Below are 72,089 nucleotides of genomic sequence, written 5' to 3'. Positions count from 1 at the left end.
GACCATTTAATTTTTGGGCTTCCGTGGCGCAATGGTTAGCGCGTTCGGCTGGTAACCGAAAGGTTGGTGGTTCAAGCCCACCCGGGAGCGGTGTTGTGGGATCACGAATGTAACGTAGAAAGCCAAAGTTTTTCCAGAATACCTGACGACCATTTAATTTTTGGGCTTCCGTGGCGCAATAATTAGCGCGTTCAGCTGTTAATCGAAAGGTTGGTGGTTCGAGCCCACCCGAGAGAGGTGTTGTGGGGTCTCAGATGTAGCGTAAAAAGTCAAAACTTTTCCACAATACGTGACAACCATTTAATTTCTGAGCTTTCGTGGCTCAATTGTTAGCGCGTTCGGCTGTTAGCCAATAGGTTGGTGGTTCGAGCCCACCCGGGAGCGGTGTTGTGGGATCTCAAATGTAACGTAGAAAGCCAAAGTTTTTCCACAATACCTGACGACCATTTAATTTTTGGGCTTCCGGGGCGCAATGGTTAGCGCGTTCAGCTGTTAATCGAAAGGTTGGTGGTTCGAGCCCACCCGGGAGAGGTGTTGTGGGGTCTCAGATGTAGCGTAAAAAGTCAAAACTTTTCCACAATACGTGACAACGATTTAATTTCTGAGCTTCCGTGGCTCAATGTTTAGCGCGTTCGGCTGTTAGCCAATAGGTTGGTGGTTCGAGCCCACCCGGGAGCGGTGTTGTGGGATCTCAAATGTAACGTAGAAAGCCAAAGTTTTTCCACAATACCTGACGACCATTTAATTTCTGAGCTTCCGTGGCTCAATGGTTAGCGCGTTCGGCTGTTAACCAATAGTTTGGTAGTTCGAGCCCATCCGGGAGCGGTGTTGTGAGGTCTCAGATGTGACGTAAAATGTCAAGGTTTTTCCATAATACCTGACGACCATTTAATTTTTGAGCTTCCGTGGCGCAATGGTTAGCGCGTTCTTCTGTTAATCGAAAGGTTGGTGGTTCGAGCCCACCCGGGAGAGGTGTTGTGGGGTCTCAGATGTAGCGTAAAAAGTCAAAACTTTTCCACAATACGTGACAACGATTTAATTTCTGAGCTTCCGTGGCTCAATGTTTAGCGTGTTCGGCTGTTAACCAATAGGTTGGTGGTTCGGGCCCACCCGGGAGCGGTGTTGTGAGTTCTCAGATGTGACGTAAAATGTCAGAGTTTTTCCACAATACCTGACGAATATTTAATATTTGGGCTTCCTTGGCGCAATGGTTAGCGCGTTTGGCTGTTAACAGAAAGGTTGGTGGTTCGAGCACACCCGGGAGCGGTGTTGTGACGTCTCGAATGTAACGTAAAATGTCAGAGTTTTTCCACAATACCTGACGAACATTTAATTTTTGGGCTTTCGTGGCTCAATTGTTAGCGCGTTCGGCTGTTAGCCAATAGGTTGGTGGTTCGAGCCCACCCGGGAGCGGTGTTGTGGGATCTCAAATGTAACGTAGAAAGCCAAAGTTTTTCCACAATACCTGACGACCATTTAATTTTTGGGCTTCCGGGGCGCAATGGTTAGCGCGTTCAGCTGTTAATCGAAAGGTTTGTGGTTCGAGCCCACCCGGGAGAGGTGTTGTGGGGTCTCAGATGTAGCGTAAAAAGTCAAAACTTTTCCACAATACGTGACAACGATTTAATTTCTGAGCTTCCGTGGCTCAATGTTTAGCGCGTTCGGCTGTTAGCCAATAGGTTGGTGGTTCGAGCCCACCCGGGAGCGGTGTTGTGGGATCTCAAATGTAACGTAGAAAGCCAAAGTTTTTCCACAATACCTGACGACCATTTAATTTCTGAGCTTCCGTGGCTCAATGGTTAGCGCGTTCGGCTGTTAACCAATAGTTTGGTAGTTCGAGCCCATCCGGGAGCGGTGTTGTGAGGTCTCAGATGTGACGTAAAATGTCAAGGTTTTTCCACAATACCTGACGACCATTTAATTTTTGAGCTTCCGTGGCGCAATGGTTAGCGCGTTCTTCTGTTAATCGAAAGGTTGGTGGTTCGAGCCCACCCGGGAGAGGTGTTGTGGGGTCTCAGATGTAGCGTAAAAAGTCAAAACTTTTCCACAATACGTGACAACGATTTAATTTCTGAGCTTCCGTGGCTCAATGTTTAGCGTGTTCGGCTGTTAACCAATAGGTTGGTGGTTCGGGCCCACCCGGGAGCGGTGTTGTGAGTTCTCAGATGTGACGTAAAATGTCAGAGTTTTTCCACAATACCTGACGAATATTTAATATTTGGGCTTCCTTGGCGCAATGGTTAGCGCGTTTGGCTGTTAACAGAAAGGTTGGTGGTTCGAGCACACCCGGGAGCGGTGTTGTGACGTCTCGAATGTAACGTAAAATGTCAGAGTTTTTCCACAATACCTGACGAACATTTAATTTTTGGGCTTCCGTGGCGCAATAATTAGCGCGTTCTTCTGTTAATCGAAAGGTTGGTGGTTCGAGCCCACCCGGGAGAGGTGTTGTGGGGTCTCAGATGTAGCGTAAAAAGTCAAAACTTTTCCACAATACGTGACAACGATTTAATTTCTGAGCTTCCGTGGCTCAATGTTTAGCGTGTTCGGCTGTTAACCAATAGGTTGGTGGTTCGGGCCCACCCGGGAGCGGTGTTGTGAGTTCTCAGATGTGACGTAAAATGTCAGAGTTTTTCCACAATACCTGACGAATATTTAATATTTGGGCTTCCTTGGCGCAATGGTTAGCGCGTTTGGCTGTTAACAGAAAGGTTGGTGGTTCGAGCACACCCGGGAGCGGTGTTGTGACGTCTCGAATGTAACGTAAAATGTCAGAGTTTTTCCACAATACCTGACGAACATTTAATTTTTGGGCTTCCGTGGCGCAATAATTAGCGCGTTCAGCTGTTAATCGAAAGGTTGGTGTTTCGAGCCCACCCGGGAGCGGTGTTGTGGGATCTCAAATGTAACGTAGAAAGCCAAAGTTTTTCCACAATACCTGACGACCATTTAATTTCTGAGCTTCCGTGGCTCAATGGTTAGAGCGTTCAGCTGTTAATCGAAAGGTTGGTGGTTGTGGGGTCTCAAATGAAACGTAGAAAGCCAAAGTTTTTCCACAATACCTGACAACCATTTAATTTCTGAGCTTCCGTGGCTCAATGGTTAGCGCGTTCGGCTGTTAGCCAATAGGTTGGCGCTTCAAGCATACCCGGGAGCGGTGTTGTGGGATCTCGAATGTAACGTAGAAAGCCAAAGTTTTTCCACAATACCTGACGACCATTTAATTTTTGGGCTTCCGTGGCGCAATGGTTAGCGCGTTCGGCTGTTAACCGAAAGGTTTTGGTTCAAGCCCATCCGGGAGCGGTGTTGTGAGGTCTCAGATGTGACGTAAAAAGTCTAGGTTTTTACGCAAAACCTGACGAGCATTTAATTTTTGGGCTTCCGTGGCGCAATGGTTAGCGCGTTCTGCTGTTGACCCATAGGTTGGTGGTTCGAGCCCACCCGGGAGCGGTGTTGTGGGATCTCAAATGTAACGTAGAAAGCCAAAGTTTTTCCACAATACCTGACGACCATTTAATTTCTGAGCTTCCGTGGCTCAATGGTTAGCGCGTTCAGCTGTTAATCGAAAGGTTGGTGGTTGTGGGGTCTCAAATGTAACGTAGAAAGCCAAAGTTTTTCCACAATACCTGACAACCATTTAATTTCTGAGCTTCCGTGGCTCAATGGTTAGCGCGTTCGGCTGTTAGCCAATAGGTTGGCGCTTCAAGCATACCCGGGAGCGGTGTTGTGGGATCTCGAATGTAACGTAGAAAGCCAAAGTTTTTCCACAATACCTGACGACCATTTAATTTTTGGGCTTCCGTGGCGCAATGGTTAGCGCGTTCGGCTGTTAACCGAAAGGTTGGTGGTTCAAGCCCATCCGGGAGCGGTGTTGTGACGTCTCAGATGTTACGTAAAAAGTCAAGGTTTTTCCACAATACCTGACGACCATTTAATTTTTGGGCTTCCGTGGCTCAATGGTTAGCGCGTTCGGCTGTTAACCAATAGGTTGGTGGTTCGAGGCCACCCGGGAGCGGTGTTGTGGGATCTCACATGTAACGTAGAAAGCCAAAGTTTTTCCACAATACCTGACGACCATTTAATTTTTGGGCTTCCGTGGCGCAATGGTTAGCGCGTTCGGCTGGTAACCGAAAGGTTGGTGGTTCAAGCCCACCCGGGAGCGGTGTTGTGGGATCACGAATGTAACGTAGAAAGCCAAAGTTTTTCCAGAATACCTGACGACCATTTAATTTTTGGGCTTCCGTGGCGCAATAATTAGCGCGTTCAGCTGTTAATCGAAAGGTTGGTGGTTCGAGCCCACCCGAGAGAGGTGTTGTGGGGTCTCAGATGTAGCGTAAAAAGTCAAAACTTTTCCACAATACGTGACAACGATTTAATTTCTGAGCTTCCGTGGCTCAATGTTTAGCGCGTTCGGCTGTTAGCCAATAGGTTGGTGGTTCGAGCCCACCCGGGAGCGGTGTTGTGGGATCTCAAATGTAACGTAGAAAGCCAAAGTTTTTCCACAATACCTGACGACCATTTAATTTCTGAGCTTCCGTGGCTCAATGGTTAGCGCGTTCGGCTGTTAACCAATAGTTTGGTAGTTCGAGCCCATCCGGGAGCGGTGTTGTGAGGTCTCAGATGTGACGTAAAATGTCAAGGTTTTTCCACAATACCTGACGACCATTTAATTTTTGAGCTTCCGTGGCGCAATGGTTAGCGCGTTCTTCTGTTAATCGAAAGGTTGGTGGTTCGAGCCCACCCGGGAGAGGTGTTGTGGGGTCTCAGATGTAGCGTAAAAAGTCAAAACTTTTCCACAATACGTGACAACCATTTAATTTCTGAGCTTTCGTGGCTCAATTGTTAGCGCGTTCGGCTGTTAGCCAATAGGGTGGTGGTTCGAGCCCACCCGGGAGCGGTGTTGTGGGATCTCAAATGTAACGTAGAAAGCCAAAGTTTTTCCACAATACCTGACGACCATTTAATTTTTGGGCTTCCGGGGCGCAATGGTTAGCGCGTTCAGCTGTTAATCGAAAGGTTGGTGGTTCGAGCCCACCCGGGAGAGGTGTTGTGGGGTCTCAGATGTAGCGTAAAAAGTCAAAACTTTTCCACAATACGTGACAACGATTTAATTTCTGAGCTTCCGTGGCTCAATGTTTAGCGCGTTCGGCTGTTAGCCAATAGGTTGGTGGTTCGAGCCCACCCGGCAGCGGTGTTGTGAGGTCTCAGATGTAGCGTGAAAAGTCAAACTTTTTCCATAATACGTGATAACCATTTATTTTCTGAGCTTCCGTGGCTCAATGGTTAGCGCGTTCGGCTGTTAACCAATAGGTTGGTGGTTCGAGCCCGCCCGGAAGAGGTATTGTGTGGTCTCAGATGTAACGTAAATAGCCAAAGTTTTTCCACAATACCTGACGACCATTTAATTTTTGGGCCTCAGTGGCGCAATGGTTAGCGCGTTTAGCTGTTAACCGAAAGGTTGGTGGTTCGAGCACAAACGAGAGAGGATTTGTGGGGTCTCAGAAGTAGCGTGAAAAGTAACTTTTCAACAATACCTGACAACCATTTAATTATTGGGCGTCCGTGGCGCAATGGTTAGCGCGTTCGGCTGTTAACCAATAGGTTGGTGGTTCGAGCCCATCCGGGAGCGGTGTTGTGAGGTCTTAGATGTGACGTATAAAGTCAAGGTTTTTCCACAATACCTGACAACCGTTTAATTTCTGAGCTTCCGTGGCGCAATGGTTAGCGCGTTCGGCTGTTAACCAATAGGTTGGTGGTTCGAGCCCAAACGAGAGAGGATTTATGGGGTCTCAGAAGTAGCGTGAAAAGTCGTAACTTTTCAACAATACCTGACAACCATTTAATTATTGGGCGTCCGTGGCGCAATGGTTAGCGCGTTCGGCTGTTAACCAATAGGTTGGTGGTTCGAGCCCATCCGGGAGCGGTGTTGTGAGGTCTTAGATGTGACGTAAAAAGTCAAGGTTTTTACACAATATCTGACGAGCATCTAATTTTTGGGCTTCCGTGGCGCAATGGTTAGCGCGTTCAGCTGTTAATCGAAAGGTTGGTGGTTCGAGCCCACCCGGGAGAGGTGTTGTGGGGTCTCAAATGTAACGTAGAAAGCCAAAGTTTTTCCACAATACCTGACAACCGTTTAATTTCTGAGCTTCCGTGGCTCAATGGTTAGCGCGTTCAGCTGTTAACCAATAGGTTGGTGGTTCGAGCCCACCCGGGAGCGGTGTTGTGTGAGCTCAAATGTAACGTAGAAAGCCAAAGTTTTTCCACAATACCTGACGACCGTTTAATTTTTGGGCTTCCGTGGCGCAATGGTTAGCGCGTTCGGCTGTTAACCGAAAGGTTGGTGGTTCGAGCCCATCCGGGAGCGGTGTTGTGAGGCCTCAGATGTGAAGTAAAAAGTCAAAGTTTTACCTCAATACCTGACGAAAATTTAATTTTTGGGCTTCAGTGGCGCAATGGTTAGCGCGTTCGGCTATTAACCAATAGGTTGGTGGTTCGAGCCCATCCGGGAGAAGTGTTGTGACGTCTCAGATGTAACGTAAAATGTCAGAGTTTTTCCACAATACCTGACGAACATTTAATTTTTGGGCTTCAGTGGCGCAATGGTCGGCGCGTTCAGCTGTTAACCGAAAGGTTGGTGGTTCGAGCCCAAACGAGAGAGGTTTTGTGGGGTCTCAGATGTAGCGTGAAAAGTCGTAACTTTTCAACAATACCTGACAACCATTTAATTTCTGAGCTTCCGTGGCTCAATGGTTAGCGCGTTCGGCTGTTAACCAATAGGTTGGTGGTTCTAGCCCATCCGGGAGCGGTGTTGTGATGTCTCAGATGTAACGTAAAATGTCAGAGTTTTTCCACAATACCTGACGAACATTTAATTTTTGGGCTTCCTTGGCGCAATGGTTAGCGCGTTCAGCTGTTAATCGAAAGGTTGGTGGTTCGAGCCCACCCGGAAGAGGTGATGTGGGGTCTCAGATGTAGCGTAAAAAGTCAAAACTTTTCCACAATACGTGACAACCATTTAATTTCTGAGCTTCAGTGGGGCAATGGTCAGCGCGTTCAGCTGTTAACCGAAAGGTTGGTGGTTCGAGCCCTCCCGGGAGCGGTGTTGTGACGTCTCAGATGTAACGTAAAATGTCAGAGTTTTTCCAAAACACCTGAAGAACATTTAACTTTGGGGCTTCCGTGGCGCAATGGTTAGCGCGTTCAGCTGTTAATCGAAAGGTTGGTGGTTCGAGCCCGCCCGGAAGAGGTATTGTGTGGTCTCAGATGTAGCGTAAAAAGTCAAAACTTTTCCACAATACGTGACAACCATTTAATTTTTCAGCTTCCGTGGCTCAATGGTTAGCGCGTTCGGCTGTTAATCGAAAGGTTGGTGGTTCGAGCCCATCCTGGAGCGGTGTTGTGAGGTCTCAGATGTAGCGTGAAAAGTCAAACTTTTTCCATAATACGTGATAACCATTTATTTTCTGAGCTTCCGTGGCTCAATGGTTAGCGCGTTCGGCTGTTAACCAATAGGTTGGTGGTTCGAGCCCACCCGGGAGCGGTGTTTTGGGATCTCAAATGTAACGTAAATAGCCAAAGTTTTTCCACAATACCTGACGACCATTTAATTTTTGGGCCTCAGTGGCGCAATGGTTAGCGCGTTCAGCTGTTAACCGAAAGGTTGGTGGTTCGAGCCCACCCGGGAGAGGTGTTGTGGGGTCTCAAATGTAACGTAGAAAGCCAAAGTCTTTCCACAATACCTGACAACCGTTTAATTTCTGAGCTTCCGTGGCTCAATGGTTAGCGCGTTCAGCTGTTAAGCAATAGGTTGGTGGTTCGAGCCCAAACGAGAGAGGATTTATGGGGTCTCAGAAGTAGCGTGAAAAGTCGTAACTTTTCAACAATACCTGACAACCATTTAATTATTGGGCGTCCGTGGCGCAATGGTTAGCGCGTTCGGCTGTTAACCAATAGGTTGGTGGTTCGAGCCCATCCGGGAGCGGTGTTGTGAGGCCTCAGATGTGAAGTAAAAAGTCAAAGTTTTACCTCAATACCTGACGAAAATTTAATTTTTGGGCTTCAGTGGCGCAATGGTTAGCGCGTTCGGCTATTAACCAATAGGTTGGTGGTTCGAGCCCATCCGGGAGAAGTGTTGTGACGTCTCAGATGTAACGTAAAATGTCAGAGTTTTTCCACAATACCTGACGAACATTTAATTTTTGGGCTTCAGTGGCGCAATGGTCGGCGCGTTCAGCTGTTAACCGAAAGGTTGGTGGTTCGAGCCCAAACGAGAGAGGTTTTGTGGGGTCTCAGATGTAGCGTGAAAAGTCGTAACTTTTCAACAATACCTGACAACCATTTAATTTCTGAGCTTCCGTGGCTCAATGGTTAGCGCGTTCGGCTGTTAACCAATAGGTTGGTGGTTCTAGCCCATCCGGGAGCGGTGTTGTGATGTCTCAGATGTAACGTAAAATGTCAGAGTTTTTCCACAATACCTGACGAACATTTAATTTTTGGGCTTCCTTGGCGCAATGGTTAGCGCGTTCAGCTGTTAATCGAAAGGTTGGTGGTTCGAGCCCACCCGGAAGAGGTGATGTGGGGTCTCAGATGTAGCGTAAAAAGTCAAAACTTTTCCACAATACGTGACAACCATTTAATTTCTGAGCTTCAGTGGCGCAATGGTCAGCGCGTTCAGCTGTTAACCGAAAGGTTGGTGGTTCGAGCCCTCCCGGGAGCGGTGTTGTGACGTCTCAGATGTAACGTAAAATGTCAGAGTTTTTCCAAAACACCTGAAGAACATTTAACTTTGGGGCTTCCGTGGCGCAATGGTTAGCGCGTTCAGCTGTTAATCGAAAGGTTGGTGGTTCGAGCCCGCCCGGAAGAGGTATTGTGTGGTCTCAGATGTAGCGTAAAAAGTCAAAACTTTTCCACAATACGTGACAACCATTTAATTTCTCAGCTTCCGTGGCTCAATGGTTAGCGCGTTCGGCTGTTAATCGAAAGGTTGGTGGTTCGAGCCCATCCTGGAGCGGTGTTGTGAGGTCTCAGATGTAGCGTGAAAAGTCAAACTTTTTCCATAATACGTGATAACCATTTATTTTCTGAGCTTCCGTGGCTCAATGGTTAGCGCGTTCGGCTGTTAACCAATAGGTTGGTGGTTCGAGCCCACCCGGGAGCGGTGTTTTGGGATCTCAAATGTAACGTAAATAGCCAAAGTTTTTCCACAATACCTGACGACCATTTAAGTTTTGGGCCTCAGTGGCGCAATGGTTAGCGCGTTCAGCTGTTAACCGAAAGGTTGGTGGTTCGAGCCCACCCGGGAGAGGTGTTGTGGGGTCTCAAATGTAACGTAGAAAGCCAAAGTCTTTCCACAATACCTGACAACCGTTTAATTTCTGAGCTTCCGTGGCTCAATGGTTAGCGCGTTCAGCTGTTAAGCAATAGGTTGGTGGTTCGAGCCCAAACGAGAGAGGATTTGTGGGGTCTCAGAAGTAGCGTGAAAAGTCGTAACTTTTCAACAATACCTGACAACCATTTAATTATTGGGCGTCCGTGGCGCAATGGTTAGCGCGTTCGGCTGTTAACCAATAGGTTGGTGGTTCGAGCCCATCCGGGAGAGTTGTTGTGAGGTCTTAGATGTGACGTAAAAAGTCAAGGTTTTTACACAATATCTGACGAGCATCTAATTTTTGGGCTTCCGTGGCGCAATGGTTAGCGCGTTCAGCTGTTAATCGAAAGGTTGGTGGTTCGAGCCCACCCGGGAGAGGATTTGTGGGGTCTCAGAAGTAGCGTGAAAAGTAACTTTTCAACAATACCTGACAACCATTTAATTATTGGGCGTCCGTGGCGCAATGGTTAGCGCGTTCGGCTGTTAACCGAAAGGTTGGTGGTTCGAGCCCATCCGGGAGCGTTTTGTGAGAGTTGATAGAATGCCGTATCTACAGTAGAAACAGAGTTACGAGCCTGCAAAGTATAGTCTAATGCATTTTCTATGGAGGGGTTTGTTTGTTCATGTATTGCTTAATTACTTGACCCTGTTCTTTCGATTAAAAATAATAACATATCTTTAGTGTAGCGGTTATCGCATCCGCCTCACTCCCGGAAGGCCACAGGTTCGAAACCGCGAAGTTTTTTTTTATAATTATCCGAACATTTGTGTCAAGGTCACATTATTTACATCCCCGTATCTCTGGTAGAACCAGAGTTACGAGCCTCCAGAATTTAGTCTAATGGATTTCCAATGGAGGGGTTTCTTTGTTTACGATTAGCTTAATTACTCGACTACTGTTTGACGTAGCTCAATGTTTTTAGTATGGTTAGATGGGGGACAATTTGGACTATAGCATATCCTAAGGACATCCCCGTATCTCCAGTAGAAACAGAGTTACGAGCCTGAAAAATTTATTTTCAAAAATCAAAAGTAACCTTCTAACAATAAGTGAGACAAAAAATAAGTTGACGACGATATTGCGGTAGCCTCAAGTTGAAAGTATCCTTGTATGGGGAGCAAAGAGTACTATAACATATCCAAAGGAGATCCCAGTATCTCTTGCAGAACAAGAGTTATGAGCCTCCAAAGTTTAGTGCAAAAATCATAAGTAACATAATAAAAATAAGTGAGACGATACCAAAGTTGACGAACATTTTGCTTAATATCTCGGACCCTGTTTATCCTAGCTCAATGTTTTTAGTATCGTTAGATGGGGGACAATTTGTACTATAACATATCCTAAGGACATCCCCGTATCTCTAGTAGACACAGAGTTATGGGCCTGCAAAGTACAATCTAATGCATTTGCTATGGACGGGTTGTTTGTTTACGTTTAGCTTAATTACTCGGCCCCTGTTTGTCGTAGCTCAATGTTTTTAGTATGGTTAGATGGGGGACAAATTGGACTATAAAATACTCAAAGGACATCCCCGTATCTCCAGTAGAAACAGAGTTACGAGCCTGCAAAGTATAGTCTAACTCATTTCCTATGGAGGGGGTTTGTTTCTTTACGTTTTGCTTAAGTACTCGGCCCCAGTTTGTCGTAGCCCAAAGTTTTTAGTATGGTTAGATGAAGGACAAATTGGACTATAACATATCCTAAGGACATCCCGGTATCTCCAGTAGAAACAGAGTTACGAGCCTGCAAAGTATATTTTCAAAAATCAAAAGTAACCTTCTAACAATAAGTGAGACAAAAAGTAAGTTGACGACGATATTGAGGTAGCCTCAAGTTTAAAGTATCCTTGTATGGGGAGCAAAGAGTACTATAACATATCCAAAGGAGATCCCAGTATCTCTTGTAGAACAAGAGTTATGAGCCTCCAAAGTTTAGTGCAAAAATCAGAAGTAACATAATAAAAAAAAGTGAGACGATACCAAAGTTGACGAACATTTTGCTTAATATCTCGGCCCTTGTTTGTCGTAGCTCAATGTTTTTAGTATGGTTAGATGGGGGACAAATTGGACTATAACATACTCAAATGACATCCCCGTATCTCCAGTAGAAACAGAGTTACGAGCCTGCAAAGTATAGTCTAATGCATTTCCTATGGACGGGTTGTTTGTTTACTTTTAGCTTAATTACTCGGCCCCTGTTTGTCGTAGCTAAATTCTGGAGGCTCGTAACTCTGGTTCTACCAGAGATACGGGGATGTAAATAATGTGACCTTGACACAAATGCTCGGATAATTATAAAAAAAAACTTCGCGGTTTCGAACCTGTGGCCTTCCGGGAGTGAGGCGGATGCGATAACCGCTACACTAAATATATGTTATTATTTTTAATCGAAAGAACAGGGTCAAGTAATTAAGCAATACGTGAACAAACAAACCCCTCCATAGAAAATGCATTAGACTATACTTTGCAGGCTCGTAACTCTGTTTCTACTGGAGATACGGGGATGTCCTTTGAGTATGTTATAGTCCAATTTGTCCCCCATCTAACCATACTAAAAACATTGAGCTACGACAAACATTAGTCGAGTAATTAAGCTAATCGTAAACAAACAAACCCCTCCATAGGAAATACATTAGACTGAATTCTGGAGGCTCATAACTCTTGTTCTACAAGAGATACTGGGATCTCCTTTGGATATGTTATAGTACTCTTTGCTCCCCATACAAGCATACTTTAAACTTGAGGCTACCTCAATATCGTCGTCAACTTATTTTTTGTCTCACTTATTGTTAGAAGGTTACTTTTGATTTTTGAAAATAAACTTTGCAGGCTCGTAACTCTGTTTCTACTGGAGATACCGGGATGTCCTTAGGATATGTTATAGTCCAATTTGTCCTTCATCTAACTATACTAAAAACTTTGGGCTACGACAAACAGGGGCCGAGTCCTTAGGCAAAACGTAAAGAAACAAACCCCCTCCATAGGAAATGAGTTAGACGATACTTTGCAGGCCCGTAACTCTGTTTCTACTGTAGATACGGGGATGTCCTTTGAGTATGTTATAGTCCAATTTGTCCCCCATCTAACCATACTAAAAACATTGAGCTACGACAAACAGTAGTCGAGTAATTAAGCTAATCGTAAACAAACAAACCCCTCCATAGGAAATCCATTAGACTAAATTCTGGAGGCTCGTAACTCTGGTTCTACCAGAGATACGGGGATGTAAATAATGTGACCTTGACACAAATGTTCGGAAAATTATAAAAAAAAACTTCGCGGTTTCGAACCTGTGGCCTTCCGGGAGTGAGGCGGATGCGATAACCGCTACACTAAAGATATGTTATTATTTTTAATCGAAAGAACAGGGTCAAGTAATTAAGCAATACGTGAACAAACAAACCCCTCCATAGAAAATGCATTAGACTATACTTTGCAGGCTCGTAACTCTGTTTCTACTGGAGATACGGGGATGTCATTTGAGTATGTTATAGTCCAATTTGTCCCCCATCTAACCATACTAAAAACATTGAGCTACGACAAACAAGGGCCGAGATATTAAGCAAAATGTTCGTCAACTTTGGTATCGTCTCACTTATTTTTATTATGTTACTTATGATTTTTGCACTAAACTTTGGAGGCTCATAACTCTTGTTCTACAAGAGATACTGGGATCTCCTACACTAAAGATATGTTATTATTTTTAATCCAAAGAACAGGGTCAAGTAATTAAGCAATACGTGAACAAACAAACCCCTCCATAGAAAATGCATTAGACTATACTTTGCAGGCTCGTAACTCTGTTTCTACTGGAGATACGGGGATGTCCTTTGAGTATGTTATAGTCCAATTTGTCCCCCATCTAACCATACTAAAAACATTGAGCTACGACAAACAGTAGTCGAGTAATTAAGCTAATCGTAAACAAACAAACCCCTCCATAGGAAATCCATTAGACTTAATTCTGGAGGCTCGTAACTCTGGTTCTACCAGAGATACGGGGATGTAAATAATGTGACCTTGACACAAATGTTCGGAAAATTATAAAAAAAACTTCGCGGTTTCGAACCTGTGGCCTTCCGGGAGTGAGGCGGATGCGATAACCGCTACACTAAAGATATGTTATTATTTTTAATCGAAAGAACAGGGTCAAGTAATTAAGCAATACGTGAACAAACAAACCCCTCCATAGAAAATGCATTAGACTATACTTTGCAGGCTCGTAACTCTGTTTCTACTGGAGATACGGGGATGTCATTTGAGTATGTTATAGTCCAATTTGTCCCCCATCTAACCATACTAAAAACATTGAGCTACGACAAACAAGGGCCGAGATATTAAGCAAAATGTTCGTCAACTTTGGTATCGTCTCACTTATTTTTATTATGTTACTTCTGATTTTTGCACTAAACTTTGGAGGCTCATAACTCTTGTTCTACAAGAGATACTGGGATCTCCTTTGGATATGTTATAGTACTCTTTGCTCCCCATACAAGGATACTTTAAACTTGAGGCTACCTCAATATCGTCGTCAACTTATTTTTTGTCTCACTTATTGTTAGAAGGTTACTTTTGATTTTTGTAAATAAACTTTGCAGGCTCGTAACTCTGTTTCTACTGGAGATACCGGGATGTCCTTAGGATATGTTATAGTCCAATTTGTCCTTCATCTAACCATACTAAAAACTTTGGGCTACGACAAACAGGGGCCGAGTACTTAAGCAAAACGTAAAGAAACAAACCCCTCCATAGGAAATGAGTTAGACTATACTTTGCAGGCTCGTAACTCTGTTTCTACTGGAGATACGGGGATGTCCTTTGAGTATTTTATAGTCCAATTTGTCCCCCATCTAACCATACTAAAAACATTGAGCTACGACAAACAGGGGCCGAGTAATTAAGCTAAACGTAAACAAACAACCCGTCCATAGCAAATGCATTAGATTGTACTTTGCAGGCCCATAACTCTGTGTCTACTAGAGATACGGGGATGTCCTTAGGATATGTTATAGTACAAATTGTCCCCCATCTAACCATACTAAAAACATTGAGCTAGGATAAACAGGGTCCAAGATATTAAGCAAAATGTTCGTCAACTTTGGTATCGTCTCACTTATTTTTATTATGTTACTTATGATTTTTGCACTAAACTTTGGAGGCTCATAACTCTTGTTCTGCAAGAGATACTGGGATCTCCTTTGGATATGTTATAGTACTCTTTGCTCCCCATACAAGGATACTTTCAACTTGAGGCTACCGCAATATCGTCGTCAACTTATTTTTTGTCTCACTTATTGTTAGAAGGTTACTTTTGATTTTTGAAAATAAATTTTTCAGGCTCGTAACTCTGTTTCTACTGGAGATACGGGGATGTCCTTAGGATATGCTATAGTCCAAATTGTCCCCCATCTAACCATACTAAAAACATTGAGCTACGTCAAACAGTAGTCGAGTAATTAAGCTAATCGTAAACAAACAAACCCCTCCATTGGAAATCCATTAGACTAAATTCTGGAGGCTCGTAACTCTGGTTCTACCAGAGATACGGGGATGTAAATAATGTGACCTTGACACAAATGTTCGGATAATTATAAAAAAAAACTTCGCGGTTTCGAACCTGTGGCCTTCCGGGAGTGAGGCGGATGCGATAACCGCTACACTAAAGATATGTTATTATTTTTAATCGAAAGAACAGGGTCAAGTAATTAAGCAATACATGAACAAACAAACCCCTCCATAGAAAATGCATTAGACTATACTTTGCAGGCTCGTAACTCTGTTTCTACTGTAGATACGGCATTCTATCAACTCTCACAAAACGCTCCCGGATGGGCTCGAACCACCAACCTTTCGGTTAACAGCCGAACGCGCTAACCATTGCGCCACGGAAGCCCAAAAATTAAATGGTCGTCAGGTATTGTGGAAAAACTTTGGCTTTCTACGTTACATTTGAGATCACACAACACCGCTCCCGGGTGGGCTCGAACCACCAACCTATTGGTTAACAGCTGAACGCGCTAACCATTGAGCCACGGAAGCTCAGAAATTAAACGGTTGTCAGGTATTGTGGAAAAACTTTGGCTTTCTACGTTACATTTGAGACCCCACAACACCTCTCCCGGGTGGGCTCGAACCACCAACCTTTCGATTAACAGCTGAACGCGCTAACCATTGCGCCACGGAAGCCCAAAAATTAGATGCTCGTCAGATATTGTGTAAAAACCTTGACTTTTTACGTCACATCTAAGACCTCACAACAACTCTCCCGGATGGGCTCGAACCACCAACCTATTGGTTAACAGCCGAACGCGCTAACCATTGCGCCACGGACGCCCAATAATTAAATGGTTTTCAGGTATTGTTGAAAAGTTACGACTTTTCACGCTACTTCTGAGACCCCATAAATCCTCTCTCGTTTGGGCTCGAACCACCAACCTATTGCTTAACAGCTGAACGCGCTAACCATTGAGCCACGGAAGCTCAGAAATTAAACGGTTGTCAGGTATTGTGGAAAGACTTTGGCTTTCTACGTTACATTTGAGACCCCACAACACCTCTCCCGGATGGGCTCGAACCACCAACCTTTCGGTTAACAGCTGAACGCGCTAACCATTGCGCCACTGAGGCCCAAAAATTAAATGGTCGTCAGGTATTGTGGAAAAACTTTGGCTATTTACGTTACATTTGAGATCCCAAAACACCGCTCCCGGGTGGGCTCGAACCACCAACCTATTGGTTAACAGCTGAACGCGCTAACCATTGAGCCACGGAAGCTCAGAAAATAAATGGTTATCACGTATTATGGAAAAAGTTTGACTTTTCACGCTACATATGAGACCTCACAATACCTCTTCCGGGCGGGCTCGAACCACCAACCTTTCGATTAACAGCTGAACGCGCTAACCATTGCGCCACGGAAGCCCAAAAGTTAAATGTTCGTCAGGTGTTTTGGAAAAACTCTGACATTTTACGTTACATCTGAGACGTCACAACACCGCTCCCGGGAGGGCTCAACCACCAACCTTTCGGTTAACAGCTGAACGCGCTGACCATTGCGCCACTGTAGCCCAAAAATTAAATTTTCGTTAGGTATTGAGGTAAAACCTTGACTTTTTACTTACCATCTGAGACCTCACAACACCGCTCCCGGATGGGCTCGAACCACCAACCTTTCGGTTAACAGCCGAACGCGCTAACCATTCGCCACTGAGGCCCAAAAATTAAATGGTCGTCAGGTATTGTGGAAAAACTTTGGCTATTTACGTTACATTTGAGATCCAAAAACACCGCTCCCGGGTGGGCTCGAACCACCAACCTATTGGTTAACAGCCGAACGCGCTAACCATTGAGCCACGGAAGATCAGAAATTAAATGGTTGTCACGTATTGTGGAAAAGTTTTGACTTTTAACGCTACATATGAGACCCAACAACACCTCTCCCGGGTGGGCTCGAACCACCAACCTTTCGATTAACAGCTGAACGCGCTAACCATTGCGCCACGCAAGCCCAAAAATTAAATGTTCGTCAGATATTGTGGAAAAACTCTGACATTTTACGTTACATCTGAGACATCACAACACTTCTCCCGGATAGGCTCGAACCACCATCCTTTCGGTTAACAGCCGAACGCGCTAACCATTGCGCCAAGGAAGCCCAAAAATGAAATGGTCGTCAGGTATTGTGGAAAAACTTTGGCTATTTACGTTACATTTGAGATCCCAAAACACCGCTCCCGGGTGGGCTCGAACCACCAACCTATTGCTTAACAGCCGAACGCGCTAACCATTGAGCCACGGAAGCTCAGAAAATAAATGGTTATCACGTATTATGGAAAAAGTTTGACTTTTCACGCTACATCTGAGACCTCACAACACCGCTCCCGGATGGGCTCGAACCACCAACCTTTTGATTAACAGCCGAACGCGCTAACATTGAGCCACGGAAGCCCAAAAATTAAATGTTCGTCAAGACAATAAATAAAAATGTACCTCGATTTTTAATAACATTTTCAAAATCGACGTTTCACGGCCAAAGAAGCATATTTTGTGTATTTCTTCACTATTTTCAAATATAACCACTGACACCATTATTTTATACTTTTTGCTTTAATTCAAGCAATGTAACGATATTCATTCAAAAAACTTTTAAAATTCAATTTTCAATAAGAAATCGTTGTCACGGATTTTGTGTCTTGAAGAAGAAAAACCTGCGATTTTTTCGGTACTTTTTTGAATGCATTATTTTCTGGAGAAATTTTTGACCGAATTTAGCTTAATTCCCTATAAAACACGAATTAAAAGTGATTTCATCTCCAGAAAAAAAAATTTCTCCAGAAAAAAAAGCATTCAAAAAAGTACCGAAAAAATCGCAGGTTTTTCTTCTTCAAGACACAAAATCCGTGAATACGATTTCTTATTGAAAATTGAATTTTAACAGTTTTTTGAATGAATATCGTTACATTGCTTGAATTAAAGCAAAAAGTATAAAAATAATGGTTTCAGTGGTTATATTTGAAAATAGTGAAGAAATACTCAAAATATGCTTCTTTGGCCGTGAAACGTCGATTTTGAAAATGTTATTAAAAATCGAGGTACATTTTTATTTATTGTTCAATCGAGATGAAATCACTTTTATTGAGTGTTTTATAGGAAATTAAGCTGAATTCGGTCAAAAATTTCTCCTGAAAAAAATGCATTGAAAAAAGTACCGAAAAAATCGCATGTTTTTCTTCTTCAAGATACAAAATCCGTGACAACGATTTCTTATTGAAAAATTTAATTTTAACAGTTTTTTGATTGAATATCGTTACATTTGCTTGAATTAAAGCAAAAAGTATAAAAATAATGGTTTCAGTGAACATATTTGAAAATAGTGAAGAAATACTCAAAGTATGCTTCTTTGGCCGTGAAACGTCGATTTTGAAAATGTTATTAAAAATCGAGGTAAATTTTTAATTATTGTTAAATCGAGATGAAATCACTTTCAATGAGTGTTTTATAGGGAATTAAGCTGAATTCGGTCAAAAATTTCTCCAGAAAAAAATGCATTCAAAAAAGTACCGAAAAAATCGCATGTTTTTCTTCTTCAAGAAACAAAATCCGTGACAACGATTTCTTATTGAAAAATTTAATTTTAACAGTTTTTTGATTGAATATCGTTACATTTGCTTGAATTAAAGCAAAAAGTATAAAAATAATGGTTTCAGTGAATATATTTGTAAATAGTGAAGAAATACTCAAAATATGCTTCGTTGGCGGTGAAACGTCGATTTTTAAAATGTTATTAAAAATCGAGGTAAATTTTTAATTATTGTTCAATCGAGATGAAATCACTTTCAATGAGTGTTTTATAGGGAATTAAGCTGAATTCGGTCAAACATTTCTCCAGAAAAAAATGCATTTAAAAGTGTACCGAAAAAATCGCATGTTTTTTTTTCAAGATACAAAATCCGTGACAACGATTTCTTATTTAAAATTGAATTTTAACAGTTTGTTGAATGAATATCGTTACATTTGCTTGAATTAACGCAAAAATTACAAAAATAATGGTTTCAGTGGTTATATTAGAAAATAGTGAACAAATACTCAAAATGTTTTTCTTAGGCCGAGTTACGTCGATTTTGAAAATGTTATTAAAAATCGAGGTACATATTTATATATTGTTCAGTCGAGATGAAATCACTTTTAATGAGTGTTTTATAGGGAGTAAGGCTGAATTCGGTCAAAAATTTCTCCAGAAAAAAATGCATTCAAAAGTGTACCGAAAAAATCGCATGTTTTTTTTCTTCAAGATACAAAATCCGTGACAACGATTTCTTATTGAAAAATTGAATTTTAACAGTTTTTGAATGAATATCGTTACATTTGCTTGAATTAAAGCAAAAAGTATAAAAATAATGGTTTCAGTGGTTATTTTTGAAAATAGTGAAGAAATACTCAAAATATGCTTCTTTGGCCGTGAAACGTCGATTTTGAAAATGTTATTAAAAATCGAGGTACATTTTTATTTATTGTTCAATCGAGATGAAATCACTTTTAATAAGTGTTTTATAGGGAATTAAGCTGAATTCGGTCAAACATTTCTCCAAAAAAAAAATGCATTCAAAAGTGTACCGAAAAAATCGCATGTTTTTTTTCTTCAAGATACAATATCCGTGACAACGATTTCTTATTTAAAATTGAATTTTAACAGTTTGTTGAATGAATATCGTTACATTTGCTTGAATTAACGCAAAAATTACAAAAATAATGGTTTCATTGGTTATATTTGAAAACAGTGAACAAATACTCAAAATGTTTTTCTTAGGCCGAGTTACGTCGATTTTGAAAATGTTATTAAAAATCGAGGTGCATTTTTATTTATTGATCAATCGAGATGAAATCACTTTTAATGAGTGTTTTATAGGGAATTAAGCTGAATTCGGTCAAAAATTTCTCCTGAAAAAAATGCATTCAAAAAAGTACCGAAAAAATCGCATGTTTTTCTTCTTCAAGATACAAAATCCGTGACAACGATTTCTTATTGAAAAATTTAATTTTAACAGTTTTTTGATTGAATATCGTTACATTTGCTTGAATTAAAGCAAAAAGTATAAAAATAATGCTTTCAGTGAACATATTTGAAAATAGTGAAGAAATACTCAAAGTATGCTTCTTTGGCCGTGAAACGTCGATTTTGAAAATGTTATTAAAAATCGAGGTACATTTTTATTTATTGTTCAATCGAGATGAAATCACTTTTAATGAGTGTTTTATAGGGAATTAAGCTGAATTCGGTCCAAAATTTCTCCTGAAAAAATGCATTCAAAAAAGTACCGAAAAAATCGCATGTTTTTCTTCTTCAAGATACAAAATCCGTGACAACGATTTCTTATTGAAAAATTTAATTTTAACAGTTTTTTGATTGAATATCGTTACATTTGCTTGAATTAAAGCAAAAAGTATAAAAATAATGGTTTCAGTGAACATATTTGAAAATAGTGAAGAAATACTCAAAGTATGCTTCTTTGGCCGTGAAACGTCGATTTTGAAAATGTTATTAAAAATCGAGGTAAATTTTTAATTATTGTTCAATCGAGATGAAATCACTTTCAATGAGTGTTTTATAGGGAATTAAGCTGAATTCGGTCAAACATTTCTCCAGAAAAAAATGCATTCAAAAGTGTACCGAAAAAATCGCATGTTTTTTTTCTTCAAGATACAAAATCCGTGACAACGATTTCTTATTGAAAATTGAATTTTAACAGTTTGTTGAATGAATATCGTTACATTTGCTTGAATAAACGCAAAAATTACAAAAATAATGGTTTCAGTGGTTATATTTGAAAACAGTGAACAAATACTCAAAATGTTTTTCTTAGGCCGAGTTACGTCGATTTTGAAAATGTTATTAAAAATCGAGGTACATTTTTATTTATTGTTCAATCGAGATGAAATCACTTTCAATGAGTGTTTTATTGGGAATTAAGCTGAATTCGGTCAAAAATTTCTCCAGAAAAAAATTCATTCAAAAAAGTACCGAAAAAATCGCAGGTTTTTCTTCTTCAAGACACAAAATCCGTGAATACGATTTCTTATTGAAAATTGAATTTTAACAGTTTTTTGAATGAATATCGTTACATTGCTTGAATTAAAGCAAAAAGTATAAAAATAATGGTTTCAATGAATATATTTGAAAATAGTGAAGAAATACTCAAAGTATGCTTCTTTGGCCGTGAAACGTCGATTTTGAAAATGTTATTAAAAATCGAGGTAAACTTTTAATTATTGGTCAATCGAGATGAAATCACTTTCAATGAGTGTTTTATAGGGAATTAAGCTGAATTCGGTCAAAAATTTCTCCAGAAAAAAATGCATTCAAAAAAGTACCGAAAAAAATCGCATGTTTTTCTTCTTCAAGATACAAAATCCGTGACAACGATTTCTTATTGAAAAATTGAATTTTAACAGTTTTTTGAATGAATATCGTTACATTTGCTTGAATTAAAGCAAAAAGTATAAAAATAATGGTTTCAGTGGTTATTTTTGAAAATAGTGAAGAAATATTCAAAATATGCTTCTTTGGCCGTGAAACGTCGATTTTGAAAATGTTATTAAAAATCGAGGTACATTTTTATTTATTGTTCAATCGAGATGAAATCACTTTTAATGAGTGTTTTATAGGGAATTAAGCTGAATTCGGTCAAAAATTTCTCCAGAAAAAAATGCATTCAAAAAAGTACCGAAAAAATCGCATGTTTTTCTTCTTCAAGATACAAAATCCGTGACAACGATTTCTTATTGAAAAATTTAATTTTAACAGTTTTTTGAATGAATATCGTTATATTGCTTGAATTAAAGCAAAAAGTATAAAAATAATGGTTTCAGTGGTTATACTTGAAAATAGTGAAGAAATACTCAAAATATGCTTCTTTGGCCGTGAAACGTCGATTTTGAAAATGTTATTAAAAATCGAGGTACATTTTTATTTATTGTTCAATCGAGATGAAATCACTTTTAATGAGTGTTTTATAGGGAATTAAGCTGAATTCGGTCCAAAATTTCTCCTGAAAAAATGCATTCAAAAAAGTACCGAAAAAATCGCATGTCTTTCTTCTTCAAGATACAAAATCCGTGACAACGATTTCTTATTGAAAAATTTAATTTTAACAGTTTTTTGATTGAATATCGTTACATTTGCTTGAATTAAAGCAAAAAGTATAAAAATAATGGTTTCAGTGAACATATTTGAAAATAGTGAAGAAATACTCAAAGTATGCTTCTTTGGCCGTGAAACGTCGATTTTGAAAATGTTATTAAAAATCGAGGTACATTTTTATTTATTGTTCAATCGAGATGAAATCACTTTTAATGAGTGTTTTATAGGGAATTAAGCTGAATTCGGTCAAACATTTCTCCAGAAAAAAATGCATTCAAAAGTGTACCGAAAAAATCGCATGTTTTTTTTCTTCAAGATACAAAATCCGTGACAACGATTTCTTATTGAAAATTGAATTTTAACAGTTTGTTGATTGAATATCGTTACATTTGCTTGAATTAACGCAAAAATTACAAAAATAATGGTTTCAGTGGTTATATTTGAAAACAGTGAACAAATACTCAAAATGTTTTTCTTAGGCCGAGTTACGTCGATTTTGAAAATGTTATTAAAAATCGAGGTACATTTTTATTTATTGTTCAATCGAGATGAAATCACTTTTAATGAGTGTTTTATAGGGAATTAAGCTGAATTCGGTCAAAAATTTCTCCAGAAAAAAATTCATTCAAAAAAGTACCGAAAAAATCGCAGGTTTTTCTTCTTCAAGACACAAAATCCGTGAATACGATTTCTTATTGAAAATTGAATTTTAACAGTTTTTTGAATGAATATCGTTACATTGCTTGAATTAAAGCAAAAAGTATAAAAATAATGGTTTCAATGAATATATTTGAAAATAGTGAAGAAATACTCAAAGTATGCTTCTTTGGCCGTAAAACGTCGATTTTGAAAATGTTATTAAAAATCGAGGTAAATTTTTAATTATTGGTCAATCGAGATGAAATCACTTTCAATGAGTGTTTTATAGGGAATTAAGCTGAATTCGGTCAAAAATTTCTCCAGAAAAAAATGCATTCAAAAAAGTACCGAAAAAAATCGCATGTTTTTCTTCTTCAAGATACAAAATCCGTGACAACGATTTCTTATTGAAAAATTGAATTTTAACAGTTTTTTGAATGAATATCGTTACATTTGCTTGAATTAAAGCAAAAAGTATAAAAATAATGGTTTCAGTGGTTATTTTTGAAAATAGTGAAGAAATATTCAAAATATGCTTCTTTGGCCGTGAAACGTCGATTTTGAAAATGTTATTAAAAATCGAGGTACATTTTTATTTATTGTTCAATCGAGATGAAATCACTTTTAATGAGTGTTTTATAGGGAATTAAGCTGAATTCGGTCAAAAATTTCTCCAGAAAAAAATTCATTCAAAAAAGTACCGAAAAAATCGCAGGTTTTTCTTCTTCAAGACACAAAATCCGTGAATACGATTTCTTATTGAAAATTGAATTTTAACAGTTTTTTGAATGAATATCGTTACATTGCTTGAATTAAAGCAAAAAGTATAAAAATAATGGTTTCAATGAATATATTTGAAAATAGTGAAGAAATACTCAAAGTATGCTTCTTTGGCCGTAAAACGTCGATTTTGAAAATGTTATTAAAAATCGAGGTAAATTTTTAATTATTGGTCAATCGAGATGAAATCACTTTCAATGAGTGTTTTATAGGGAATTAAGCTGAATTCGGTCAAAAATTTCTCCAGAAAAAAATGCATTCAAAAAAGTACCGAAAAAAATCGCATGTTTTTCTTCTTCAAGATACAAAATCCGTGACAACGATTTCTTATTGAAAAATTGAATTTTAACAGTTTTTTGAATGAATATCGTTACATTTGCTTGAATTAAAGCAAAAAGTATAAAAATAATGGTTTCAGTGGTTATTTTTGAAAATAGTGAAGAAATATTCAAAATATGCTTCTTTGGCCGTGAAACGTCGATTTTGAAAATGTTATTAAAAATCGAGGTACATTTTTATTTATTGTTCAATCGAGATGAAATCACTTTTAATGAGTGTTTTATAGGGAATTAAGCTGAATTCGGTCAAAAATTTCTCCAGAAAAAAATGCATTCAAAAAAGTACCGAAAAAATCGCATGTTTTTCTTCTTCAAGATACAAAATCCGTGACAACGATTTCTTATTGAAAAATTTAATTTTAACAGTTTTTTGAATGAATATCGTTATATTGCTTGAATTAAAGCAAAAAGTATAAAAATAATGGTTTCAGTGGTTATATTTGAAAATAGTGAAGAAATACTCAAAATATGCTTCTTTGGCCGTGAAACGTCGATTTTGAAAATGTTATTAAAAATCGAGGTACATTTTTATTTATTGTTCAATCGAGATGAAATCACTTTTAATGAGTGTTTTATAGGGAATTAAGCTGAATTCGGTCAAAAATTTCTCCTGAAAAAAATGCATTCAAAAAAGTACCGAAAAAATCGCATGTTTTTCTTCTTCAAGATACAAAATCCGTGACAACGATTTCTTATTGAAAAATTTAATTTTAACAGTTTTTTGATTGAATATCGTTACATTTGCTTGAATTAAAGCAAAAAGTATAAAAATAATGCTTTCAGTGAACATATTTGAAAATAGTGAAGAAATACTCAAAGTATGCTTCTTTGGCCGTGAAACGTCGATTTTGAAAATGTTATTACAAATCGAGGTAAATTTTTAATTATTGTTCAATCGAGATGAAATCACTTTCAATGAGTGTTTTATAGGGAATTAAGCTGAATTCGGTCAAAAATTTCTCCTGAAAAAAATGCATTCAAAAAAGTACCGAAAAAAATCGCATGTTTTTCTTCTTCAAGATACAAAATCCGTGACAACGATTTCTTATTGAAAAATTGAATTTTAACAGTTTTTTGAATGAATACCGTTACATTTGCTTGAATTAAAGCAAAAAGTATAAAAATAATGGTTTCAGTGAACATATTTGAAAATAGTGAAGAAATACTCAAAGTAAGCTTCTTTGGCCGTGAAACGTCGATTTTGAAAATGTTATTAAAAATCGAGGTAAATTTTTAATTATTGTTCAATCAAGATGAAATCACTTTCAAAGAGTGTTTTATAGGGAACGTAGAAAGCCAAAGTTTTTCCACAATACGTGACAACCATTTAATTTCTGAGCCTCCGTGGCTCAATGGTTAGCGCGTTCGGCTGTTAAACAATAGGTTAGTGGTTCGAGCCCACCCGGGAGCGGCGTTGTGGGATCTCAAATGTAACGTAGAAAGCCAAAGTTTTTCCACAATACCTGACGATTTAATTTTTGGGCTTCCGTGGCGCAATGGTTAGGGCGTTCGGCTGTTAACCAATAGGTTGGTGGTTCGAGCCCTCCCGGGCGCGGTGTTGTGGGATCTCAAACGTAACGTAGAAAGCCAAAGTTTTTCCACAATACCTGACGACCATTTAATTTTTGGGCTTCCGTGGCGCAATGGTTAGCGCGTTCAGCTGCTATTCAAAAGACGGGTGGTTTGAGCTCTCCCGGGAGCGGTGTTGTGACGTCTCAAATGTAACATAAAATGTCAGAGTTTTTCCACAATACCTGTCGAACATTGAATTTTTGGGCTTCCGTGGCGCAATGGTTAGCGCGTTCAGCTGTTAATCGAGAGGTTGGTGGTACGAGCCCACCCGGGAGAGGTGTTGTGGGGTCTCAGATGTAGCGTAAAAAGTCAAAACTTTTCCACAATACGTGACAACCATTTAATTTCTGGGCTCCCGTGGCTCAATGATTAGCGCGTTCGGCTGTTAACCAATAGGTTTGTGGTTCGAGCCCATCCGGGATGCGGTGTTGTGAGGTCTCAGATGTAACGTAAAATGTCTGAGTTTTTCACAATACCTGACGAACATTTAATTTTTGGGCTTCCGTGGCGCAATGATTAGCGCGTTCAGCTGTTAATCGAAAGGTTGAAGGTTCGAGCCCACCCGGGAGAGGTGTTGTGGGGTCTCATATGTAGCGTAAAAAGTCAAAACTTATCTACAATACCTGACAACCATTTAATTTGTGAGCTTCCGTGGCTCAAAGGTTAGCGCGTTCGGCTGTTAACTAATAGGTGTGTGGTTCGAGCCCATCCGGGAGCGGTGTTGTGACGTCTCAGATGTGATGTAAAAAGTCAAGGTTTTTTCCACAACACCTGACGACCATTTAAATTTTGGGCTTCCGTGGCGCAATGGTTAGCGCGTTCGGCTGTTAACCAATAGGTTGGTGGTTCGAGCCCATCCGGGAGCGGTGTTGTGAGGTCTCAGATGTAACGTAAAATGTCAAGGTTTTTACACAATACCTGACGAGCATTTAACTTTGGGCTTCCGTGTCTCAATGGTTAGCGCGTTCGGCTGTTAACCAATAGGTTGGTGGTTCGAGCCCATCCGGGAGCGGTGTTGTGAGGTCTCAGATGTGACGTAAAAAGTCAAGTTTTTTACACAATACCTGACGAGCATTTAACTTTGGGCTTCCGTGGCTCAATGGTTAGCGCGTTCGGCTGTTAACCAATAGGTTGGTGGTTCGAGCCCATCCGGGAGCGGTATTGTGACGTCTCAGATGTGACGTTAAAAGTCAAGGTTTTTCCAAAATACCTGACGACCATTTAATTTTTGGGCTTCCGTGGCGCAATGGTTAGCGCGTTCAGCTGCTATTCAAAAGACTGGTGGTTTGAGCTCTCCCGGGAGCGGTGTTGTGACGTCTCAAATGTAACATAAAATGTCAGAGTTTTTCCACAATACCTGTCGAACATTGAATTTTTGGGCTTCCGTGGCGCAATGGTTAGCGCGTTCAGCTGTTAATCGAAAGGTTGGTGGTACGAGCCCACCCGGGAGAGGTGTTGTGGGGTCTCAGATGTAGCGTAAAAAGTCAAAATTCTTCCACAATACGTGAAAACCATTTAATTTCTGGGCTTCCGTGGCTCAATGATTAGCGCGTTCGGCTGTTAACCAATAGGTTGGTGGTTCGAGCCCACCCGGGAGCGGTGTTGTGGGATCTCAAATGTAACGTAGAAAGCCAAAGTTTTTCCACAATACCTGACGATCGTTTAATTTTTGGGCTTCCGTGGCGCAATGGTTAGGGCGTTCGGCTGTTAACCATTAGGTTGGTGGTTCGAGCCCACCCGGGCGCGGTGTTGTGGGATCTCAAACGTAACGTAGAAAGCCAATGTTTTTCCACAATACCTGACGACCATTTAATTTTTGGGCTTCCGTGGCGCAATGATTAGCGCGTTCAGCTGTTAATCGAAAGGTTGAAGGTTCGTGCCCACCCGAGAGAGGTGTTGTGGGGTCTCAGATGTAGCGTAAAAAGTCAAAAATTTTCCGCAATACGTGAAAACCATTTAATTTCTGAGCTTCCGTGGCTCAATGATTAGCGCGTTCGGCTGTTAACCAATAGGTTGGTGGTTCGAGCCCATCCGGGAGCGGTGTTGTGACGTCTCAGATGTGACGTAAAAAGTCCAGGTTTTTCCACAATACCGGACGACCATTTAATTTTGGGGCTTCCGTGGCGCAATCGTTAGCGCGTTCGGCTTTTAACAGAAAGGTTGGTGGTTCGAGCACACCCGGGAGCGGTGCTATGAGGTCTCAGATGTTACGCAAAAAGTCCAGGTTTTTCCACAATACCGGACGACCATTGAATTTTTGGGCTTCCGTGGCGCAATGGTTAGCGCTTTCAGCTGTTAATCGAGAGGTTAGTGGTTCGAGCCCACCCGGGAGCGGCGTTGTGGTATCTCAAACGTAACGTAGAAAGCCAAAGTTTTTCCACAATACCTGACGACCATTTAATTTTTGGGCTTCCGTGGCGCAATGGTTAACGCGTTCGGCTGTTAACAAATAGGTTGGTGGTTCGAGCCCACCCGGGAGCGGTGTTGTGGGATCTCAAATGTAACGTAGAAAGCCAAAGTTTTTCCACAATACGTGACAACCATTTAATTTCTGAGCTTCCGTGGCTGAATGGTTAGCGCGTTCAGCTTTTAACCAATAGGGTGGTGGTTCGAGCCCACCCGGCAGCGGTGTTGTGGGATCTCAAATGTAACGTAGAAAGACAAAGTTTTTCCACAATACCTGACGACCATTTATTTTTTTACTTCCTTGGCGCAATGGTTAGCGCCTTCGGCTGTTAACCGAACTTTTGTGGTTCGAGACCAACCGAGAGAGGTGTTGTAGGGTCTCAGATGTAACGTAGAAAGCCAAAGTTTTTCCACAATACGTGACGACCATTTAATTTCTGAGCTTCCGTGGCTCAATGGTTAGCGCGTTCGGCTGTTAACCAATAGGTTGGTGGTTCGAGCCCATCCGGGAGCGGTGTTGTGAGGTCTCAGAAGTGACGTAAAAAGTCAAGGTTTTTCCACAATACCTGACGAACATTTAATTTTTGGGCTTCCATGGCGCAATGGTTAGCGCGTTCGGCTGTTAACCGAAAGGTTGGTGGTTCGAGCCCAACCGGGAGAGGTGTTGTGGGGTCTCAGATGTAGCGTAAAAAGTCAAAACTTTTCCACAATACGTGACGACCATTTAATTTCTGAGCTTCCGTGGCTGAATGGTTAGCGCGTTCAGCTTTTAACCAATAGGGTGGTGGTTCGAGCCCACCCGGGAGCGGTGTTGTGGGATCTCAAATGTAACGTAGAAAGACAAAGTTTTTCCACAATACCTGACGACCATTTATTTTTTGGGCTTCCTTGGCGCAATGGTTAGCGCGTTCGGCTGTTAACCGAAAGGTTGGTGGTTCGAGACCAACCGAGAGAGGTGTTGTAGGGTCTCAGATGTAACGTAATAAGTCATAACTTATCCACAACACCTGACAACCATTTAATCTCTGAGCTTCCGTGGCTCAATGGTTAGCGCGTTCGGCTGTTAACCAATAGGTTGGTGGTTCGAGCCCATCCGGGAGCGGTGTTGTGAGGTCTCAGATGTAACGTAAAATGTCAGAGTTTTTCCACAATACCTGACGAACATTTAATTTTTGGACTTCCGTGGCGCAATGGTTAGCGCGTTCGGCTGTTAACCAATAGGTTGGTGGTTCGAGCCCATCCGGGAGCGGTGTTGTGAGGTCTCAGATGTGACGTAAAAAGTCAAGGTTTTTACACAATACCTGACGAGCATTTAATTTTTAGCTTCCGTGGCGCAATGGTTAGCGCGTTCAGCAGTTAACAAATAGGTTAGTGGTTCGAGCCCACCCGGGAGCGGCGTTGTGGGATCTCAAACGTAACGTAGAAAGCCAAAGTTTTTCCACAATACCTGACGACCATTTAATTTTTGGGCTTCCGTGGCGCAATGGTTAACGCGTTCGGCTGTTAACCAATAGGTTGGTGGTTCGAGCCCACCCGGGAGCGGTGTTGTGGGATCTCAAATGTAACGTAGAAAGCCAAAGTTTTTCCACAATACGTGACGACCATTTAATTTCTGAGCTTCCGTGGCTCAATGGTTAGCGCGTTCGGCTGTTAACCAATAGGTTGGTGGTTCGAGCCCATCCGGGAGCGGTGTTGTGAGGTCTCAGAAGTGACGTAAAAAGTCAAGGTTTTTCCACAATACCTGACGAACATTTAATTTTTGGGCTTCCATGGCGCAATGGTTAGCGCGTTCGGCTGTTAACCGAAAGATTGGTGGTTCGAGCCCAACCGGGAGAGGTGTTGTGGGGTCTCAGATGTAGCGTAAAAAGTCAAAACTTTTCCACAATACGTGACGACCATTTAATTTCTGAGCTTCCGTGGCTGAATGGTTAGCGCGTTCAGCTTTTAACCAATAGGGTGGTGGTTCGAGCCCACCCGGGAGCGGTGTTGTGGGATCTCAAATGTAACGTAGAAAGACAAAGTTTTTCCACAATACCTGACGACCATTTATTTTTTGGGCTTCCTTGGCGCAATGGTTAGCGCGTTCGGCTGTTAACCGAAAGGTTGCTGGTTCGAGACCAACCGAGAGAGGTGTTGTAGGGTCTCAGATGTAACGTAATAAGTCATAACTTATCCACAACACCTGACAACCATTTAATCTCTGAGCTTCCGTGGCTTAATGGTTAGCGCGTTCGGCTGTTAACCAATAGGTTGGTGGTTCGAGCCCATCCGGGAGCGGTGTTGTGAGGTCTCAGATGTAACGTAAAATGTCAGAGTTTTTCCACAATACCTGACGAACATTTAATTTTTGGGCTTCCGTGGCGCAATGGTTAGCGCGTTCGGCTGTTAACCAATAGGTTGGTGGTTCGAGCCCATCCGGGAGCGGTGTTGTGAGGTCTCAGATGTGACGTAAAAAGTCAAGGTTTTTACACAATACCTGACGAGCATTTAATTTTTAGCTTCCGTGGCGCAATGGTTAGCGCGTTCAGCAGTTAACAAATAGGTTAGTGGTTCGAGCCCACCCGGGAGCGGCGTTGTGGGATCTCAAACGTAACGTAGAAAGCCAAAGTTTTTCCACAATACGTGACGACCATTTAATTTCTGAGCTTCCGTGGCTCAATGGTTAGCGCGTTCGGCTGTTAACCAATAGGTTGGTGGTTCGAGCCCATCCGGGAGCGGTGTTGTGAGGTCTCAGAAGTGACGTAAAAAGTCAAGGTTTTTCCACAATACCTGACGAACATTTAATTTTTGGGCTTCCATGGCGCAATGGTTAGCGCGTTCGGCTGTTAACCGAAAGGTTGGTGGTTCGAGCCCAACCGGGAGAGGTGTTGTGGGGTCTCAGATGTAGCGTAAAAAGTCAAAACTTTTCCACAATACGTGACGACCATTTAATTTCTGAGCTTCCGTGGCTGAATGGTTAGCGCGTTCAGCTTTTAACCAATAGGGTGGTGGTTCGAGCCCACCCGGGAGCGGTGTTGTGGGATCTCAAATGTAACGTAGAAAGACAAAGTTTTTCCACAATACCTGACGACCATTTATTTTTTGGGCTTCCTTGGCGCAATGGTTAGCGCGTTCGGCTGTCAACCGAAAGGTTGGTGGTTCGAGCCCAACCGTGAGAGGTGTTGTAGGGTCTCAGATGTAACGTAATAAGTCATAACTTATCCACAATACCTGACAACCATTTAGTCTCTGAGCTTCCGTGGCTCAATGGTTAGCGCGTTCGGCTGTTAACCAATAGGTTGGTGGTTCGAGCCCATCCGGGAGCGGTGTTGTGAGGTCTTAGATGTAACGTAAAATGTCAGAGTTTTTCCACAATACCTGACGAACATTTAATTTTTGGGCTTCCGTGGCGCAATGGTTAGCGCGTTCGGCTGTTAACCAATAGGTTGGTTGTTCGAGCCCATCCGGGAGCGGTGTTGTGAGGTCTCAGATGTAACGTAAAATGTCAGAGTTTTTCCACAATACCTGACGAACATTTAATTTTTGGGCTTCCTTGGCGCAATTATTAGCGCGTTCAACTGTTAATCGAAAGGCTGGTGGTTCAAGCCCACCCGGAAGAGGTGTTGTGGGGTCTCAGATGTAGCGTAAAAAGTCAAAACTTATCCACAATACGTGACAACCATTTAATTTCTGAGATTCCGTGGCTCAATGGTTAGCGCGTTCGGCTGTTAACCAATAGGTTGGTGGTTCGAGCCCACCCGGGAGCGGTGGTGTGGGATCTCAAATGTAACGTAGAAAGCCAAAGTTTTGCCACAATACCTGACGACCATTAAATTTTTGGGCTTCCTTGGCGCAATTGTTAGTGCGTTCGGCTGTTAACCGAAAGGTTGGTGGTTCGTGCCCAACCGGAAGAGGTGTTGTAGGGTCTCAGATGTAACGTAAAAAGTCATAACTTATCTACAATACCTGACAACCATTTAATTTGTGAGCTTCCGTGGCTCAAAGGTTAGCGCGTTCGGCTGTTAACTGATAGGTGTGTGGTTCGAGCCCATCCGGGAGCGGTGTTGTGACGTCTCAGATGTGATGTAAAAAGTCAAGGTTTTTTCCACAACACCTGACGATTATTTAAATTTTGGGCTTCCGTGGCGCAATGGTTAGCGCGTTCGGCTGTTAACCAATAGGTTGGTGGTTCGAGCCCATCCGGGAGCGGTGTTGTGAGGTCTCAGATGTAACGTAAAATGTCAAGGTTTTTACACAATACCTGACGAGCATTTAACTTTGGGCTTCCGTGGCTCAATGGTTAGCGCATTCGGCTGTTAACCAATAGGTTGGTGGTTCGAGCCCATCCGGGAGCGGTGTTGTGAGGTCTCAGATGTGACGTAAAAAGTCAAGGTTTTTACACAATACCTGACGAGCATTTAACTTTGGGCTTCCGTGGCTCAATGGTTAGCGCGTTCGGCTGTTAACCAATAGGTTGGTGGTTCGAGCCCATCCGGGAGCGGTATTGTGACGTCTCAGATGTGACGTTAAAAGTCAAGGTTTTTCCAAAATACCTGACGACCATTTAATTTTTGGGCTTCCTTGGGGCAATGGTTAGCGCGTTCAGCTGCTATTCAAAAGACTGGTGGTTTGAGCTCTCCCGGGAGCGGTGTTGTGACGTCTCAAATGTAACATAAAATGTCAGAGTTTTTCCACAATACCTGTCGAACATTGAATTTTTGGGCTTCCGTGGCGCAATGGTTAGCGCGTTCAGCTGTTAATCGAAAGGTTGGTGGTACGAGCCCACCCGGGAGAGGTGTTGTGGGGTCTCAGATGTAGCGTAAAAAGTCAAAACTCTTCCACAATACGTGAAAACCATTTAATTTCTGGGCTTCCGTGGCTCAATGATTAGCGCGTTCGGCTGTTAACCAATAGGTTGGTGGTTCGAGCCCACCCGGGAGCGGTGTTGTGGGATCTCAAATGTAACGTAAAATTTCAAGGTTTTTCCACAATACCTGACGAACATTTAATTTTTGGGCTTCCTTGGGGCAATGGTTAGCGCGTTCGGCTGTTAACCGAAAGGTTGGTGGTTCGATCCCAACCGGGAGAGGTGTTGTAGGGTATCAGATGTAACGTAATAAGTCATAACTTATCCACAATACCTGACAACCATTTAATTTCCGAGCTTCCTTGGCTCAATGGTTATCGCGTTCGGCTGTTAACCAATAGGTTTGTGGTTCGAGCCCATCCGGGATGCGGTGTTGTGAAGTCTCAGATGTAACGTAAAATGTCAGAGTTTTTCACAATACCTGACGAACATTTAATTTTTGGGCTTCCGTGGCGCAATGGTTAGCGCGTTCAGCTGTTAATCGAAAGGTTGAAGGTTCGAGCCCACCCGGGAGAGGTGTTGTGGGGTCTCATATGTAGCGTAAAAAGTCAAAACTTATCCACAATACGTGACAATCATTTAATTTCTGAGCTTCCGTGGCTCAATGGTTAGCGCGTTCGGCTGTTAACCAATAGGTTGGTGGTTCGAGCTCATCCGGGAGCGGTGTTGTGAGGTCTCAGATGTGACGTAAAAAGTCAAGGTTTTTACGCAAAACCTGACGAGCATTTAATTTTTGGGCTTCCGTGGCGCAATGGTTAGCGCGTTCTGCTGTTGACCCATAGGTTGGTGGTTCGAGCCCACCCAGGAGCGGTGTTGTGGGATCTCAAATGTAACGTAGAAAGCCAAAGTTTTTCCACAATACCTGACGACCATTTAATTTCTGAGCTTCCGTGGCTCAATGGTTAGCGCGTTCAGCTGTTAATCGAAAGGTTGGTGGTTGTGGGGTCTCAAATGTAACGTAGAAAGCCAAAGTTTTTCCACAATACCTGACAACCATTTAATTTCTGAGCTTCCGTGGCTCAATGGTTAGCGCGTTCGGCTGTTGGCCAATAGGTTGGTGCTTCAAGCATACCCGGGAGCGGTGTTGTGGGATCTCGAATGTAACGTAGAAAGCCAAAGTTTTTCCACAATACCTGACGACCATTTAACTTTTGGGCTTCCGTGGCGCAATGGTTAGCGCGTTCGGCTGTTAACCGAAAGGTTGGTGGTTCAAGCCCATCCGGGAGCGGTGTTGTGACGTCTCAGATGTTACGTAAAAAGTCAAGGTTTTTCCACAATACCTGACGACCATTTAATTTTTGGGCTTCCGCGGCTCAATAGTTAGCGCGTTCGGCTGTTAACCAATGGGTTGGTGGTTCGAGGCCACCCGGGAGCGGTGTTGTGGGATCTCACATGTAACATAGAAAGCCAAAGTTTTTCCACAATACCTGACGACCATTTAATTTTTGGGCTTCCGTGGCGCAATGGTTAGCGCGTTCGGCTGGTAACCGAAAGGTTGGTGGTTCAAGCCCACCCGGGAGCGGTGTTGTGGGATCACGAATGTAACGTAGAAAGCCAAAGTTTTTCCAGAATACCTGACGACCATTTAATTTTTGGGCTTCCGTGGCGCAATAATTAGCGCGTTCAGCTGTTAATCGAAAGGTTGGTGGTTCGAGCCCACCCGAGAGAGGTGTTGTGGGGTCTCAGATGTAGCGTAAAAAGTCAAAACTTTTCCACAATACGTGACAACCATTTAATTTCTGAGCTTTCGTGGCTCAATGGTTAGCGCGTTCGGCTGTTTGCCAATAGGTTGGTGGTTCGAGCCCACCCGGGAGCGGTGTTGTGGGATCTCAAATGTAACGTAGAAAGCGAAAGTTTTTCCACAATACCTGACGACCATTTAATTTTTGGGCTTCCGGGGCGCAATGGTTAGCGCGTTCAGCTGTTATTCAAAAGACTGGTGGTTTGAGCCCTTTCGGGAGCGGTGTTGTGAGGTCTCAGATGTAGCGTAAAAAGTCAAAACTTTTCCACAATACGTGACAACCATTTAATATCTGAGCTTTCGTGGCTCAATGGTTAGCGCGTTCGGCTGTTAGCCAATAGGTTGGTGGTTCGAGCCCACCCGGGAGCGGTGTTGTGGGATCTCAAATGTAACGTAGAAAGCCAAAGTTTTTCCACAATACCTGACGACCATTTAATTTCTGAGCTTCCGTGGCTCAATGGTTAGCGCGTTCAGCTGTTAATCGAAAGGTTGGTGGTTGTGGGGTCTCAAATGTAACGTAGAAAGCCAAAGTTTTTCCACAATACCTGACAACCATTTAATTTCTGAGCTTCCGTGGCTCAATGGTTAGCGCGTTCGGCTGTTAGCCAATAGGTTGGTGCTTCAAGCATACCCGGGAGCGGTGTTGTGGGATCTCGAATGTAACGTAGAAAGCCAAAGTTTTTCCACAATACCTGACGACCATTTAATTTTTGGGCTTCCGTGGCGCAATGGTTAGCGCGTTCGGCTGTTAACTGAAAGGTTGGTGGTTCAAGCCCATCCGGGAGCGGTGTTGTGACGTCTCAGATGTTACGTAAAATTCAAGGTTTTTCCACAATACCTGACGAACATTTAATTTTTGGGCTTCCGTGGCTCAATAGTTAGCGCGTTCGGCTTTTAACCAATAGGTTGGTGGTTCGAGGCCACCCGGGAGCGGTGTTGTGGGATCTCACATGTAACGTAGAAAGCCAAAGTTTTTCCACAATACCTGACGACCATTTAATTTTTGGGCTTCCTTGGCGCAATGGTTAGCGCGTTCGGCTGGTAACCGAAAGGTTGGTGGTTCAAGCCCACCCGGGAGCGGTGTTGTGGGATCACGAATGTAACGTAGAAAGCCAAAGTTTTTCCACAATACCTGACGAATATTTAATATTTGGGCTTCCTTGGCGCAATGGTTAGCGCGTTTGGCTGTTAACAGAAAGTTTGGTGGTTCGAGCACACCCGGGAGCGGTGCTATGAGGTCTCAGATGTTACGTAAAAAGTCAAAGTTTTTCCACAATACCGGACTACCATTTAATTTCAGAGCTTCCGTGGCTCAATGGCTAGCGCTTTCGGCTTTTAACCGAAATTTTGGTTTTTCGAGCCCATCCGGGAGCGTTTTGTGAGGTCTCAGATGTAACGTAAAAAGTCAGAGTTTTTCCACAATACATGACGACCATTTAATATTTAGGCTTCCGTGGCGCAATGGTTAGCGCGTTCAGCTGCTATTCAAAAGACTGGTGGTTTGAGCCCTCCCGGGAGCGGTGTTGTGACGTCTCGAATGTAACGTAAAATGTCAGAGTTTTTCCACAATACCTGACGAACATTTAATTTTTGGGCTTCCGTGGCGCAATAATTAGCGCGTTCAGCTGTTAATCGAAAGGTTGGTGGTTCGAGCCCACCCGGGAGAGGTTTTGTGGGGTCTCAGATGTAGCGTAAAATGTCAAAACTTTTCCACAATACGTAACAACCTTTTAATTTCTGAGCTTCCGTGGCTCAATGCTTAGCGCGTTCGGCTGTTAGCCAATAGGTTGGTGGTTCGAGCCCACCCGGGAGCGGTGTTGTGGGATCTCAAATGTAACGTAGAAAGCCAAAGTTTTTCCACAATACCTGACGACCATTTATTTTTTGGGCTTCCTTGGCGCAATGGTTAGAGCGTTCGGCTGTTAACCGAAAGGCTGGTGGTTCGAGCCCAACCGAGAGAGGTGTTGTAGGGTCTCAGATGTAACGTAATAAGTCATAACTTATCCACAATACGTGACAACCATTTAATTTCTGAGCTTCCGTGGCTCAATGGTTAGCGCGTTCGGCTGTTAACCAATAGGTTGGTGGTTCGAGCCCACCCAGGAGCGGTGGTGTGGGATCTCAAATGTAACGTAGAAAGCCAAAGTTTTGCCACAATACCTGACGACCATTAAATTTTTGGGCTTCCTTGGCGCAATGGTTAGCGCGTTCGGCTGTTAACCGAAAGGTTGGTGGTTCGAGCCCAACCGGAATAGGTGTTGTGACGTCTCAGGTGTGACGTAAAAAGCCAAGGTTTTTTCCACAACACCTGACGACCATTTAACTTTTGGGCTTCCGTGGCGCAATGGTTAGCGCGTTCGGCTTTTAACCAATAGGTTGGTGGTTCGAGCCCATCCGGGAGCGGTGTAGTGAGGTCTCAGATGTAACGTAAAGTGTCAGAGTTTTTCCACAATACCTGACGAACATTTAATTTTTGGGCTTCCGTGCCGCAATGACTAGCGCGTTCAGCTGTTAATCGAAAGGTTGAAGGTTCGAGCCCACCCGGGAGAGGTGTTGTGGGGTCTCAGATGTAGCGTAAAAAGTCAAAACTTTTCCACAATACGTGACAACCATTTAATTTCTGAGCTTCCGTGGCTCAATGGTTAGCGCGTTCGGCTGTTAACCAATAGGTTGGTGGTTCGAGCCCACCCAGGAGCGGTGGTGTGGGATCTCAAATGTAACGTAGAAAGCCAAAGTTTTGCCACAATACCTGACGACCATTAAATTTTTGGGCTTCCTTGGCGCAATGGTTAGCGCGTTCGGCTGTTAACCGAAAGGTTGGTGGTTCGAGCCCAACCGGAATAGGTGTTGTGACGTCTCAGGTGTGACGTAAAAAGCCAAGGTTTTTTCCACTACACCTGACGACCATTTAACTTTTGGGCTTCCGTGGCGCAATGGTTAGCGCGTTCGGCTTTTAACCAATAGGTTGGTGGTTCGAGCCCATCCGGGAGCGGTGTAGTGAGGTCTCAGATGTAACGTAAAATGTCAGAGTTTTTCCACAATACCTGACGAACATTTAATTTTTGGGCTTCCGTGCCGCAATGACTAGCGCGTTCAGCTGTTAATCGAAAGGTTGAAGGTTCGAGCCCACCCGGGAGAGGTGTTGTGGGGTCTCAGATGTAGCGTAAAAAGTCAAAACTTTTCCACAATACGTGACAACCATTTAATTTCTGAGCTTCCGTGGCTCAATGGTTAGCGCGTTCGGCTGTTAACCAATAGGTTGGTGGTTCGAGCTCATCCGGGAGCGGTGTTGTGACGTCTCAGATGTGACGTAAAAAGTCAAGGTTTTTCCACAATACCGGACGACCATTTAAATTTTGGGCTTCCGTGGCGCAATCGTTAGCGCGTTCGGCTGTTAACAGAAAGGTTGGTGGTTCGAGCACACCCGGGAGCGGTGCTATGAGGTCTCAGATGTTACGTAAAAAGTCAAAGTTTTTCCACAATACCGGACGACCATTTAATTTTTGGGCTTCCGTGGCGCAATGGTTAGCGCGTTCAGCTGCTATTCAAAAGACTGGTGGTTTGAGCCCTCCCGGGAGCGGTGTTGTGACGTCTCAGATGTAACATAAAATGTCAGAGTTTTTCCACAATACCTGACGAACATTGAAATTTTGGGCTTCCGTGGCGCAATGGTTAGCGCGTTCAGCTGTTAATCGAAAGGTTGGTGGTTCGAGCCCACCCGGGAGAGGTGTTGTGGGGTCTCAGATGTAGCGTAAAAAGTCTAAACTTTTCCACAATACGTGACAACCATTTAATTTCTCAGCTTCCGTGGCTCAATGGTTAGCGCGTTCGGCTGTTAACTAATAGGTTAGTGGTTCGAGCCCACCCGGGAGCGGCGTTGTGGGATCTCATATGTAACGTAGAAAGCCAAAGTTTTTCCACAATACCTGACGATCATTTAATTTTTGGGCTTCCGTGGCGCAATGGTTAGGGCGTTCGGCTGTTAACCAATAGGTTGGTGGTTCGAGCCCACCCGGGCGCGGTGTTGTGGGATCTCAAACGTAACGTGGAAAGCCAAAGTTTTTCCACAATACCTGACGACCATTTAATTTTTGGGCTTCCGTGGCGCAATGATTAGCACGTTCAGCTGTTAATCGAAAGGTTGAAGGTTCGAGCCCACCCGGGAGAGGTGTTGTGGGGTCTCAGATGTAGCGTAAAAAGTCAAAACTTTTCCACAATACGTGACAGCCATTTAATTTCTGAGCTTCCGTGGCGCAATGGTTAGCGCGTTCAGCAGTTAACAAATAATTTAGTGGTTCGAGCCCACCCGGGAGCGGCGTTGTGGGATCTCAAACGTAACGTAGAAAGCCAAAGTTTTTCCACAATACCTGACGACCATTTAATGTTTGGGCTTCCGTGGCGCAATGGTTAACGCGTTCGGCTGTTAACCAATAGGTTGGTGGTTCGAGCCCACCCGGGAGCGGTGTTGTGGGATCTCAAATGTAACGTAGAAAGCCAAAGTTTTTCCACAATACGTGACGACCATTTAATTTCTGAGCTTCGTGGCTCAATGGTTAGCGCGTTCGGCTGTTAACCAATAGGTTGGTGGTTAGAGCCCATCCGGGAGCGGTGTTGTGAGGTCTCAGATGTGACGTAAAAAGTCAAGGTTTTTCCACAATACCTGACGAACATTGAATTTTTGGGCTTCCGTGGCGCAATGGTTAGCGCGTTCAGCTTTTAATCGAAAGGTTGGTGGTTCGAGCCCACCCGGGAGCGGTGTTGTGGGATCTCAAATGTAACGTAGAAAGCCAAAGTTTTTCCACAATACCTGACGACCATTTATTTTTTGGGCTTCCTTGGCGCAATGGTTAGAGCGTTCGGCTGTTAACCGAAAGGCTGGTGGTTCGAGCCCAACCGAGAGAGGTGTTGTAGGGTCTCAGATGTAACGTAATAAGTCATAACTTATCCACAATACGTGACAACCATTTAATTTCTGAGCTTCCGTGGCTCAATGGTTAGCGCGTTCGGCTGTTAACCAATAGGTTGGTGGTTCGAGCCCACCCAGGAGCGGTGGTGTGGGATCTCAAATGTAACGTAGAAAGCCAAAGTTTTGCCACAATACCTGACGACCATTAAATTTTTGGGCTTCCTTGGCGCAATGGTTAGCGCGTTCGGCTGTTAACCGAAAGGTTGGTGGTTCGAGCCCAACCGGAATAGGTGTTGTGACGTCTCAGGTGTGACGTAAAAAGCCAAGGTTTTTTCCACAACACCTGACGACCATTTAACTTTTGGGCTTCCGTGGCGCAATGGTTAGCGCGTTCGGCTTTTAACCAATAGGTTGGTGGTTCGAGCCCATCCGGGAGCGGTGTAGTGAGGTCTCAGATGTAACGTAAAGTGTCAGAGTTTTTCCACAATACCTGACGAACATTTAATTTTTGGGCTTCCGTGCCGCAATGACTAGCGCGTTCAGCTGTTAATCGAAAGGTTGAAGGTTCGAGCCCACCCGGGAGAGGTGTTGTGGGGTCTCAGATGTAGCGTAAAAAGTCAAAACTTTTCCACAATACGTGACAACCATTTAATTTCTGAGCTTCCGTGGCTCAATGGTTAGCGCGTTCGGCTGTTAACCAATAGGTTGGTGGTTCGAGCCCACCCAGGAGCGGTGGTGTGGGATCTCAAATGTAACGTAGAAAGCCAAAGTTTTGCCACAATACCTGACGACCATTAAATTTTTGGGCTTCCTTGGCGCAATGGTTAGCGCGTTCGGCTGTTAACCGAAAGGTTGGTGGTTCGAGCCCAACCGGAATAGGTGTTGTGACGTCTCAGGTGTGACGTAAAAAGCCAAGGTTTTTTCCACTACACCTGACGACCATTTAACTTTTGGGCTTCCGTGGCGCAATGGTTAGCGCGTTCGGCTTTTAACCAATAGGTTGGTGGTTCGAGCCCATCCGGGAGCGGTGTAGTGAGGTCTCAGATGTAACGTAAAATGTCAGAGTTTTTCCACAATACCTGACGAACATTTAATTTTTGGGCTTCCGTGCCGCAATGACTAGCGCGTTCAGCTGTTAATCGAAAGGTTGAAGGTTCGAGCCCACCCGGGAGAGGTGTTGTGGGGTCTCAGATGTAGCGTAAAAAGTCAAAACTTTTCCACAATACGTGACAACCATTTAATTTCTGAGCTTCCGTGGCTCAATGGTTAGCGCGTTCGGCTGTTAACCAATAGGTTGGTGGTTCGAGCTCATCCGGGAGCGGTGTTGTGACGTCTCAGATGTGACGTAAAAAGTCAAGGTTTTTCCACAATACCGGACGACCATTTAAATTTTGGGCTTCCGTGGCGCAATCGTTAGCGCGTTCGGCTGTTAACAGAAAGGTTGGTGGTTCGAGCACACCCGGGAGCGGTGCTATGAGGTCTCAGATGTTACGTAAAAAGTCAAAGTTTTTCCACAATACCGGACGACCATTTAATTTTTGGGCTTCCGTGGCGCAATGGTTAGCGCGTTCAGCTGCTATTCAAAAGACTGGTGGTTTGAGCCCTCCCGGGAGCGGTGTTGTGACGTCTCAGATGTAACATAAAATGTCAGAGTTTTTCCACAATACCAGACGAACATTGAAATTTTGGGCTTCCGTGGCGCAATGGTTAGCGCGTTCAGCTGTTAATCGAAAGGTTGGTGGTTCGAGCCCACCCGGGAGAGGTGTTGTGGGGTCTCAGATGTAGCGTAAAAAGTCTAAACTTTTCCACAATACGTGACAACCATTTAATTTCTCAGCTTCCGTGGCTCAATGGTTAGCGCGTTCGGCTGTTAACTAATAGGTTAGTGGTTCGAGCCCACCCGGGAGCGGCGTTGTGGGATCTCATATGTAACGTAGAAAGCCAAAGTTTTTCCACAATACCTGACGATCATTTAATTTTTGGGCTTCCGTGGCGCAATGGTTAGGGCGTTCGGCTGTTAACCAATAGGTTGGTGGTTCGAGCCCACCCGGGCGCGGTGTTGTGGGATCTCAAACGTAACGTGGAAAGCCAAAGTTTTTCCACAATACCTGACGACCATTTAATTTTTGGGCTTCCGTGGCGCAATGATTAGCACGTTCAGCTGTTAATCGAAAGGTTGAAGGTTCGAGCCCACCCGGGAGAGGTGTTGTGGGGTCTCAGATGTAGCGTAAAAAGTCAAAACTTTTCCACAATACGTGACAGCCATTTAATTTCTGAGCTTCCGTGGCGCAATGGTTAGCGCGTTCAGCAGTTAACAAATAATTTAGTGGTTCGAGCCCACCCGGGAGCGGCGTTGTGGGATCTCAAACGTAACGTAGAAAGCCAAAGTTTTTCCACAATACCTGACGACCATTTAATGTTTGGGCTTCCGTGGCGCAATGGTTAACGCGTTCGGCTGTTAACCAATAGGTTGGTGGTTCGAGCCCACCCGGGAGCGGTGTTGTGGGATCTCAAATGTAACGTAGAAAGCCAAAGTTTTTCCACAATACGTGACGACCATTTAATTTCTGAGCTTCGTGGCTCAATGGTTAGCGCGTTCGGCTGTTAACCAATAGGTTGGTGGTTAGAGCCCATCCGGGAGCGGTGTTGTGAGGTCTCAGATGTGACGTAAAAAGTCAAGGTTTTTCCACAATACCTGACGAACATTGAATTTTTGGGCTTCCGTGGCGCAATGGTTAGCGCGTTCAGCTTTTAATCGAAAGGTTGGTGGTTCGAGCCCAACCAGGAGAGGTGTTGTGGGGTCTCAGATGTAGCGTTAAAAGTCAAAACTTTTCCACAATACGTGACAACCATTTAATTTCTGAGCTTCCGTGGCTGAATGGTTAGCGCGTTCGGCTGTTAACCAATAGGTTGGTGGTTAGAGCCCATCCGGGAGCGGTGTTGTGAGGTCTCAGATGTAACGTAAAATGTCAGAGTTTTTCCACAATACCTGACGAACATTTAATTTTTGGGCTTCCCTGGCGCAATTATTAGCGCGTTCAACTGTTAATCGAAAGGCTGGTGGTTCAGGCCCACCCGGAAGAGGTGTTGTGGGGTCTCAGATGTAGCGTAAAAAGTCAAAACTTATCCACAATACGTGACAACCATTTAATTTCTGAGCTTCCGTGGCTCAATGGTTAGCGCGTTCGGCTGTTAACCAATAGGTTGGTGGTTCGAGCCCATCCGGGAGCGGTGTTGTGAGGTCTCAGATGTGACGTAAAAAGTCAAGGTTTTTCCACAATACCTGACGAACATTGAATTTTTGGGCTTCCGTGGCGCAATGGTTAGCGCGTTCGGCTGTTAACCAATAGGTTGGTGGTTCGAGCTCATCCGGGAGCGGTGTTGTGACGTCTCAGATGTGACGTAAAAAGTCAAGGTTTTTCCACAATACCGGACGACCATTTAAATTTTGGGCTTCCGTGGCGCAATCGTTAGCGCGTTCGGCTGTTAACAGAAAGGTTGGTGGTTCGAGCACACCCGGGAGCGGTGCTATGAGGTCTCAGATGTTACGTAAAAAGTCAAAGTTTTTCCACAATACCGGACGACCATTTAATTTTTGGGCTTCCGTGGCGCAATGGTTAGCGCGTTCAGCTGCTATTCAAAAGACTGGTGGTTTGAGCCCTCCCGGGAGCGGTGTTGTGACGTCTCAGATGTAACATAAAATGTCAGAGTTTTTCCACAATACCTGACGAACATTGAAATTTTGGGCTTCCGTGGCGCAATGGTTAGCGCGTTCAGCTGTTAATCGAAAGGTTGGTGGTTCGAGCCCACCCGGGAGAGGTGTTGTGGGGTCTCAGATGTAGCGTAAAAAGTCTAAACTTTTCCACAATACGTGACAACCATTTAATTTCTCAGCTTCCGTGGCTCAATGGTTAGCGCGTTCGGCTGTTAACTAATAGGTTAGTGGTTCGAGCCCACCCGGGAGCGGCGTTGTGGGATCTCATATGTAACGTAGAAAGCCAAAGTTTTTCCACAATACCTGACGATCATTTAATTTTTGGGCTTCCGTGGCGCAATGGTTAGGGCGTTCGGCTGTTAACCAATAGGTTGGTGGTTCGAGCCCACCCGGGCGCGGTGTTGTGGGATCTCAAACGTAACGTGGAAAGCCAAAGTTTTTCCACAATACCTGACGACCATTTAATTTTTGGGCTTCCGTGGCGCAATGATTAGCACGTTCAGCTGTTAATCGAAAGGTTGAAGGTTCGAGCCCACCCGGGAGAGGTGTTGTGGGGTCTCAGATGTAGCGTAAAAAGTCAAAACTTTTCCACAATACGTGACAGCCATTTAATTTCTGAGCTTCCGTGGCGCAATGGTTAGCGCGTTCAGCAGTTAACAAATAATTTAGTGGTTCGAGCCCACCCGGGAGCGGCGTTGTGGGATCTCAAACGTAACGTAGAAAGCCAAAGTTTTTCCACAATACCTGACGACCATTTAATGTTTGGGCTTCCGTGGCGCAATGGTTAACGCGTTCGGCTGTTAACCAATAGGTTGGTGGTTCGAGCCCACCCGGGAGCGGTGTTGTGGGATCTCAAATGTAACGTAGAAAGCCAAAGTTTTTCCACAATACGTGACGACCATTTAATTTCTGAGCTTCGTGGCTCAATGGTTAGCGCGTTCGGCTGTTAACCAATAGGTTGGTGGTTAGAGCCCATCCGGGAGCGGTGTTGTGAGGTCTCAGATGTGACGTAAAAAGTCAAGGTTTTTCCACAATACCTGACGAACATTGAATTTTTGGGCTTCCGTGGCGCAATGGTTAGCGCGTTCAGCTTTTAATCGAAAGGTTGGTGGTTCGAGCCCAACCAGGAGAGGTGTTGTGGGGTCTCAGATGTAGCGTAAAAAGTCAAAACTTTTCCACAATACGTGACAACCATTTAATTTCTGAGCTTCCGTGGCTGAATGGTTAGCGCGTTCGGCTGTTAACCAATAGGTTGGTGGTTAGAGCCCATCCGGGAGCGGTGTTGTGAGGTCTCAGATGTAACGTAAAATGTCAGAGTTTTTCCACAATACCTGACGAACATTTAATTTTTGGGCTTCCCTGGCGCAATTATTAGCGCGTTCAACTGTTAATCGAAAGGCTGGTGGTTCAGGCCCACCCGGAAGAGGTGTTGTGGGGTCTCAGATGTAGCGTAAAAAGTCAAAACTTATCCACAATACGTGACAACCATTTAATTTCTGAGCTTCCGTGGCTCAATGGTTAGCGCGTTCGGCTGTTAACCAATAGGTTGGTGGTTCGAGCCCATCCGGGAGCGGTGTTGTGAGGTCTCAGATGTGACGTAAAAAGTCAAGGTTTTTCCACAATACCTGACACACATTGAATTTTTGGGCTTCCGTGGCGCAATGGTTAGCGCGTTCAGCTGTTAATCGAAAGGTTGGTGGTTCGAGCCCAACCGGGAGAGGTGTTGTGGGGTCTCAGATGTAGCGTAAAAAGTCAAAACTTTTCCACAATACGTGACAACCATTTAATTTCTGAGCTTCCGTGGCTGAATGGTTAGCGCGTTCGGCTGTTAACCAATAGGTTGGTGGTTAGAGCCCATCCGGGAGCGGTGTTGTGAGGTCTCAGATGTAACGTAAAATGTCAGAGTTTTTCCACAATACCTGACGAACATTTAATTTTTGGGCTTCCGTGGCGCAATTATTAGCGCGTTCAACTGTTAATCGAAAGGCTGGTGGTTCAGGCCCACCCGGAAGAGGTGTTGTGGGGTCTCAGATGTAGCGTAAAAAGTCAAAACTTATCCACAATACGTGACAACCATTTAATTTCTGAGCTTCCGTGGCTCAATGGTTAGCGCGTTCGGCTGTTAACCAATTGGTTGGTGGTTCGAGCCCACCAGGGAGCGGTGGTGTGGGATCTCAAATGTAACGTAGAAAGCCAAAGTTTTGCCACAATACCTGACGACCATTAAATTTTTGGGCTTCCTTGGCGCAATGGTTAGCGCGTTCGGCTGTTAACCGAAAGGTTGGTGGTTCGAGCCCAACCGGAAGAGGTGTTGTAGGGTCACACATGTAACGTAAAAAGTCATAACTTATCCACAATACCTGACAACCATTTAATTTCTGAGCTTCCGTGGCTCAAAGGTTAGCGCGTTCGGCTGTTTACCAATAGGTGTGTGGTTCGAGCCCATCCGGGAGCGGTTTTGTGACGTCTCAGATGTGACGTAAAAAGTCAAGGTTTTTTCCACAACACCTGACGACCATTTAATTTTTGGTCTTCCGTGGCGCAATGGTTAGCGCGTTCGGCTGTTAACCAATAGGTTGGTGGTTCGAGCCCATCCGGGAGCGGTGTTGTGAGGTCTCAGATGTAACGTAAAATGTCAGAGTTTTTCCACAATACCTGACGAACATTTAATTTTTGGGCTTCCGTGGCGCAATGATTAGCGCGTTCAGCTGTTAACCGAAAGGTTGGTGGTTCGAGCCCATCCGGGAGCGGTGTTGTGACGTCTCAAATGTAACGTAAAATGTTAAAACTTTTCCACAATATGTGACAACCACTTATATTCTGAGCTTCCGTGGCTCAATGGTTAGCGAATTCGGCTGTTAACCAATAGGTTGGTGGTTCGAGCCCACCCGGGAGCGGTATTTTGGGATCTCAAATGTAACGTTGAAAGCCAAAATTTTTCCACAATACCTGACGACCATTTTTTTTTGGGCTTCCGTGGCGCAATGGTCAGCGCGTTCAGCTGTTAATCGAAAGGCTGGCGGTTCAAGCCCACCCGGAAGAGGTGTTGTGGGGTCTCAGATGTAGTGTAAAAAGTCAAAACCTACCCACAATACGTGACAACCATTTAATTTCTGAGCTTCCGTGGCTCAATGGTTAGCGCGTTCGGCTGTTAACCAATAGGTTGGTGGTTTGAGCCCACCCGGGACCGGTGGTGTGGGATCTCAAATGTAACGTAGAAAGCCAAAGTTTTGCCACAATACCTGACGACCATTAAATTTTTGGGCTTCCTTGGCTCAAAGGTTAGCGCGTTCGGCTGTTAACGAATAGGTGTGTGGTTCGAGCCCATCCGGGAGCGGTGTTGTGACGTCTCAGATGTGACGTAAAAAGTCAAGGCTTTTTCCACAGCACCTGACGACCATTTAATTTTTGGGCTTCCGTGGCGCAATGATTAGCGCGTTCAGCTGTTAATCGAAAGGTTGAAGGTTCGAGCCCACCCGAGAGAGGTGTTGTGGGGTCTCAGATGTAGCGTAAAAAGTCAAAACTTTTCCGCAATACGTGACAACCATTTAAATTCTGAGCTTCCGTGGCTAAATGGTTAGCGCGTTCGCCTGTTAACCAATAGGTTGGTGGTTCGAGCCCATCCGGGAGCGGTGTTGTGACGTCTTAGATGTGACGTAAAAAGTCAAGGTTTTTCCACAATACCGGACGACCATTTAATTTTTGGGCTTCCGTGGCGCAATCGTTAGCGCGTTCGGCTGTTAACAGAAAGGTTGGTGGTTCGAGCACACCCGGGAGCGGTGCTATGAGGTCTCAGATGTTACGTAAAAAGTCAAAGTTTTTCCACAATACCGGACGACCATTTAATTTTTGGGCTTCCGTTGCGCAATGGTTAGCGCGTTCAGCTGCTGTTCAAAAGACTGGTGGTTTGAGCCCTCCCGGGAGCGGTGTTGTGACGTCTCAGATGTAACATAAAATGTCAGAGTTTTTCCACAATACCTGACGAACATTGATTTTTTGGGCTTCCGTGGCGCAATGGTTAGCGCGTTCAGCTGTTAATCGAAAGGTTGGTGGTTCGAGCCCACCCAGGAGAGGTGTTGTGGGGTCTCAGATGTAGCGTAAAAAGTCAAAACGTTTCCACAATACGTGACAACCATTTAATTTCTGAGCCTCCGTGGCTCAATGGTTAGCGCGTTCGGCTGTTAACCAATAGGTTAGTGGTTCGAGCCCACCCGGGAGCGGCGTTGTGGGATCTCAAATGTAACGTAGAAAGCCAAAGTTTTTCCACAATACCTGACGATTTAATTTTTGGGCTTCCGTGGCGCAATGGTTAGGGCGTTCGGCTGTTAACCATTAGGTTGGTGGTTCGAGCCCTCCCGGGCGCGGTGTTGTGGGATCTCATACGTAACGTAGAAAGCCAAAGTTTTTCCACAATACCTGACGACCATTTAATTTTTGGGCTTCCGTGGCGCAATGATTAGCGCGTTCAGCTGTTAATCGAAAGGTTGAAGGTTCGAGCCCACCCGGGAGAGGTGTTGTGGGGTCTCAGATGTAGCGTAAAAATTCAAAACTTTTCCACAATACGTGACAACCATTTAATTTCTGAGCTTCCGTGGCTCAATGGTTAGCGCTTTCGGCTGATAACCAATTGGTTGGTGGTTCGAGCCCATCCGGGAGCGGTGTTGTGAAGTCTCAGATGTGACGTAAAAAGTCAAGGTTTTTACACAATACCTGACGAGCATTTAATTTTTGGGCTTCCGTGGCGCAATGGTTAGCGCGTTCAGCAGTTAACAAATAGGTTAGTGGTTCGAGCCCACCCGGGAGCGGCGTTGTGGGATCTCAAACGTAACGTAGAAAGCCAAAGTTTTTCCACAATACCTGACGACCATTTAATTTTTGGGCTTCCGTGGCGCAATGGTTAGCGCGTTCGGCTGTTAACCAATAGGTTGGTGGTTCGAGCCCATCCGGGAGCGGTGTTGTGAGGTCTCAGAAGTGACGTAAAAAGTCAAGGTTTTTCCACAATACCTGACGAACATTTAATTCTTGGGCTTCCTTGGCGCAACGGTTAGCGCGTTCGGCTGTTAACCGAAAGGTTGGTGGTTCGAGCCCAACCGGGAGAGGTGTTGTAGGGTCTCAGATGTAACGTAATAAGTCATAACTTATCCACAATACCTGACAACCATTTAATTTCTGAGCTTCCGTGGCTCAATGGTTAGCGCTTTCGGCTGTTAACCAATAGGTTGGTGGTTCGAGCCCACCCGGGAGCGGTGTTGTGAGGTCTCAGATGTGACGTAAAAAGTCAAGGTTTTTACACAATACCTGACGAGCATTTAATTTTTGGGCCTCAGTGGCGAATGGTTAGCGCGTTCGGCTGTTAACCGAAAGGTTGGTGGTTCGAGCCCATCCGGGAGCGGTGTTGTGAGGTCTCAGATGGTAAGTAAAAAGTCAAGGTTTTACCTCAATACCTGACGAAAATTGAATTTTTGGGCTACAGTGGCGCAATGGTCAGCGCGTTCAGCTGTTAACCGAAAGGTTGGTGGTTCGAGCCCTCCCGGGAGCGGTGTTGTGACGTCTCAGATGTAACGTAAAATGTCAGAGTTTTTCCAAAACACCTGACGAACATTTAACTTTTGGGCTTCCGTGGCGCAATGGTTAGCGCGTTCAGCTGTTAATCGAAAGGTTGGTGGTTCGAGCCCGCCCGGAAGAGGTATTGTGTGGTCTCAGATGTAGCGTAAAAAGTCAAAACTTTTCCACAATACGTGACAACCATTTAATTTCTGAGCTTCCGTGGCTCAATGGTTAGCGCGTTCGGCTGTTAATCGAAAGGTTGGTGGTTCGAGCCCATCCGGGAGCGGTATTGTGAGGTCTCAGATGTAGCGTGAAAAGTCAAACTTTTTCCATAATACGTGATAACCATTTATTTTCTGAGCTTCCGTGGCTCAATGGTTAGCGCGTTCGGCTGTTAACCAATAGGTTGGTGGTTCGAGCCCACCCGGGAGCGGTGTTTTGGGATCTCAAATGTAACGTAAATAGCCAAAGTTTTTCCACAATACCTGACGACCATTTAATTTTTGGGCCTCAGTGGCGCAATGGTTAGCGCGTTTAGCTGTTAACCGAAAGGTTGGTGGTTCGAGCACAAACGAGAGAGGATTTGTGGGGTCTCAGAAGTAGCGTGAAAAGTAACTTTTCAACAATACCTGACAACCATTTAATTATTGGGCGTCCGTGGCGCAAAGGTTAGCGCGTTCGGCTGTTAACCAATAGGTTGGTGGTTCGAGCCCATCCGGGAGCGGTGTTGTGAGGTCTTAGATGTGACGTAAAAAGACAAGGTTTTTCCACAATACCTGACAACCGTTTAATTTCTGAGCTTCCGTGGCGCAACGGTTAGCGCGTTCGGCTGTTAACCAATAGGTTGGTGGTTCGAGCCCATCCGGGAGCGGTGTTGTGTGATCTCAAATGTAACGTAGAAAGCCAAAGTTTTTCCACAATACCTGACGACCATTTAATTTTTGGGCCTCAGTGGCGAATGGTTAGCGCGTTCGGCTGTTAACCGAAAGGTTGGTGGTTCGAGCCCATCCGGGAGCGGTGTTGTGAGGTCTCAGAAGGTAAGTAAAAAGTCAAGGTTTTACCTCAATACCTGACGAAAATTTAATTTTTGGGCTACAGTGGCGCAATGGTCAGCGCGTTCAGCTGTTAACCGAAAGGTTGGTGGTTCGAGCCCTCCCGGGAGCGGTGTTGTGACGTCTCAGATGTAACGTAAAATGTCAGAGTTTTTCCAAAACACCTGACGAACATTTAACTTTTGGGCTTCCGTGGCGCAATGGTTAGCGCGTTCAGCTGTTAATCGAAAGGTTGGTGGTTCGAGCCCGCCCGGAAGAGGTATTGTGTGGTCTCAGATGTAGCGTAAAAAGTCAAAACTTTTCCACAATACGTGACAACCATTTAATTTCTGAGCTTCCGTGGCTCAATGGTTAGCGCGTTCGGCTGTTAATCGAAAGGTTGGTGGTTCGAGCCCATCCGGGAGCGGTATTGTGAGGTCTCAGATGTAGCGTGAAAAGTCAAACTTTTTCCATAATACGTGATAACCATTTATTTTCTGAGCTTCCGTGGCTCAATGGTTAGCGCGTTCGGCTGTTAACCAATAGGTTGGTGGTTCGAGCCCGCCCGGAAGAGGTATTGTGTGGTCTCAGATGTAACGTAAATAGCCAAAGTTTTTCCACAATACCTGACGACCATTTAATTTTTGGGCCTCAGTGGCGCAATGGTTAGCGCGTTTAGCTGTTAACCGAAAGGTTGGTGGTTCGAGCACAAACGAGAGAGGATTTGTGGGGTCTCAGAAGTAGCGTGAAAAGTAACTTTTCAACAATACCTGACAACCATTTAATTATTGGGCGTCCGTGGCGCAATGGTTAGCGCGTTCGGCTGTTAACCAATAGGTTGGTGGTTCGAGCCCATCCGGGAGCGGTGTTGTGAGGTCTTAGATGTGACGTAAAAAGTCAAGGTTTTTCCACAATACCTGACAACCGTTTAATTTCTGAGCTTCCGTGGCGCAATGGTTAGCGCGTTCGGCTGTTAACCAATAGGTTGGTGGTTCGAGCCCAAACGAGAGAGGATTTATGGGGTCTCAGAAGTAGCGTGAAAAGTCGTAACTTTTCAACAATACCTGACAACCATTTAATTATTGGGCGTCCGTGGCGCAATGGTTAGCGCGTTCGGCTGTTAACCAATAGGTTGGTGGTTCGAGCCCATCCGGGAGCGGTGTTGTGAGGTCTTAGATGTGACGTAAAAAGTCAAGGTTTTTACACAATATCTGACGAGCATCTAATTTTTGGGCTTCCGTGGCGCAATGGTTAGCGCGTTCAGCTGTTAATCGAAAGGTTGGTGGTTCGAGCCCACCCGGGAGAGGTGTTGTGGGGTCTCAAATGTAACGTAGAAAGCCAAAGTTTTTCCACAATACCTGACAACCGTTTAATTTCTGAGCTTCCGTGGCTCAATGGTTAGCGCGTTCAGCTGTTAACCAATAGGTTGGTGGTTCGAGCCCACCCGGGAGCGGTGTTGTGTGATCTCAAATGTAACGTAGAAAGCCAAAGTTTTTCCACAATACCTGACGACCGTTTAATTTTTGGGCTTCCGTGGCGCAATGGTTAGCGCGTTCGGCTGTTAACCGAAAGGTTGGTGGTTCGAGCCCATCCGGGAGCGGTGTTGTGAGGCCTCAGATGTGAAGTAAAAAGTCAAAGTTTTACCTCAATACCTGACGAAAATTTAATTTTTGGGCTTCAGTGGCGCAATGGTTAGCGCGTTCGGCTATTAACCAATAGGTTGGTGGTTCGAGCCCATCCGGGAGAAGTGTTGTGACGTCTCAGATGTAACGTAAAATGTCAGAGTTTTTCCACAATACCTGACGAACATTTAATTTTTGGGCTTCAGTGGCGCAATGGTCGGCGCGTTCAGCTGTTAACCGAAAGGTTGGTGGTTCGAGCCCAAACGAGAGAGGTTTTGTGGGGTCTCAGATGTAGCGTGAAAAGTCGTAACTTTTCAACAATACCTGACAACCATTTAATTTCTGAGCTTCCGTGGCTCAATGGTTAGCGCGTTCGGCTGTTAACCAATAGGTTGGTGGTTCTAGCCCATCCGGGAGCGGTGTTGTGATGTCTCAGATGTAACGTAAAATGTCAGAGTTTTTCCACAATACCTGACGAACATTTAATTTTTGGGCTTCCTTGGCGCAATGGTTAGCGCGTTCAGCTGTTAATCGAAAGGTTGGTGGTTCGAGCCCACCCGGAAGAGGTGATGTGGGGTCTCAGATGTAGCGTAAAAAGTCAAAACTTTTCCACAATACGTGACAACCATTTAATTTCTGAGCTTCAGTGGGGCAATGGTCAGCGCGTTCAGCTGTTAACCGAAAGGTTGGTGGTTCGAGCCCTCCCGGGAGCGGTGTTGTGACGTCTCAGATGTAACGTAAAATGTCAGAGTTTTTCCAAAACACCTGAAGAACATTTAACTTTGGGGCTTCCGTGGCGCAATGGTTAGCGCGTTCAGCTGTTAATCGAAAGGTTGGTGGTTCGAGCCCGCCCGGAAGAGGTATTGTGTGGTCTCAGATGTAGCGTAAAAAGTCAAAACTTTTCCACAATACGTGACAACCATTTAATTTCTCAGCTTCCGTGGCTCAATGGTTAGCGCGTTCGGCTGTTAATCGAAAGGTTGGTGGTTCGAGCCCATCCTGGAGCGGTGTTGTGAGGTCTCAGATGTAGCGTGAAAAGTCAAACTTTTTCCATAATACGTGATAACCATTTATTTTCTGAGCTTCCGTGGCTCAATGGTTAGCGCGTTCGGCTGTTAACCAATAGGTTGGTGGTTCGAGCCCACCCGGGAGCGGTGTTTTGGGATCTCAAATGTAACGTAAATAGCCAAAGTTTTTCCACAATACCTGACGACCATTTAATTTTTGGGCCTCAGTGGCGCAATGGTTAGCGCGTTCAGCTGTTAACCGAAAGGTTGGTGGTTCGAGCCCACCCGGGAGAGGTGTTGTGGGGTCTCAAATGTAACGTAGAAAGCCAAAGTTTTTCCACAATACCTGACAACCGTTTAATTTCTGAGCTTCCGTGGCTCAATGGTTAGCGCGTTCAGCTGTTAACCAATAGGTTGGTGGTTCGAGCCCACCCGGGAGCGGTGTTGTGTGATCTCAAATGTAACGTAGAAAGCCAAAGTTTTTCCACAATACCTGACGACCGTTTAATTTTTGGGCTTCCGTGGCGCAATGGTTAGCGCGTTCGGCTGTTAACCGAAAGGTTGGTGGTTCGAGCCCATCCGGGAGCGGTGTTGTGAGGCCTCAGATGTGAAGTAAAAAGTCAAAGTTTTACCTCAATACCTGACGAAAATTTAATTTTTGGGCTTCAGTGGCGCAATGGTTAGCGCGTTCGGCTATTAACCAATAGGTTGGTGGTTCGAGCCCATCCGGGAGAAGTGTTGTGACGTCTCAGATGTAACGTAAAATGTCAGAGTTTTTCCACAATACCTGACGAACATTTAATTTTTGGGCTTCAGTGGCGCAATGGTCGGCGCGTTCAGCTGTTAACCGAAAGGTTGGTGGTTCGAGCCCAAACGAGAGAGGTTTTGTGGGGTCTCAGATGTAGCGTGAAAAGTCGTAACTTTTCAACAATACCTGACAACCATTTAATTTCTGAGCTTCCGTGGCTCAATGGTTAGCGCGTTCGGCTGTTAACCAATAGGTTGGTGGTTCTAGCCCATCCGGGAGCGGTGTTGTGATGTCTCAGATGTAACGTAAAATGTCAGAGTTTTTCCACAATACCTGACGAACATTTAATTTTTGGGCTTCCTTGGCGCAATGGTTAGCGCGTTCAGCTGTTAATCGAAAGGTTGGTGGTTCGAGCCCACCCGGAAGAGGTGATGTGGGGTCTCAGATGTAGCGTAAAAAGTCAAAACTTTTCCACAATACGTGACAACCATTTAATTTCTGAGCTTCAGTGGGGCAATGGTCAGCGCGTTCAGCTGTTAACCGAAAGGTTGGTGGTTCGAGCCCTCCCGGGAGCGGTGTTGTGACGTCTCAGATGTAACGTAAAATGTCAGAGTTTTTCCAAAACACCTGAAGAACATTTAACTTTGGGGCTTCCGTGGCGCAATGGTTAGCGCGTTCAGCTGTTAATCGAAAGGTTGGTGGTTCGAGCCCGCCCGGAAGAGGTATTGTGTGGTCTCAGATGTAGCGTAAAAAGTCAAAACTTTTCCACAATACGTGACAACCATTTAATTTCTCAGCTTCCGTGGCTCAATGGTTAGCGCGTTCGGCTGTTAATCGAAAGGTTGGTGGTTCGAGCCCATCCTGGAGCGGTGTTGTGAGGTCTCAGATGTAGCGTGAAAAGTCAAACTTTTTCCATAATACGTGATAACCATTTATTTTCTGAGCTTCCGTGGCTCAATGGTTAGCGCGTTCGGCTGTTAACCAATAGGTTGGTGGTTCGAGCCCACCCGGGAGCGGTGTTTTGGGATCTCAAATGTAACGTAAATAGCCAAAGTTTTTCCACAATACCTGACGACCATTTAATTTTTGGGCCTCAGTGGCGCAATGGTTAGCGCGTTCAGCTGTTAACCGAAAGGTTGGTGGTTCGAGCCCACCCGGGAGAGGTGTTGTGGGGTCTCAAATGTAACGTAGAAAGCCAAAGTCTTTCCACAATACCTGACAACCGTTTAATTTCTGAGCTTCCGTGGCTCAATGGTTAGCGCGTTCAGCTGTTAAGCAATAGGTTGGTGGTTCGAGACCAAACGAGAGAGGATTTATGGGGTCTCAGAAGTAGCGTGAAAAGTCGTAACTTTTCAACAATACCTGACAACCATTTAATTATTGGGCGTCCGTGGCGCAATGGTTAGCGCGTTCGGCTGTTAACCAATAGGTTGGTGGTTCGAGCCCATCCGGGAGCGGTGTTGTGAGGTCTTAGATGTGACGTAAAAAGTCAAGGTTTTTACACAATATCTGACGAGCATCTAATTTTTGGGCTTCCGTGGCGCAATGGTTAGCGCGTTCAGCTGTTAATCGAAAGGTTGGTGGTTCGAGCCCACCCGGGAGAGGTGTTGTGGGGTCTCAAATGTAACGTAGAAAGCCAAAGTTTTTCCACAATACCTGACAACCGTTTAATTTCTGAGCTTCCGTGGCTCAATGGTTAGCGCGTTCAGCTGTTAACCAATAGGTTGGTGGTTCGAGCCCACCCGGGAGCGGTGTTGTGTGATCTCAAATGTAACGTAGAAAGCCAAAGTTTTTCCACAATACCTGACGACCGTTTAATTTTTGGGCTTCCGTGGCGCAATGGTTAGCGCGTTCGGCTGTTAACCGAAAGGTTGGTGGTTCGAGCCCATCCGGGAGCGGTGTTGTGAGGCCTCAGATGTGAAGTAAAAAGTCAAAGTTTTACCTCAATACCTGACGAAAATTTAATTTTTGGGCTTCAGTGGCGCAATGGTTAGCGCGTTCGGCTATTAACCAATAGGTTGGTGGTTCGAGCCCATCCGGGAGAAGTGTTGTGACGTCTCAGATGTAACGTAAAATGTCAGAGTTTTTCCACAATACCTGACGAACATTTAATTTTTGGGCTTCAGTGGCGCAATGGTCGGCGCGTTCAGCTGTTAACCGAAAGGTTGGTGGTTCGAGCCCAAACGAGAGAGGTTTTGTGGGGTCTCAGATGTAGCGTGAAAAGTCGTAACTTTTCAACAATACCTGACAACCATTTAATTTCTGAGCTTCCGTGGCTCAATGGTTAGCGCGTTCGGCTGTTAACCAATAGGTTGGTGGTTCTAGCCCATCCGGGAGCGGTGTTGTGATGTCTCAGATGTAACGTAAAATGTCAGAGTTTTTCCACAATACCTGACGAACATTTAATTTTTGGGCTTCCTTGGCGCAATGGTTAGCGCGTTCAGCTGTTAATCGAAAGGTTGGTGGTTCGAGCCCACCCGGAAGAGGTGATGTGGGGTCTCAGATGTAGCGTAAAAAGTCAAAACTTTTCCACAATACGTGACAACCATTTAATTTCTGAGCTTCAGTGGGGCAATGGTCAGCGCGTTCAGCTGTTAACCGAAAGGTTGGTGGTTCGAGCCCTCCCGGGAGCGGTGTTGTGACGTCTCAGATGTAACGTAAAATGTCAGAGTTTTTCCAAAACACCTGAAGAACATTTAACTTTGGGGCTTCCGTGGCGCAATGGTTAGCGCGTTCAGCTGTTAATCGAAAGGTTGGTGGTTCGAGCCCGCCCGGAAGAGGTATTGTGTGGTCTCAGATGTAGCGTAAAAAGTCAAAACTTTTCCACAATACGTGACAACCATTTAATTTCTCAGCTTCCGTGGCTCAATGGTTAGCGCGTTCGGCTGTTAATCGAAAGGTTGGTGGTTCGAGCCCATCCTGGAGCGGTGTTGTGAGGTCTCAGATGTAGCGTGAAAAGTCAAACTTTTTCCATAATACGTGATAACCATTTATTTTCTGAGCTTCCGTGGCTCAATGGTTAGCGCGTTCGGCTGTTAACCAATAGGTTGGTGGTTCGAGCCCACCCGGGAGCGGTGTTTTGGGATCTCAAATGTAACGTAAATAGCCAAAGTTTTTCCACAATACCTGACGACCATTTAATTTTTGGGCCTCAGTGGCGCAATGGTTAGCGCGTTCAGCTGTTAACCGAAAGGTTGGTGGTTCGAGCCCACCCGGGAGAGGTGTTGTGGGGTCTCAAATGTAACGTAGAAAGCCAAAGTCTTTCCACAATACCTGACAACCGTTTAATTTCTGAGCTTCCGTGGCTCAATGGTTAGCGCGTTCAGCTGTTAAGCAATAGGTTGGTGGTTCGAGCCCAAACGAGAGAGGATTTATGGGGTCTCAGAAGTAGCGTGAAAAGTCGTAACTTTTCAACAATACCTGACAACCATTTAATTATTGGGCGTCCGTGGCGCAATGGTTAGCGCGTTCGGCTGTTAACCAATAGGTTGGTGGTTCGAGCCCATCCGGGAGCGGTGTTGTGAGGCCTCAGATGTGAAGTAAAAAGTCAAAGTTTTACCTCAATACCTGACGAAAATTTAATTTTTGGGCTTCAGTGGCGCAATGGTTAGCGCGTTCGGCTATTAACCAATAGGTTGGTGGTTCGAGCCCATCCGGGAGAAGTGTTGTGACGTCTCAGATGTAACGTAAAATGTCAGAGTTTTTCCACAATACCTGACGAACATTTAATTTTTGGGCTTCAGTGGCGCAATGGTCGGCGCGTTCAGCTGTTAACCGAAAGGTTGGTGGTTCGAGCCCAAACGAGAGAGGTTTTGTGGGGTCTCAGATGTAGTGTGAAAAGTCGTAACTTTTCAACAATACCTGACAACCATTTAATTTCTGAGCTTCCGTGGCTCAATGGTTAGCGCGTTCGGCTGTTAACCAATAGGTTGGTGGTTCTAGCCCATCCGGGAGCGGTGTTGTGATGTCTCAGATGTAACGTAAAATGTCAGAGTTTTTCCACAATACCTGACGAACATTTAATTTTTGGGCTTCCTTGGCGCAATGGTTAGCGCGTTCAGCTGTTAATCGAAAGGTTGGTGGTTCGAGCCCACCCGGAAGAGGTGATGTGGGGTCTCAGATGTAGCGTAAAAAGTCAAAACTTTTCCACAATACGTGACAACCATTTAATTTCTGAGCTTCAGTGGCGCAATGGTCAGCGCGTTCAGCTGTTAACCGAAAGGTTGGTGGTTCGAGCCCTCCCGGGAGCGGTGTTGTGACGTCTCAGATGTAACGTAAAATGTCAGAGTTTTTCCAAAACACCTGAAGAACATTTAACTTTGGGGCTTCCGTGGCGCAATGGTTAGCGCGTTCAGCTGTTAATCGAAAGGTTGGTGGTTCGAGCCCGCCCGGAAGAGGTATTGTGTGGTCTCAGATGTAGCGTAAAAAGTCAAAACTTTTCCACAATACGTGACAACCATTTAATTTCTCAGCTTCCGTGGCTCAATGGTTAGCGCGTTCGGCTGTTAATCGAAAGGTTGGTGGTTCGAGCCCATCCTGGAGCGGTGTTGTGAGGTCTCAGATGTAGCGTGAAAAGTCAAACTTTTTCCATAATACGTGATAACCATTTATTTTCTGAGCTTCCGTGGCTCAATGGTTAGCGCGTTCGGCTGTTAACCAATAGGTTGGTGGTTCGAGCCCACCCGGGAGCGGTGTTTTGGGATCTCAAATGTAACGTAAATAGCCAAAGTTTTTCCACAATACCTGACGACCATTTAAGTTTTGGGCCTCAGTGGCGCAATGGTTAGCGCGTTCAGCTGTTAACCGAAAGGTTGGTGGTTCGAGCCCACCCGGGAGAGGTGTTGTGGGGTCTCAAATGTAACGTAGAAAGCCAAAGTCTTTCCACAATACCTGACAACCGTTTAATTTCTGAGCTTCCGTGGCTCAATGGTTAGCGCGTTCAGCTGTTAAGCAATAGGTTGGTGGTTCGAGCCCAAACGAGAGAGGATTTGTGGGGTCTCAGAAGTAGCGTGAAAAGTCGTAACTTTTCAACAATACCTGACAACCATTTAATTATTGGGCGTCCGTGGCGCAATGGTTAGCGCGTTCGGCTGTTAACCAATAGGTTGGTGGTTCGAGCCCATCCGGGAGAGTTGTTGTGAGGTCTTAGATGTGACGTAAAAAGTCAAGGTTTTTACACAATATCTGACGAGCATCTAATTTTTGGGCTTCCGTGGCGCAATGGTTAGCGCGTTCAGCTGTTAATCGAAAGGTTGGTGGTTCGAGCCCACCCGGGAGAGGTGTTGTGGGGTCTCAAATGTAACGTAGAAAGCCAAAGTTGTTCCACAATACCTGACAACCGTTTAATTTCTGAGCTTCCGTGGCTCAATGGTTAGCGCGCTCAGCTGTTAACCAATAGGTTGGTGGTTCGAGCCCACCCGGGAGCGGTGTTGTGTGATCTCAAATGTAACGTAGAAAGCCAAAGTTTTTCCACAATACCTGACGACCATTTAATTTTTGGGCTTCCGTGGCGCAATGGTTAGCGCGTTCGGCTGTTAACCGAAAGGTTGGTGGTTCGAGCCCATCCGGGAGCGTTTTGTGAGAGTTGATAGAATGCCGTATCTACAGTAGAAACAGAGTTACGAGCCTGCAAAGTATAGTCTAATGCATTTTCTATGGAGGGGTTTGTTTGTTCATGTATTGCTTAATTACTTGACCCTGTTCTTTCGATTAAAAATAATAACATATCTTTAGTGTAGCGGTTATCGCATCCGCCTCACTCCCGGAAGGCCACAGGTTCGAAACCGCGAAGTTTTTTTTTATAATTATCCGAACATTTGTGTCAAGGTCACATTATTTACATCCCCGTATCTCTGGTAGAACCAGAGTTACGAGCCTCCAGAATTTAGTCTAATGGATTTCCAATGGAGGGGTTTGTTTGTTTACGATTAGCTTAATTACTCGACTACTGTTTGACGTAGCTCAATGTTTTTAGTATGGTTAGATGGGGGACAATTTGGACTATAGCATATCCTAAGGACATCCCCGTATCTCCAGTAGAAACAGAGTTACGAGCCTGAAAAATTTATTTTCAAAAATCAAAAGTAACCTTCTAACAATAAGTGAGACAAAAAATAAGTTGACGACGATATTGCGGTAGCCTCAAGTTGAAAGTATCCTTGTATGGGGAGCAAAGAGTACTATAACATATCCAAAGGAGATCCCAGTATCTCTTGCAGAACAAGAGTTATGAGCCTCCAAAGTTTAGTGCAAAAATCATAAGTAACATAATAAAAATAAGTGAGACGATACCAAAATTGACGAACATTTTGCTTAATATCTCGGACCCTGTTTATCCTAGCTCAATGTTTTTAGTATGGTTAGATGGGGGACAATTTGTACTATAACATATCCTAAGGACATCCCCGTATCTCTAGTAGACACAGAGTTATGGGCCTGCAAAGTACAATCTAATGCATTTGCTATGGACGGGTTGTTTGTTCACGTATTGCTTAATTACTTGACCCTGTTCTTTCGATTAAAAATAATAACATATCTTTAGTGTAGCGTATATCGCATCCGCCTCACTCCCGGAAGGCCACAGGTTCGAAACCGCGAAGTTTTTTTTTATAATTTTCCGAACATTTGTGTCAAGGTCACATTATTTACATCCCCGTATCTCTGGTAGAACCAGAGTTACGAGCCTCCAGAATTTAGTCTAATGGATTTCCTATGGAGGGGTTTGTTTGTTTACGATTAGCTTAATTACTCGACTACTGTTTGTCGTAGCTCAATGTTTTTAGTATGGTTAGATGGGGGACAAATTGGACTATAACATACTCAAAGGACATCCCCGTATCTACAGTAGAAACAGAGTTACGGGCCTGCAAAGTATCGTCTAACTCATTTCCTATGGAGGGGGTTTGTTTCTTTACGTTTTGCTTAAGTACTCGGCCCCTGTTTGTCGTAGCCCAAAGTTTTTAGTATAGTTAGATGAAGGACAAATTGGACTATAACATATCCTAAGGACATCCCGGTATCTCCAGTAGAAACAGAGTTACGAGCCTGCAAAGTTTATTTTCAAAAATCAAAAGTAACCTTCTAACAATAAGTGAGACAAAAAATAAGTTGACGACGATATTGAGGTAGCCTCAAGTTTAAAGTATGCTTGTATGGGGAGCAAAGAGTACTATAACATATCCAAAGGAGATCCCAGTATCTCTTGTAAAACAAGAGTTATGAGCCTCCAGAATTCAGTCTAATGTATTTCCTATGGAGGGGTTTGTTTGTTTACGATTAGCTTAATTACTCGACTACTGTTTGTCGTAGCTCAATGTTTTTAGTATGGTTAGATGGGGGACAAATTGGACTAAAACATACTCAAAGGACATCCCCGTATCTCCAGTAGAAACAGAGTTACGAGCCTGCAAAGTATAGTCTAATGCATTTTCTATGGAGGGGTTTGTTTGTTCACGTATTGCTTAATTACTTGACCCTGTTCTTTCGATTAAAAATAATAACATATATTTAGTGTAGCGGTTATCGCATCCGCCTCACTCCCGGAAGGCCACAGGTTCGAAACCGCGAAGTTTTTTTTTATAATTATCCGAACATTTGTGTCAAGGTCACATTATTTACATCCCCGTATATCTGGTAGAACCAGAGTTACGAGCCTCCAGAATTTAGTCTAATGTATTTCCTATGGAGGGGTTTGTTTGTTTACGATTAGCTTAATTACGCGACTACTGTTTGTCGTAGCCCTAATTCTTAGTATGGCTAGATGTTGGACAAATTGGTCTATAACATACTCAAAGGACATCCCCGTATCTCCAGTAGAAACAGAGTTACGAGCCTGCAAAGTATATTTTCAAAAATCAAAAGTAACCTTCTAACAATAAGTGAGACAAAAAGTAAGTTGACGACGATATTGAGGTAGCCTCAAGTTTAAAGTATCCTTGTATGGGGAGCAAAGAGTACTATAACATATCCAAAGGAGATCCCAGCATCTCTTGTAGAACAAGAGTTATGAGCCTCCAAAGTTTAGTGCAAAAATCATAAGTAACATAATAAAAATAAGTGAGACGATACCTAAGTTGACGAACATTTTGCTTAATATCTCGGCCCCTGTTTGTCGTAGCTCAATGTTTTTAGTATGGTTAGATGGGGGACTATTTGGACTATATCATATCCTAAGGACATCCCCGTATCTCTTGTAGACACAGAGTTATGGGCCTGCAAAGTATAGTCTAATGCATTTCCTATGGACGGGTTGTTTGTTTACTTTTAGCTTAATTACTCGGCCCCTGTTTGTCGTAGCTAAATTCTGGAGGCTCGTAACTCTGGTTCTACCAGAGATACGGGGATGTAAATAATGTGACCTTGACACAAATGCTCGGATAATTATAAAAAAAAACTTCGCGATTTCGAACCTGTGGCCTTCCGGGAGTGAGGCGGATGCGATAACCGCTACACTAAATATATGTTATTATTTTTAATCGAAAGAACAGGGTCAAGTAATTAAGCAATACGTGAACAAACAAACCCCTCCATAGAAAATGCATTAGACTATACTTTGCAGGCTCGTAACTCTGTTTCTACTGGAGATACGGGGATGTCCTTTGAGTATGTTATAGTCCAATTTGTCCCCCATCTAACCATACTAAAAACATTGAGCTACGACAAACATTAGTCGAGTAATTAAGCTAATCGTAAACAAACAAACCCCTCCATAGGAAATACATTAGACTGAATTCTGGAGGCTCATAACTCTTGTTCTACAAGAGATACTGGGATCTCCTTTGGATATGTTATAGTACTCTTTGCTCCCCATACAAGCATACTTTAAACTTGAGGCTACCTCAATATCGTCGTCAACTTATTTTTTGTCTCACTTATTGTTAGAAGGTTACTTTTGATTTTTGAAAATAAACTTTGCAGGCTCGTAACTCTGTTTCTACTGGAGATACCGGGATGTCCTTAGGATATGTTATAGTCCAATTTGTCCTTCATCTAACTATACTAAAAACTTTGGGCTACGACAAACAGGGGCCGAGTCCTTAGGCAAAACGTAAAGAAACAAACCCCCTCCATAGGAAATGAGTTAGACGATACTTTGCAGGCCCGTAACTCTGTTTCTACTGTAGATACGGGGATGTCCTTTGAGTATGTTATAGTCCAATTTGTCCCCCATCTAACCATACTAAAAACATTGAGCTACGACAAACAGTAGTCGAGTAATTAAGCTAATCGTAAACAAACAAACCCCTCCATAGGAAATCCATTAGACTAAATTCTGGAGGCTCGTAACTCTGGTTCTACCAGAGATACGGGGATGTAAATAATGTGACCTTGACACAAATGTTCGGAAAATTATAAAAAAAAACTTCGCGGTTTCGAACCTGTGGCCTTCCGGGAGTGAGGCGGATGCGATAACCGCTACACTAAAGATATGTTATTATTTTTAATCGAAAGAACAGGGTCAAGTAATTAAGCAATACGTGAACAAACAAACCCCTCCATAGAAAATGCATTAGACTATACTTTGCAGGCTCGTAACTCTGTTTCTACTGTAGATACGGGGATGTCATTTGAGTATGTTATAGTCCAATTTGTCCCCCATCTAACCATACTAAAAACATTGAGCTACGACAAACAAGGGCCGAGATATTAAGCAAAATGTTCGTCAACTTTGGTATCGTCTCACTTATTTTTATTATGTTACTTATGATTTTTGCACTAAACTTTGGAGGCTCATAACTCTTGTTCTACAAGAGATACTGGGATCTCCTACACTAAAGATATGTTATTATTTTTAATCCAAAGAACAGGGTCAAGTAATTAAGCAATACGTGAACAAACAAACCCCTCCATAGAAAATGCATTAGACTATACTTTGCAGGCTCGTAACTCTGTTTCTACTGGAGATACGGGGATGTCCTTTGAGTATGTTATAGTCCAATTTGTCCCCCATCTAACCATACTAAAAACATTGAGCTACGACAAACAGTAGTCGAGTAATTAAGCTAATCGTAAACAAACAAACCCCTCCATAGGAAATCCATTAGACTTAATTCTGGAGGCTCGTAACTCTGGTTCTACCAGAGATACGGGGATGTAAATAATGTGACCTTGACACAAACGTTCGGAAAATTATAAAAAAAACTTCGCGGTTTCGAACCTGTGGCCTTCCGGGAGTGAGGCGGATGCGATAACCGCTACACTAAAGATATGTTATTATTTTTAATCGAAAGAACAGGGTCAAGTAATTAAGCAATACGTGAACAAACAAACCCCTCCATAGAAAATGCATTAGACTATACTTTGCAGGCTCGTAACTCTGTTTCTACTGGAGATACGGGGATGTCATTTGAGTATGTTATAGTCCAATTTGTCCCCCATCTAACCATACTAAAAACATTGAGCTACGACAAACAAGGGCCGAGATATTAAGCAAAATGTTCGTCAACTTTGGTATCGTCTCACTTATTTTTATTATGTTACTTCTGATTTTTGCACTAAACTTTGGAGGCTCATAACTCTTGTTCTACAAGAGATACTGGGATCTCCTTTGGATATGTTATAGTACTCTTTGCTCCCCATACAAGGATACTTTAAACTTGAGGCTACCTCAATATCGTCGTCAACTTATTTTTTGTCTCACTTATTGTTAGAAGGTTACTTTTGATTTTTGTAAATAAACTTTGCAGGCTCGTAACTCTGTTTCTACTGGAGATACCGGGATGTCCTTAGGATATGTTATAGTCCAATTTGTCCTTCATCTAACCATACTAAAAACTTTGGGCTACGACAAACAGGGGCCGAGTACTTAAGCAAAACGTAAAGAAACAAACCCCTCCATAGGAAATGAGTTAGACTATACTTTGCAGGCTCGTAACTCTGTTTCTACTGGAGATACGGGGATGTCCTTTGAGTATTTTATAGTCCAATTTGTCCCCCATCTAACCATACTAAAAACATTGAGCTACGACAAACAGGGGCCGAGTAATTAAGCTAAACGTAAACAAACAACCCGTCCATAGCAAATGCATTAGATTGTACTTTGCAGGCCCATAACTCTGTGTCTACTAGAGATACGGGGATGTCCTTAGGATATGTTATAGTACAAATTGTCCCCCATCTAACCATACTAAAAACATTGAGCTAGGATAAACAGGGTCCGAGATATTAAGCAAAATGTTCGTCAACTTTGGTATCGTCTCACTTATTTTTATTATATTACTTATGATTTTTGCACTAAACTTTGGAGGCTCATAACTCTTGTTCTGCAAGAGATACTGGGATCTCCTTTGGATATGTTATAGTACTCTTTGCTCCCCATACAAGGATACTTTCAACTTGAGGCTACCGCAATATCGTCGTCAACTTATTTTTTGTCTCACTTATTGTTAGAAGGTTACTTTTGATTTTTGAAAATAAATTTTTCAGGCTCGTAACTCTGTTTCTACTGGAGATACGGGGATGTCCTTAGGATATGCTATAGTCCAAATTGTCCCCCATCTAACCATACTAAAAACATTGAGCTACGTCAAACAGTAGTCGAGTAATTAAGCTAATCGTAAACAAACAAACCCCTCCATTGGAAATCCATTAGACTAAATTCTGGAGGCTCGTAACTCTGGTTCTACCAGAGATACGGGGATGTAAATAATGTGACCTTGACACAAATGTTCGGATAATTATAAAAAAAAACTTCGCGGTTTCGAACCTGTGGCCTTCCGGGAGTGAGGCGGATGCGATAACCGCTACACTAAAGATATGTTATTATTTTTAATCGAAAGAACAGGGTCAAGTAATTAAGCAATACATGAACAAACAAACCCCTCCATAGAAAATGCATTAGACTATACTTTGCAGGCTCGTAACTCTGTTTCTACTGTAGATACGGCATTCTATCAACTCTCACAAAACGCTCGAGGATGGGCTCGAACCACCAACCTTTCGGTTAACAGCCGAACGCGCTAACCATTGCGCCACGGAAGCCCAAAAATTAAATGGTCGTCAGGTATTGTGGAAAAACTTTGGCTTTCTACGTTACATTTGAGATCACACAACACCGCTCCCGGGTGGGCTCGAACCACCAACCTATTGGTTAACAGCTGAACGCGCTAACCATTGAGCCACGGAAGCTCAGAAATTAAACGGTTGTCAGGTATTGTGGAAAAACTTTGGCTTTCTACGTTACATTTGAGACCCCACAACACCTCTCCCGGGTGGGCTCGAACCACCAACCTTTCGATTAACAGCTGAACGCGCTAACCATTGCGCCACGGAAGCCCAAAAATTAGATGCTCGTCAGATATTGTGTAAAAACCTTGACTTTTTACGTCACATCTAAGACCTCACAAAAACTCTCCCGGATGGGCTCGAACCACCAACCTATTGGTTAACAGCCGAACGCGCTAACCATTGCGCCACGGACGCCCAATAATTAAATGGTTGTCAGGTATTGTTGAAAAGTTACGACTTTTCACGCTACTTCTGAGACCCCACAAATCCTCTCTCGTTTGGGCTCGAACCACCAACCTATTGCTTAACAGCTGAACGCGCTAACCATTGAGCCACGGAAGCTCAGAAATTAAACGGTTGTCAGGTATTGTGGAAAGACTTTGGCTTTCTACGTTACATTTGAGACCCCACAACACCTCTCCAAGGTGGGCTCGAACCACCAACCTTTCGGTTAACAGCTGAACGCGCTAACCATTGCGCCACTGAGGCCCAAAAATTAAATGGTCGTCAGGTATTGTGGAAAAACTTTGGCTATTTACGTTACATTTGAGATCCCAAAACACCGCTCCCGGGTGGGCTCGAACCACCAACCTATTGGTTAACAGCCGAACGCGCTAACCATTGAGCCACGGAAGCTCAGAAAATAAATGGTTATCACGTATTATGGAAAAAGTTTGACTTTTCACGCTACATCTGAGACCTCACAACACCGCTCCAGGATGGGCTCGAACCACCAACCTTTCGATTAACAGCCGAACGCGCTAACCATTGAGCCACGGAAGCTGAGAAATTAAATGGTTGTCACGTATTGTGGAAAAGTTTTGACTTTTTACGCTACATCTGAGACCACACAATACCTCTTCCGGGCGGGCTCGAACCACCAACCTTTCGATTAACAGCTGAACGCGCTAACCATTGCGCCACGGAAGCCCAAAAGTTAAATGTTCTTCAGGTGTTTTGGAAAAACTCTGACATTTTACGTTACATCTGAGACGTCACAACACCGCTCCCGGGAGGGCTCGAACCACCAACCTTTCGGTTAACAGCTGAACGCGCTGACCATTGCGCCACTGAAGCTCAGAAATTAAATGGTTGTCACGTATTGTGGAAAAGTTTTGACTTTTTACGCTACATCTGAGACCCCACATCACCTCTTCCGGGTGGGCTCGAACCACCAACCTTTCGATTAACAGCTGAACGCGCTAACCATTGCGCCAAGGAAGCCCAAAAATTAAATGTTCGTCAGGTATTGTGGAAAAACTCTGACATTTTACGTTACATCTGAGACATCACAACACCGCTCCCGGATCGGCTAGAACCACCAACCTATTGGTTAACAGCCGAACGCGCTAACCATTGAGCCACGGAAGCTCAGAAATTAAATGGTTGTCAGGTATTGTTGAAAAGTTACGACTTTTCACGCTACATCTGAGACCCCACAAAACCTCTCTCGTTTGGGCTCGAACCACCAACCTTTCGGTTAACAGCTGAACGCGCTGACCATTGCGCCACTGAAGCCCAAAAATTAAATGTTCGTCAGGTATTGTGGAAAAACTCTGACATTTTACGTTACATCTGAGACGTCACAACACTTCTCCCGGATGGGCTCGAACCACCAACCTATTGGTTAATAGCCGAACGCGCTAACCATTGCGCCACTGAAGCCCAAAAATTAAATTTTCGTCAGGTATTGAGGTAAAACTTTGACTTTTTACTTCACATCTGAGGCCTCACAACACCGCTCCCGGATGGGCTCGAACCACCAACCTTTCGGTTAACAGCCGAACGCGCTAACCATTGCGCCACGGAAGCCCAAAAATTAAACGGTCGTCAGGTATTGTGGAAAAACTTTGGCTTTCTACGTTACATTTGAGACCCCACAACACCTCTCCCGGGTGGGCTCGAACCACCAACCTTTCGATTAACAGCTGAACGCGCTAACCATTGCGCCACGGAAGCCCAAAAATTAGATGCTCGTCAGATATTGTGTAAAAACCTTGACTTTTTACGTCACATCTAAGACCTCACAACACCGCTCCAGGATGGGCTCGAACCACCAACCTATTGGTTAACAGCCGAACGCGCTAACCATTGCGCCACGGACGCCCAATAATTAAATGGTTGTCAGGTATTGTTGAAAAGTTACGACTTTTCACGCTACTTCTGAGACCCCATAAATCCTCTCTCGTTTGGGCTCGAACCACCAACCTATTGGTTAACAGCCGAACGCGCTAACCATTGCGCCACGGAAGCTCAGAAAATAAACGGTTGTCAGGTATTGTGGAAAAACCTTGACTTTTTACGTCACATCTAAGACCTCACAACACCGCTCCCGGATGGGCTCGAACCACCAACCTATTGGTTAACAGCCGAACGCGCTAACCATTGCGCCACGGACGCCCAATAATTAAATGGTTGTCAGGTATTGTTGAAAAGTTACTTTTCACGCTACTTCTGAGACCCCACAAATCCTCTCTCGTTTGTGCTCGAACCACCAACCTTTCGGTTAACAGCTAAACGCGCTAACCATTGCGCCACTGAGGCCCAAAAATTAAATGGTCGTCAGGTATTGTGGAAAAACTTTGGCTATTTACGTTACATTTGAGATCCCAAAACACCGCTCCCGGGTGGGCTCGAACCACCAACCTATTGGTTAACAGCCGAACGCGCTAACCATTGAGCCACGGAAGCTCAGAAAATAAATGGTTATCACGTATTATGGAAAAAGTTTGACTTTTCACGCTACATCTGAGACCTCACAATACCGCTCCCGGATGGGCTCGAACCACCAACCTTTCGATTAACAGCCGAACGCGCTAACCATTGAGCCACGGAAGCTCAGAAATTAAATGGTTGTCACGTATTGTGGAAAAGTTTTGACTTTTTACGCTACATCTGAGACCACACAATACCTCTTCCGGGCGGGCTCGAACCACCAACCTTTCGATTAACAGCTGAACGCGCTAACCATTGCGCCACGGAAGCCCAAAAGTTAAATGTTCGTCAGGTGTTTTGGAAAAACTCCGACATTTTACGTTACATCTGAGACGTCACAACACCGCTCCCGGGAGGGCTCGAACCACCAACCTTTCGGTTAACAGCTGAACGCGCTGACCATTGCGCCACTGTAGCCCAAAAATTAAATTTTCGTCAGGTATTGAGGTAAAACCTTGACTTTTTACTTACCATCTGAGACCTCACAACACCGCTCCCGGATGGGCTCGAACCACCAACCTTTCGGTTAACAGCCGAACGCGCTAACCATTCGCCACTGAGGCCCAAAAATTAAATGGTCGTCAGGTATTGTGGAAAAACTTTGGCTATTTACGTTACATTTGAGATCCAAAAACACCGCTCCCGGGTGGGCTCGAACCACCAACCTATTGGTTAACAGCCGAACGCGCTAACCATTGAGCCACGGAAGATCAGAAATTAAATGGTTGTCACGTATTGTGGAAAAGTTTTGACTTTTAACGCTACATATGAGACCCAACAACACCTCTCCCGGGTGGGCTCGAACCACCAACCTTTCGATTAACAGCTGAACGCGCTAACCATTGCGCCACGCAAGCCCAAAAATTAAATGTTCGTCAGATATTGTGTAAAAACTCTGACATTTTACGTTACATCTGAGACGTCACAACACTTCTCCCGGATAGGCTCGAACCACCAACCTATTGCTTAACAGCCGAACGCGCTAACCATTGAGCCACGGAAGCTCAGAAAATAAATGGTTATCACGTATTATGGAAAAAGTTTGACTTTTCACGCTACATCTGAGACCTCACAACACCGCTCCCGGATGGGCTCGAACCACCAACCTTTCGATTAACAGCCGAACGCGCTAACATTGAGCCACGGAAGCCCAAAAATTAAATGTTCGTCAGGACAATAAATAAAAATGTACCTCGATTTTTAATAACATTTTCAAAATCGACGTTTCACGGCCAAAGAAGCATTTTTTGAGTATTTCTTCACTATTTTCAAATATAACCACTGAAACCATTATTTTTAAACTTTTTGCTTTAATTCAAGCAATGTAACGATATTCATTCAAAAAACTGTTAAAATTCAATTTTCAATAAGAAATCGTATTCACGGATTTTGTGTCTTGAAGAAGAAAAACCTGCGATTTTTTCGGTACTTTTTTGAATGCATTTTTTTCTGGAGAAATTTTTGACCGAATTCAGCTTAATTCCCTATAAAACACGAATTAAAAGTGATTTCATCTCCAGAAAAAAAAATTTCTCCAGAAAAAAAAGCATTCAAAAAAGTACCGAAAAAATCGCAGGTTTTTCTTCTTCAAGACACAAAATCCGTGAATACGATTTCTTATTGAAAATTGAATTTTAACAGTTTTTTGAATGAATATCGTTACATTGCTTGAATTAAAGCAAAAAGTATAAAAATAATGGTTTCAGTGGTTATATTTGAAAATAGTGAAGAAATACTCAAAATATGCTTCTTTGGCCGTGAAACGTCGATTTTGAAAATGTTATTAAAAATCGAGGTACATTTTTATTTATTGTTCAATCGAGATGAAATCACTTTTATTGAGTGTTTTATAGGGAATTAAGCTGAATTCGGTCAAAACTTTTTTCTCCAGAAAAAAATGCATTCAAAAAAGTACCGAAAAAATCGCATGTTTTTCTTCTTCAAGATACAAAATCCGTGACAACGATTTCTTATTGAAAAATTTAATTTTAACAGTTTTTTGATTGAATATCGTTACATTTGCTTGAATTAAAGCAAAAAGTATAAAAATAATGGTTTCAGTGAACATATTTGAAAATAGTGAAGAAATACTCAAAGTATGCTTCTTTGGCCGTGAAACGTCGATTTTGAAAATGTTATTAAAAATCGAGGTAAATTTTTAATTATTGTTAAATCGAGATGAAATCACTTTCAATGAGTGTTTTATAGGGAATTAAGCTGAATTCGGTCAAAAATTTCTCCAGAAAAAAATGCATTCAAAAGTGTACCGAAAAAATCGCATGTTTTTCTTCTTCAAGATACAAAATCCGTGACAACGATTTCTTATTGAAAAATTGAATTTTAACAGTTTTTTGAATGAATATCGTTACATTTGCTTGAATTAAAGCAAAAAGTATAAAAATAATGGTTTCAGTGGTTATATTTGAAAATAGTGAAGAAATACTCAAAATATGCTTCTTTGGCCGTGAAACGTCGATTTTGAAAATGTTATTAAAAATCGAGGTACATTTTTATTTATTGTTCAATCGAGATGAAATCACTTTTAATGAGTGTTTTATAGGGAATTAAGCTCAATTCGGTCAAAAATTTCTCCTGAAAAAAATGCATTCAAAAAAGTACCGAAAAAATCGCATGTTTTTTTCTTCAAGATACAAAATCCGTGACAACGATTTCTTATTTAAAATTGAATTTTAACAGTTTGTTGAATGAATATCGTTACATTTGCTTGAATTAAAGCAAAAAGTATAAAAATAATGGTTTCAGTGGTTATTTTTGAAAATAGTGAAGAAATACTCAAAATATGCTTCTTTGGCCGTGAAACGTCGATTTTGAAAATGTTATTAAAAATCGAGGTACATTTTTATTTATTGTTCAATCGAGATGAAATCACTTTTAATGAGTGTTTTATAGGGAATTAAGCTGAATTCGGTCAAAAATTTCTCCAGAAAAAAATTCATTCAAAAAAGTACCGAAAAAATCGCAGGTTTTTCTTCTTCAAGACACAAAATCCTTGAATACGATTTCTTACTGAAAATTGAATTTTAACAGTTTTTTGAATGAATATCGTTACATTGCTTGAATTAAAGCAAAAAGTATAAAAATAATGGTTTCAGTGAACATATTTGAAAATTGTGAAAAAATACTCAAAGTATGCTTCTTTGGCCGTGAAACGTCGATTTTGAAAATGTTATTAAAAATCGAGGTAAATTTTTAATTATTGTTCAATCGAGATGAAATCACTTTCAAAGAGTGTTTTATAGGGAATTAAGCTGAATTCGGTCAAACATTTCTCCAAAAAAAATGCATTCAAAAGTGTACCGAAAAAATCGCATGTTTTTTTTCTTCAAGATACAATATCCGTGACAACGATTTCTTATTTAAAATTGAATTTTAACAGTTTGTTGATTGAATATCGTTACATTTGCTTGAATTAACGCAAAAATTACAAAAATAATGGTTTCAGTGGTTATATTTGAAAACAGTGAACAAATACTCAAAATGTTTTTCTTAGGCCGAGTTACGTCGATTTTGAAAATGTTATTAAAAATCGAGGTACATTTTTATTTATTGTTCAATCGAGATGAAATCACTTTTAATGAGTGTTTTATAGGGAATTAAGCTGAATTCGGTCAAAAATTTCTCCTGAAAAAAATGTTAATTATGAGCCTCCAAAGTTTAGTGCAAAAATCATAAGTAACATAATAAAAATAAGTGAGACGATACCAAAAATGACGAACATTTTGCTTAATATCTCGGCCCTTGTTTGTCGTAGCTCAATATTTTTAGTATGGTTAGATGGGGGACAATTTGGACTATAGCATATCCTAAGGACATCCCCTTATCTTTAGTAGACACAGAGTTATGGGCCTGCAAAGTATAGTCTAATGCATTTCCTATGTAGGGGTTTGTTTGTTTACGATTAGCTTAATTACTCGACTACTGTTTGTCGTAGCTCAATGTTTTTAGTATGGTTAGATGGGGGACAAATTGGACTATAACATACTCAAAGGACATCCCCGTATCTCCAGTCGAAACAGAGTTACGAGCCTGCAAAGTATAGTCTAATGCATTTTCTATGGAGGGGTTTGTTTGTTCACGTATTGCTTAATTACTTGACCCTGTTCTTTCGATTAAAAATAATAACATATCTTTAGTGTAGCGGTTATCGCATCCGCCTCACTCCCGGAAGGCCACAAGTTCGAAACCGCGAAGTTTTTTTTTATTGGAACATGCAAATTTCTTTATAATTA

The 72,089-nt window shown here is 43.3% G+C and overlaps 4 non-coding genes across 4 annotated transcripts; all 4 read left to right on the top strand.

Moving 5' to 3' along the window:
* The first annotated feature begins 17 nt into the window (after positions 1 to 17).
* TRNAT-GGU (transfer RNA threonine (anticodon GGU)) lies at positions 18 to 90 on the top strand. Its single transcript has one exon. It is a non-coding gene; the product is annotated as a tRNA-Thr (tRNA).
* Positions 91 to 4,086: 3,996 nt separating this feature from the next.
* On the top strand, positions 4,087 to 4,159 carry TRNAT-GGU (transfer RNA threonine (anticodon GGU)). The gene has a single exon. It is a non-coding gene; the product is annotated as a tRNA-Thr (tRNA).
* A 29,872-nt stretch (positions 4,160 to 34,031) lies between these two features.
* Positions 34,032 to 34,104, top strand: TRNAT-GGU (transfer RNA threonine (anticodon GGU)). Its single transcript has one exon. It is a non-coding gene; the product is annotated as a tRNA-Thr (tRNA).
* A 1,226-nt stretch (positions 34,105 to 35,330) lies between these two features.
* Positions 35,331 to 35,403, top strand: TRNAT-GGU (transfer RNA threonine (anticodon GGU)). The gene has a single exon. It is a non-coding gene; the product is annotated as a tRNA-Thr (tRNA).
* The last annotated feature ends 36,686 nt before the right edge of the window (positions 35,404 to 72,089 follow it).

Source organism: Phalangium opilio, unplaced genomic scaffold, assembly GCF_054372755.1.
Source record: "Phalangium opilio isolate 3A_F unplaced genomic scaffold, DU_Popi_V2 ptg000087l_1, whole genome shotgun sequence".
NCBI lineage: Eukaryota > Metazoa > Arthropoda > Arachnida > Opiliones > Phalangiidae > Phalangium > Phalangium opilio.
This window is presented reverse-complemented; position numbering and strand designations above follow the sequence as displayed.